General features: G+C 46.6%; 1 long non-coding RNA gene across 1 annotated transcript; it reads right to left on the bottom strand.

Moving 5' to 3' along the window:
• Positions 1-36,085: 36,085 nt before the first annotated feature.
• Positions 36,086-48,769, bottom strand: LOC135374537 (uncharacterized). The gene is made up of 4 exons (XR_010416947.1): positions 48,720-48,769; positions 39,800-39,835; positions 39,097-39,129; positions 36,086-36,661 (listed from the first exon to the last, which is right to left on the bottom strand). It is a non-coding gene; the product is annotated as an uncharacterized LOC135374537 (long non-coding RNA).
• Between the last annotated feature and the right edge of the window lie 23,320 nt (positions 48,770-72,089).

The following is a 72,089-nucleotide window of genomic DNA, read 5'->3' as shown; positions in this document are numbered from 1 at the left end:
CGCACCCAGGATCAGCGGGGGGAGGGAGTGGGGCGGGTTTTCGTATAGAGCCCCCCCCCCCCCCCCCACACACCTTGGAGGTCTGGCTACGCCACTGGCTGCAATTACTCCCCATTTTACTCCTTTCTTCTTAGAGTATATACATGTACTCGTCAGACACTGAACGGTTGGCCAGAGGCGTTATAGCTACCAGAACATCAATACGAATGTAGGCAAGTTTTCCTGTGGTAACAAATTATTACTAATACCGCCGGTAAATTTGCCTAAACTGGAACCCCTAATGGAAAACGGGATTTACGCCTAAACTATTAAGCCCGAACCAGAACAAAATCCGCCACGGATATATCGGTAACGGCATTGTGTTCTCGATAAAAGGTACCTTTTTTTTTTTTAATTTCCCTAGTGGTATTATAAAGGAAGCTGCTCCCGGAATTCAACATTGACGTTCCTGGACCTTCTACGGGAAGGCTTTGTTTCCTTTTCTTTTTCTTTAAGCATTACAACTCAAAGGCCCGCCGACAATCACGCATGAAGGCACTCATAGAAACTCCTGTCGTACAGCGTACACCAAACATGCACAGATAAAAAAAATCATACGAGGCGAGGTCACGTGTACAGTACGCAAAGCTAGTCGTGTCATAGCCCAACTACAGTCACTGCAGGTGTCGTGGTCCAAATTAGGCCACTTTCTCTGAGCTCCACTAACTTTAACACAGCTGACGTCCCGCACAATATGTCTACATGGCATCTGGAAGGCAATAATGACAGTAAATCCACACTCTAGTCCCAATGCAAAATAGAGCAAAAGTGCCATTGTCCAATGAAAGACACGCGTAGTGAACCAATAGGGGTAAGACTGCGGCGCAATTTGCCGTGCCGTCCACGTCCGACGTTGCGGTAGGTGTGAACTAGCTCCATGTCTTACCATCCAACGAAAACTGTGCTTGAGTACCTGAAAAACTGCTCCTCAGAAAACTCTTAGTGCATGTACTTCCCAGCAGTACACAAGAGTGTAAACAGCAGCATCACAGAACGCAGAATGCCTCAGAGGATACAAACACACACAGATTACATGGAGTGATTCAAAAGCCGGACTACACAAGCCATAATATCATTCCTACGACGTTCTCACAGCGTACAAGCAATCCAACAACAACAACAACAGATAAATTAATGATGATGAATGGGAAAATTCACCACATGAGGTGCGGCTCACTACCCCAAGGCACAATGGACAGGATGAGATCCGTCCAAGCAAGCCATGGATGCATACTAAAATGTATTACTGGCACATCAACGCGACGCAACGAATACTACCTTTATTATTGTTCCTGACATTCGTCTACATGGTGACTGTCACTGCTCAGTCGCGCTTACAGTCGCACAGTTCGGCGAAGACGTCATCGGTCCATTTTATGCAGTGATCCAAATTATAGAAGCTTCCCTTACATCGCCTAACCTTGCATTCAGAGGTAATCGACCCTCGTCGACAACATGGCTTGCGCAGTCATGTATTCTCGATTGTCTCGAAGGCGCAGCCGTATCGTATAACCAGAAGTGTATTAAGACGAACATGCGAGCGAAAAGCTCCATGCTCCTGCTGGCCTCCTCGCGGGTTGCCTGGGGAGGATGTGAAAGTTTATTAAATGCTGGGTGATGCCTGGGAGGGGGGGATATAGGTTTATTGCAAAGAAAAAACAAAGAAAGAGGCGAAAGGATAGCCTGGCTCCAGAAGCCGACTTGGTGATGCCCGGGTGATAATGCATGTTCCTTGTTTGTTCCTGCTATGCGTAGACAGATTAGAGCACTGCACGAGCCGCGTTCCTAGGGCCATTCCCGGCGCGAGCCCCGCCTTCCTTTGATTTACCCGCCCGGTCCTCGCCCGTCTGCTCCATACCTGTCCCGGGTCCGGCCCAAGCCCGAAGAATTTCTAGGTTTCTGGCCGAGGCCCGGCACGAGCTCGAGAAAGTTATAGGCTACCCGGCCCGGCCAAGAGTTGCGGACTCTTAAATTGATACTGGCTAAACGGTGGTGTAACAGAGGCTCGATCCCGACCTAAAGCCCAGGCAATGTACCTGCACGGGCCCATAATGGTCAAACCCGTGCCCAGCCGAGGCCAACAAAAAAGTGGCTTTACCCGGCTCGGCAACCGGACCCGTGCAGTGCTCTAAGACATGTATGGTTAGTTCTATGGGACAGCTCTGGAGTGTACCGTGCCATTCTCCAATTGCACCTTTCCTCAGCTCCCAAAAGGCTATTTGCCTGCAGCGATGCTCTAATGGGCTTTTGTTTCTTTTAGAAGGCAAACGTCATGCTGGAGAGTTCTGGACTTCCTTTTCTGACTTTAAAAAAATGCACGTGCGCATGACAACATATGCACGCTACAGAAGCCACATGCAAGAATATCACGAATAAGCGTCCAATATCTGCAACAATCGCGTAAAAATCCCTAAAATAGTTCACACATGGGCAAAGTACAGTGAGCAACAAAGGAAACGCCGTTTACGCTCCTTAATAAAGAAGTAGAGCCAACAACAGAATTCAGAATGTAGAAATATTATATGAAAACACATACATGTTACAGAGTCAACCTTGAAGAATAGCGTGAAGAATATGTGCAGGATGATCTCTCACACGGACCCTGCGGAATGACGAACACAAACTGGGACATTCGAGTTACAAAACGTACAACGCAAAACGTACATACGCCACTTGCGCATGTGGATGCACATGTAGGAAAATACCGAGTGCAACAAGTGGAGCATGCGGTAGCAGTTCAAAAAAACAGTAAGAAAAAAAAAGGGGGGGAGGGCTGGCAACTGAACTCGCGCGTGTATCGCGCTTCTTGGTACGTAGCACCACGGGGCTCCACCACCTGGAAACGAGGCTGCGGAACACACACACGCAGTGATATTTGTGTTTTGTTCCTTTGATCCAACCCGGATCTCCACGTGCCCTGTGACCATACCTGTGTAAATTACTTCAAAAATGTAATTAAATTGCATTACTCATTACTCTAGTTAGAATTTAATTAAATTACATTACCCATTACTGCAATTGAAATGTAATGAAATTACATTACAGTTACTACGAAAAAGTAATGACATTACAAAGTCATTACTGCGGGTCTAATCGTAACGATATTGAGGATGTGGAAATTCACTGACAGACAACACTACGTTGCAAAAGCAAGACATATTTTACTCTGTGCCGATTGAAAGCGTCACCGTTCATATGAGCGTTTTCACTGGTCAGTCGGAAACTCTCTTTCAGCCAAGTGCCAACACAGAACACACACTCGATTCTTTTTTAAAAAGTAATCAGTAATGTCACAAAATTACTGCCCAAATGTAATTAAATCATATTACAAATTACATAATGTCAAAAGTAATGCATTACGTTACAAATTACCAGAAAAGGTAATTCATTACGTAATTTCATTGCAGTATATAATGACATTACTACCCAGGTATGCCTGTGACTGTTCTTTGTGGTTACCATGATGACGGTGTGACCACAAGGTGTCCAGCGCATCAGTGTTGGCTACTGACGCTAATCTGGAATGGCAGCGGTAAGGTAGAGTTTCCGTCGCCAGAGGAGAAGTTTTTATGTCATTACATCCAACATGCCGTTACATTCATCGTGCTAGTACATCCAAAAGCGAGATAGTACATCCATCATTCCTTTACATCGAACGAGCAGTTACATCTAACGTGTGCTTTCATCCATTTTTGGCTGATACGTCCACAGGCCACTACGTCCAACGGCGTTCTTACATGCCCTGGCTGTGCTGTCTGAGGTTTTTCCTGGGCTTTCCAACTATATGAATGAGATTAGATGTTTCACCGCAACAATTGCGCTACAATACCCCAGTGCATGTGGGTTAACATATGAGCGGGATGACGATGGAGAAGATGAGGCAAACACAGTCGCGCACACACATGACACACGCAAATGAGATATCACACACGCGGGGGCGTCGTAACTGATAAGGATAGGAGTTCATCCTGCTGGCCACCGGAGATGTAGTGCTGCGAAGATCGCATCTCTCCATTCGTGGCAAAACCTCTGAGGTCAGAGGAGTTCATGCAAGCTGGTAGACGTCAGAAACAGATAGAATGAGCGCAGGCATTGACAGTACTGCACAACGTTAGAACAAGGACCCAAGGTTGCTGCAAGGCTGAGAAGCTTGTTGTTTATACGGGTCAGTTGGAACTGGAGTATTGCCGAACTGTATAGAGGGCAGTCGATGAGGACCTGTTGGATGCTCTTCAACGTATACTGGATACCGAGCTCAGTGTCGTTTGAAACAAGGCGTAACGCCATCACGATACCTGTCTACACCGGGAAAAGAACATCCACCTAAACGGCGCAAAAGTGTGAGTACTTTTGGTGTGAGTCCGTGCGGCCCAAATGCTTATCACAGATTTCACGATTCTGTAAGCGGGTTAATTTTCATCTGCGCGACTTGGAACCTTACGGCACGCAAGAGAGAGAGAGAGAGAGAAAGAGAGATACAGAGAAAAAAAAGGACAAAATGGAAATTACCGAATCACTAAACCTAGGCGGTGCACTGCTGATAAAAATAGACTTTGCTTAGCAGTGTCTTAGAGACCGTATTTTACAGAACAGTTACGTAATATGTTGAACATATGTATCTGCTTTCATGTTTTCAGGTAACTTCCTCAACGGAGCCTGAAACCACTGAGGTGAGACAGGCTCTGTATATTGTTCACAAGTTTGTCTGTTTTTTGTCTGTTTGTTGGTTTTCAGTTTATTTTATCGCAAATGATATTCAGGAGGATATTTTCATGACAAATGAATAAGCTAGGTTGCTTTTAAGGGGTGCAGACTTTTGCTCCTTATCTTGTAATCCTTATCTCAGGTGGACTAAGTAGTACGAGGGGGTGTCGAGGGAGACCGGTGTCCAGTTAGCTCCATGGGTGTCTGGTTCGAACCCCACAGCGTCCGGGACACCGTCGTTGTCCGCGCGCTTATCGGCGAGGGGAGGGCTGCGTGCGCGTTTGCCCTCTCACATTTTTCAGCCTGGGCCAACTTCTTTCATCATTTTTCAATCTGCGCCGAATTTTTTTTGCGACTTTTTCCAGTGCGCGACAGGCGGCGCCCGGGTGGAGGGCTGCTGCGGTGGGCGGAGCGTGGCCGGAGGGTTGCGTGAGCGCTTACTCGCTCACATTTTTCAGCCTGGGCCGACTTCTTTCATCATTTTTCAATCTGTGTCGACTTCAATCGCAATTTTTTTCCCGCTACAGCAGGTGTGCAGTAGGCGATTTACATGCAAAGGATAGCCATACACAAAAGTACAAGTGAAAATATATTTATTAAAGTCATTAGTGTCAGGAATTATGTTATGGAATTAGTTTTCAATTAAGCAGAAGGAGTAGCACATTTTTAATCAATACGATTACTATCAAATTAAAAGTATTATTATAAAAAGTCTAACATGACCACCATAGCGGAGTTTTAATTACATAGTTCTAATATGTAACTTCATGCGCAGCAGCTAATATTCCATTATGATACATTTAATCAAATAATATATTTTTAATCAATATAATTACAATCAAAATTAAAAGCTTTATTATACGTGACCACCATAGTGGAGCTTTAATTACAAGTACCGATAGATGTATTTAATTGCGGACAGCAGAGAACCTGGAAGACCATGGGACACGAACACAAGAGGAAATAAAATCTATAACACTATAAAGAAGATATTCTTAATCAAAACAACAGAGGAGGAGAATAATCTATCATTTTAACTATCATAAAATCATCCTCGTGACTTATCTAGTCGAACCACATACAATTTTCATTCTAAGAGACACTACAAACCTTACTTTGTTTGATGAATTCAACACAGAAAATATATTAAAAAATGAACTTCAACACATAGCACGCTCCTAGCCAACAATCAGCTCTAATAATATCTGCCCTGATTTGTTGAAGACGGGAGGCGTATACCTGACAGTTATGAACATTTTCGAGCGCAATAGGGAAGATTATTCCAACATTACACAATTAATCAATTTCTTATTAAGTAAACAGCATAGACATACGGAAATAATAAGAAAAACGATCAACAGGTATTAGAGAACCAAAACACATCACATAAACAACAGACACATGCAGGAAAACAAATGAAAAATAATCTATCAGAACGATCAACATGCACGGATGATTGACAGAGAAACACTTTGAACAGCACATGATGAATAATTTAATACAGCACAGAGCTCACGCTGAATAGCAGAGAAACAATCTAAACGGCGCATCTGCCAACATGTAAACAACAGACAGGAAAATATTACTGAAACAAGATCAACAGCTAATAGGGAGCCAAAATCCAACACGTAAACAAGAGGTACACAAAGGATAAATAGTTGAAGAACAATCTAACAAAACAAGAAACATGCACGGATGAATAGTAGAGAAACACTCTAAACGGTGCATCTAAACAACAGACACATGCAGGAAAATAATTGAAAAAGAATCAATCAAAACGATAAACATGCACGGATGAATAGCAGAGAAACGCTTTGAACGATGCATCTGCCAACATGTAAACAACACACCGGAAAATAATAGCGAAACAAACTACCAAACATTACAATTTGAAATAATATATCTTTTGAACTATCATAAAATCAACCTTGCGAGCTAACAATATAGAATTTTCATCCTACTCAGGCACTATAAACATTACCTTGACAGAGCTATCCAAACACGCACCACAGCTATGCTTTACACAGTACAACCAGGCTCGAGACCCGGCGGGGTCACTCTCTCCCTCTATGCAGCTCGGTGGGGTCACTTTCTCCATCTATACAGCCCAAAGCATGGAACCTGTTGTCAATCTGTGGGGGTGGGGAAATCCTCTCTTTTTTTCACATTCTTTTCTCCAAAAGGAAATATTCTTAGGATCGGTGTACAGAGACGAATTTTTTATTGATCGCAAATAGACATTGGAATTCTTCGACTCTCAAGAACACAATAAGAATTCTATCAAAAAACAATAGAACGCAAAAAATCTAAGAATAGACTTTCTAAGCAAACGAGAAAATATTATCGGTGCAAACAATACTCAACGAGAAACGTTGCATTTAAGATTTCAGATCAGACACAACTATTAGGCAATCATTATTCTCAACTCACAAAATATCAATCGAGTGAAAGTCAAGTTTATTCAGTGATAGAAACAATACTGTTACAAGCTCGCAGGGAGGGTTCGAAGTCCGTTCTGGCCAGACCCGTCAGACACAATTCTCCTTGCACCAGCGCACGTGTCCATGCCCGGCCCAATAGCCTCCTCTTTATCCACCGCAACACTATTTCCCCTCCTCCACCGGTTGCGGTTGACGGTGGCATCCCGCGTCGCGCACAGCTGGCGCGGCGGAAGCTCCTCGGTATGGTGCCAAACGGTCTGCGTGGACAACTAGAGGTCTGGATCGTCCCCGCAGCTTGATGCGGTACACCACGTCGTTGAGCCGCTTCATTATAACGTAGGGTCCGTGCCAGGGACGCTGCAATTTCGGCGAGAGCCCACGTTTCCGTGTAGGGTTATATAAGCAAACGGACTGCCCTTCCGAGAATCCACCGCCAGACGCTTTCAAGTCATAGTGTGTCTTCATACGGGTGAAGGCTTGTTGCATGTGGTGCCTGGCAAACCTGTGGACAATCTCCAGTCGTGAGCGCAGTGTATGAAGGTAGGCCGAGGCGCTGGTTGCGGTATGCTCAGTATCTGGAGTCGACGCAAGGGCTAAGTCGCTTGGAAGACGCAATTCGCGGCCAGTAAGCATCATTGCCGGCGTTTCCCGGGTGGCTTCGTGGGGTGCTGTCCGGTAGGACAACAGGAAGAGAGGAATGAGATCGTCCCAGTTCTTCTGGTTCTCGGCCACGAATAGGCTAATGTGCTGCAGTATCGTACGGTTGAACCTCTCAACCATACCGTCAGACTGTGGATGCAACGGCGTAGTGCGAGTTTTCGCAATGCCAAGGTACCCGCACATGTCGTGGAAGACCTGTGACTCGAAGTTACGACCCTGGTCCCAGTGTAGTTGCATGGGAGCCCCGAAACGGGCTACCCATTCGGTCACTAACGCTTCCGTCACTGTAACCGCCTCTTGGTTCGGGAGTGCGTACGCCTCGGGCCACTTAGTGAAGTAGTCCATGACAACGAGGACGTACCTGTTGCCACGTGTTGTCGTTGGTAAGGGTCCTAAAATGTCCAGGGCCACTCTCTCAAATGGCACCCCGGAAACACATTCTTGGAGCTTTGATCTTGTTCGGGTGCGCGGTCCTTTCCGAGATGCGCAGAGGTCGCAAGACCGGCACCATTCTTCTACGTCCCTCCGGTATTCCAGCCAATAGTACCGTGCACGAATCTTTGCAAGGGTCTTGTTAACACCGAAGTGGCCTCCTGCAGCACTGCTGTGCATCATGCGTAGAACATTCGGCCTGAACACCGCAGGCAGTATGAGCTGCCTCCGTGCGGTTCGCCCGTCTGCGGATTCCCATACGCGATGCAGGAGATCGTCATGTAACTCAAGTGATCCCCAAATAGCCCAGTAACTCTTGAGTTGTTCCGATTCCCGTGAGACTTCCGCCCACGAAGGACGTGATCCATTCTCCTTCCAGGCAAGGATAGGACCAATGCCTGGATCCGCTTCCTGCGCTCCACGCATCTTGTCGCGGCTGACTTCGCTGTCGATACGAACAGCGCAGGTGGCATGCGCCTGTGAGATTGAAACAGGTGTTTGGGGGGCATGCTGAGCGCAGTGGTGGCCGCCGGTGCTGGCACAAGGCAACCTCGACAATGCGTCCGCGTTGCTATGGTCCCGCCCGCAACGGTGTTGAGGCGTAAAGTCGTACTCTTGTAGCGTCTGAATCCAGCGCGCGACTTGTCCTTCAGGGTTGCGGAAGGTGAGCAGCCACTGGAGTGCAGTGTGATCAGTCCTGAGTGTAAAGTGGCGCCCATAAAGGTAATGATGGAAATGCTGTACCGATTTGACTACGGCCAACAATTCTTTCCGTGTCACACAGTAGTTCCTCTCCGGTTTTCGAAGTGCTCTGCTGAAGCATGCCACCATCTTCTCCTCGCCTTCCTGCACCTGCGACAGGACGGCCCCTATGCCGGTCTGGCTAGCGTCAGTGTCCAAGATAAATGGAGCGTCCGGCAGGGGGAACGCTAGTGCTGGTGGCTCCGTTAGACAGGATTTCAGAGCAATGAACGCTTGGTTGCAAGCGGGTGGCCAATCAAAGGTGCGTGTCTTGTTGAGCAACTGGTAGAGGGGATCAGCTAATTCCGCGAAGTGCGGAACAAAACGACGATAATAGGAGCAGAAACCCAGAAACGTTCTGAGGGCAGGCTTGTCTGTTGGCACAGGCCAGGACTGGATGCACTCAACTTTTGCTGCGTCAGCTTGCACTCCAGCTGGTGAAACATGGTGTCCCAGGTAGAGGACGAAGGCTTGAGAAACTTGCACTTTTTAGGATTGAGCTTCAGATGAGCCGTACGTAGTCTGTGAAAGACCCGCCGCAAGCGATCTATGTGCTCAGTCAATGTCCTGCTGTGTACGATAATGTCGTCAATATATACCAAGCAGACCTCAGGAGGTAGCCCAGACAAGACAGTTTCCATAAGTCGTTGGAACGTCGCAGGTGCATTGCATAAGCCGAATGGCATAACTTTAAATTGCCACAGTCCTCGGCCTGTGGTGAATGCCGTCTTCTCCTTGTCCTCCGGGGCTACTTCAACCTGCCAATAAGCGCTGCGTAAGTCCAGGGTGGAGAAGCACGTCGCACCTACCAACGTATGTAAAGTGTCGTCAATGCGGGGCAATGGATAAGAGTCCTTCTTCGTAACTTCATTTAGGCGCCGGTAGTCCACACAAAATCGTGTGGAACCGTCCTTCTTTTTGACGAGCACTATGGGCGATGCCCAGGGACTACAAGAGGGCTCGATCACGTCTTGACTCCTCATGTCTTGGATGAGCTGGTCGACTTCCCCGAGGCTACTCAGTGGTAGTCGTCGGGGCACCTGCTTGATGGGACGTGCGGTACCAGTGTCGATACGGTGCGAAGCGGCGGTGGTCTTGCCAAGGTCAGCGGCAGAAAACGAGAAAACATCGTGAAACTCTAGAAAGAGGGAGCGTATCTTCTGTTTGTGGCTCTGTGAAAGCACCGGCTCCGTACTGTTGACAAGCTCGTCGATATAGCTAGCTAGGCATGAATCACCACAGGCGGAGGGATCTGCGGCACTGTCTTCTCCGGTAGTGGGGTGTATCTCCACGACCTGACTACACCTCGCTAGGCGTTGTCCTCGCTGAAGCACAATGGGTGAGGGAGTCACGTTGAGGATACGGATTGGTACCAATGGATGCGCGTGACGAACCAGGCTGCGAGCAACGATGATGCCAGCGGTTAGAGGCCCTTCCAAGCACTGCTCGACAACAGAGACCTTGCATTGTTGCTTGGACGGCGCCGTTCCAGGAACAATCACTTCGGCATACGGTGGTACCATGACAGTCCGACGACACAGGACATAGGGGTTGGGGTCAGGTGCAGTAGTGGTGCACGAAGAAAGGACTACCTGCCGGGTCCCCAAGTGTAGAGTACCTTCTCGGAGGTCAAGAATACATTGGTGGTCTTTCATAAAGTCAAATCCTAGTATGCACTGATCCACGATATCGGCGACGTAGAGGGCATGTCAAAACTCTTGTCCCGCTATAGTCAAAGAGACTGCGGCGACGCCTTCCACCGGTATAACGTCGCGGGCTACAGTTCGCAGTTCTTGCACACTGGCTGTGTAGAGCATGAGGTCGGCGTTCGGCAACGTCTCAACAAACGACGAGCTAATGAGGCTTATTGAAGCTCCCGTGTCCAGCAACATTCGGCATGACTTGCCGTTGACCCCCCCGTCGATGTAAAATCCAGAAGTTGAGGGCGCTTGACGAGAGACCCCTACAGCTGGACGACGCCCCCTGCGCCCAGCTAATACGCGTTTCCCGACCGCGGGCCACGTCTCCTGCGAAATCCAGAGTTTCCCGTAGTGTTAGGTGACCGGAAAGGTGGACTTGGGCAAGATCGTCGTTGGTGGCCCCGACCGCCGCAGTTCCAGCACGTGAGTGGCTGCACAGCATTTACCTCGCATGTCGGCGAGTCATCGTCCGAAACTGGAGCGAGAGCTCTTGCTTCACCTAGGACAGGACGGGAGAGGCCCTGCGTTGTTCTGGCCGCACGCTTGGCCGTATCCACTTCTAGTGCTCGTGTTAGGGCGGCCCGCAGACCAGTGGGCCCCGATAACCGAACGGCTTGCTGCACATCCACATCGGCTATGGCGTCGATGAAGTAGCCTACGGCCACCGTGTCTACGACATCCTGGGCACAGTCGGCGAAAACGACTCGAACTTTCCTGTCAATGTCGAAAGCGAGCTCACTCAATGACTCCTTTGGGAGCTGGACCCGGCTTCTCAGTTGCGCATGGAAGAGGCCTCGCTGGTGACGATCTCCGAAACGTTGCTCGAGGGCCGCCGTCAAGTGCGTGAAGCTCCGCCTCTCGGGGTCGGGCAGAGCCTGGAGCACCGAGAGTGCAGATCCTCGCAGAGATGAGACAAGGTGACATGCCTTCTGGTCGTCTGACCACTCATTAGCACCTGCCACTACCTCGAACTGCGCCAAATAGCTGCTCCACGGGATATCACCATTGAATTTATCCGGCTTTGTGGTGACAGCAGACCTCGTTGGAAGACGACCCAGGCCCAGGGTTCCAGGAGTTTCTCCAACGCGTGTACTCGCACTGCCCAACGGAAACGACGGCGGTAGATGAATCTCATCACGGGCAGGCTCTTCAGGCTGACGTGCCGTGTCAGAAAACTCCGTCCGCATTCGCTCTATCAGGCTGCACGTGTTCTCCTGAAGTAGAGTCCGTAATTGATCCAGCGTGACGAATCCCGAGTCACCGGACGAACACTCCGCTGGAGCAACGTCAGGAGGAGGCTGCCTACGTCGACGTGGAGGCATTGCGGAATTAAATCGCTGGGCGCTTCTGACTTCTAATCCCACTTCTGACACCAATTGTTACAAGCTCGCAGGGAGGGTTCGAAGTCCGTTCTGGCCAGACCCGTCAGACACAATTCTCCTTGCACCAGCGCACGTGTCCATGCCCGGCCCAATAGCCTCCTCTTTATCACCGCAACAATACTAATTCGAGAGAAACACTAACACACAACAATACTAACGAGAAACAAATCTAATTACATAATTTTTAATGATAACTTTGCAACAGTAATTTCTACACGCAGAAGCCACAAACAACTCATATGAAATGCAAAATTATTGTGTTTGCTATAGCGGAAATCAACGCACACAACATTCCAATCTAGTAGAATATTTTTATTAATATCAATCGAGTGATCATCTGAAACATAGTCAAAGCAGTAATTAATTTAGGCAAACATTTTCCTAACCAAGTGTGCAAATACATCACAGAAACACGTATTTTTCATTGGGGACCCAATAGTGGAAACAAAATATCAATCGAGTGAAAGTCAAGTTTATTCAGTGATAGAAACAATACTAATTCGAAAACGAGAAACAAATTTAATTACATATTTTTTATGATAACTTTGCAACAGTAATTTCTACACGCAGAAGCCACAATCAACTCATCTGAAAGGTAAATTATAGTGTTTGCTACAGCGGAAATCAATGCACACAACATTCCCAACTAATAGAATATTTTTATTAATATCAATCGAGTGATTATCTGAAACAAAGTCAAAAGCAGTAATTAATTTAGGCAAACATTTTTCGTAACCACGCAGCGCAAATATACATCACAGAAACACGTCTTTTTCATTCAAGACCCACTAGTGGAAACGAAGTGAGAGAGGGAAGCTGAGTTCCCGTACACTTTCGTTAAGGTTACGCCCGCAGGGAGTAGGGGAATCCAACAATAGTCTTGGTATACAAAGCCATAAACCGACTCCAGCAAGTCAAGTTAGGGAAGGAGAGGCTCTAGCGCTGTCTTGTACATAGAATCATTGAAAGCAAACGTTTTTTCCTTACACATCACATCTTTTTGTAAATTGAATTTCATAATTCTCACGGCAGGTGGAACATTCTAAACGCGATAATAAATTTTTAATAAATAAAATTACCACCATTATGATTTAATTAAATGTCGAGGCGCACTACAAAACAGAACAGACAATTGCTATACATTGAAGAGATGGACGGATTTTGTACTCGTTACCATACGTCATGGGAGGACCTCATAAAAAGCTGCTTCGAAAAGAAGGAGTCTCGAAACGATTCAATTATCGCTGCATTTCAATACGTCCTAGACATGGTCGTATTCGGAGATATGGCACAAATTATGGAATTCAAGATGCGAGAACTTGTATGCCGAATCTACAATAGTTATAAAAATATTTGCACGTCATCATCGGAAGGACCACTTGGATTGATGGTGGAGTTTTTGAGGTTTGCTAACGAAGAATTGAAATACACTAGACCAAACGTAATTGTAATCATTGCAATGGGCATTGCATTAATCAAGAAAGCAATCAGATCAAATTATCATATACAAGCAGTCTATATCGCACGATTCATTACGGATTTGTTGAAATTACACCTAACGGTTGAAATGGAAAGTACATAAAAAATCTTATCACGTGATATATTCCACTAGAGCTTCTACACATTTATTTTATTCTACCAGTCAAGGATGTCGAATGAACAGAAGTTCAATATTGTCGTGCAAGGTCTGATGTATCATCACTTATTGAAACTCAACATACATATCAATTGTGGTGGGCCACCAGATGATTTTCATCTAATACTCTCTTGTACGCCATTCAAGAATCTTTATACAAAGAAAGGAAGCATCAATAAGAGACTGTGCAAGTTCGTCGCAACAAAGTGCAAGTTGTTGAAGCAATACAAACACGGCGACAACATATCACCTGCGTTAATCAACGCTGGATTCAAGCGCCCAATAATCAGAATAAATTACTTGATGTCTTCGGAATTCATCAATCAAGAGAACAAACGAAAACTTCGGAGATAAAATAGAACTGTAATTTATCGAAATAAACAAGTGTATAATTGAAATAATAATTGTATTCTTTGTCATCATTGTAATGTATCCTACACAGCGCAACGAAAACAGCTTATGACTAGATTGGAGATTGCTAAGGAGACACTACATACAAGGATCTTCGCATGGAATCAGCGCTGGCAATCAAAGAGATTTTTACACGACCACACTCTATACAACACCGACACCCGAAGGAAAGAATTGTAGAAGAATCGATAATAGAAATTTAGAGGCATGTTACATCAATCTTTGTTTACAAAGAGGATCACTAATATTTTGCGAAAGCTTATTTTAAGAATTAAATTGCATAGTGTATATATTTTCTCAGACTATTGGACAGTTGACAATACTGTATTGAAAGGAATCTATCGTACAATTTTTTAATATATAGATTAAAAAGCTGTCTATATAGTCACACATTGTATACAATATATTTGTTTGTACATTAATTGCTAAAATTTATCAGATCACATTCCGGAGCAGTGGTGACTATCGGTAAGTGTTTAATTAAACTTTGAACTGCTGCCGCAATTTACGAACTCAGTTGTAGAAAGTGTAATTTTGCAGCTTTAGCTGGCTCACTTTGATACGCGAAGGTGTTAAGAACTCTTTCACGATGTCAAAGAATTTAATCGAGTGTATTGCTAATTTCTATATACTCTATAACGTAATGTGAATTCTCCATGACGCGGATAGTAAAAGTTACGAATATTTTTCGAACGAAATTTACTTAAAACTCGAAGAAATGGTCATCACTGATTATCACTAATAAAATACCCTTCAATGCTATTGCATCAGACTTTTTGGCTGAGTTTTTCTCCTTCACACGGAGTCATAACATAATTCCTGACACTAATGACTTTAATAAATATATTTTCACTTGTACTTTTGTGTATGGCTATCCTTTGCATGTAAATCGCCTACTGCACACCTGCTGTAACGGGAAAAAATTGCGATTGAAGTCGACACAGATTGAAAAATGATGAAACAAGTCGGCCCAGGCTGAAAAATGTGAGCGAGTAAGCGCTCACGCAACCGTCCGGCCACGCTCCGCCCACCGCAGCAGCCCTCCACCCGAGCGCCGCCTGTCGCGCACTGGAAAAAGTCGCAAAAAAATTCGGCGCAGATTGAAAAATGATGAAAGAAGTTGGCCCAGGCTGAAAAATGTGAGAGGGCAAACGCGCACGCAGCCCTCCCCTCGCCGATAAGCGCGCGGACAACCCTCCGCACAGGCGCCGCGCAGGGAAAATACGCGACGGTGTACCAGACGCTGTGGGGTTCGAACCAGACACCCATGGAGCTAACTGGACACCGGTCTCCCTCGACTCCCCCTCCTACTATTGGACTACATCCATTTGCATTCACCGGAACTGGAGTTGTATACTGGGTTATTTATTTTCACCTCTCAAACCAGGGCTGCCCATGTGTATGTGGCAGCTGAAGTCTTTCACCGGGGTAACATACCAGAACAACTCCAATGAACTCACCTCTAAAGTAAAGAAGCCTGATGCACCATGTCGTCAGGAGATCTTCTTTCTGCTACAACTCTTTGTGCTTTGTTTTACATTACCAAAAATAACCTTAGCAACCATTCCCATATCAGTGGTGTACTGCTGCGTTCAACCTGTTCAACTTGCTCTGGGCATCCTGTAAAGCCTGTGCAGCGATTTCATATTTCATATAGCTGGTGGACTTGAGCCCTTATTTGCTGATAACATTGGTGCCAATACAGTTGTTAGATGAGCCGTGTGACAGTGTAGAATAGAATACATCCTGTGCTTGCATATGCATAAAATTTACGCATGCGTAGAATATATTGTGTATATGTAGACGGGGGGGGGTACAGCTAGGGGTAGTGCTGAATAAATCCTATTTAGCATGTGTCTCCTATCGCTAAATATATCTATTTTCGTGAAACACTTCACAATTAGCACTGGCATAGTGCGGGTTATCACTGACGGTTGTATTTGTTTTTTAGCTCCCTTTGATCCTGGTTCCAGACGCATAAGGTTGTATGGCAGGTTTTTAGTGTTTTCAATCACAGCACTCAGTAGTTTCAGTTTCAGTTCTTTTCTATTTTAGTTAATATACTATTTGAGCCAAATCCTGACATTTCAGCTGTGTCAGCATGGTGCTCTTGCCCTTGACACGTATGCAATTGAACCGACATCCTCGGTGCAGCCTGCACAGCTGAGGACGCCCTGTCCAGATGGCGAATTGATGGACAGTTCTTTTACGAAGGCAGATTTCCACCAGTAGACCAAAAAGCATTTCAATTGAAACAGTACCAATAATTGCTCTTTCTTTTTCTCGTGTTGCAAAATATAGGGCATGTTACGTGACTACTGGGCGAAAGTAGTAGTAGATTATGGATGTATTACATAGTATATTGTAAACCTAAACAGTAAACAGTAATCAAAATAAATAAGAAATAGATACGATGCGCAGAATACTCTTGCAGAATACGCTACATGTCGAGTAGGCACGGTTGTTGTACCTGCTCACGTTCATGGCGTGCTCGACACTAAATACCTCATAAAACACAAATTCTTGCGTGAAACAAACATATTGTTAGGCAAACAATAAGTGCTTTGACAAAAGGAAATACGGCGAAAAGATGCGAAAAAGTAAAAAATGCGAAAAGAGTAAATCAGAATCGCTTGAAAGCGCGAAGCTCCTTCGAAGAACACAAGTTGCAACAAGGCAGAACAAAACATTAGTCCTCCTAATCTTTTATATTGATTAATGTACAAATTGTACACATTAATGTACTGACAAATCGAACAACACATAGGGACAGCTTTCAAAGATTACAGCCGCACTTCACAACGCGCTTGCTTTGTTGTCCGATTGACAACTCCTACATGTAACTTGCAACGCGAGGCAACTAGCACACACCATTGCTGACGGCGATATACAACTTTGCGGTGAATAGCTAGAGGCTCGAGTGTCTCGGCATCAAAAAAAAAAAAAAAGAAAAAAAAAACTGATTGCCACGGAGGTGGGTGGATGCTAGCGTTGCTTGTTGTGACTAGAGTCACTACATAGGGGAGCAGAGTAGCGACACTGAGCCACGCCGGCGAGCGAGGCCGCCATCTTGGGTCCGACGCAACTCCCTCGCCAGCAATGCGTCAGAGCCGTATATCGAGAGAGTTTGGCCATCTATTGATCTTTCGCCGCTTCACGGGCGGAGTCTGTTTTGACGTCATAGTCGTCATAGCACCCCCAAAAAGCCTGAATCCAAGCGAAATCCGCTTATCAGCTGGCAGATAGGCACCATCTTGATGCAGTTCACCGGCTGGTCGGCATGTACTACTGTCGCGCTCAATATAATCTTTCAGGATCACGGGCTTATGACCAACAGGCGCCTGTGAAATGGACGCTTTTTTACCAAACTGAAAGGATTCAAGGACGAAGGGGTCTCGAAGGACGCGGTAAGCACGTGTCTTCCCCCTTGCATCGTGACCAACGGTTTTGCATCAACATGGCGTCGGCGACGTGTTCCCTAGCACCTTCCCGCTTGCACCGTACACGTGACTGGGGCGGCTTAGCCTTGCCGGTGGTGCTCGACAAGTGCCTTGCACTTCAGTCGCCCGTTTACCGCGCGTACGGCGCGGCCACCATACAGTTCCCGGAAGCGTTGCCTGTTCCGCGCGTTAAGCGCAAACAATTTGCTTTATTAATTACCGAGATCAACTTTCAAATTTGGATCCGTCGTTGCCAGCTGGCTTTCGGTGGCCCAGACTTCGGAGACGCAGCTATATTTCAGGATGTCAGGGAAGGGCTTCGTAGCCACATTGTCCGTGAGCAAGCACTGTATGGTCTTGTGGAGTGCTCTCGCCGCTGGCTGACGTCTACTCGTCTTTTCCGCCACGTTCAGGATGAGTGGCAAATCGTGTTCTAGCCAGCTCGCTAGGACCGTACTGCACTCTGCAGCGGCTCTCCCGTGCTCGGACTGTTCGCTTGGTATGGTCAGTACGAAAAGCAAACTCTCCTAGAGAGTGTTGTTATCGAGCTTGTAAGACTGAAACGTAAAGCTAGTGTCTGTGCAAAGGGGACTACTTCCATAGGTAGCTCTCCTGCTTGATGACAATACACACCCGGGGGTTTCTTTCCTTCTCTTTGACGTGCTTCCCCATTTTGAGGGTCTGTTTGACATGTAAGTGATGTGAATGGTCTTGGTGCTGAGTCCAGTGACCCCAACCAAACCATGGTCAGCAGGCCGCAAGATTTTCCGGTGACACTGCCCTCTAATGTGTCTCGTGTCAACTTCCTGATCCCCTTAGTGAAGAAGAAAGAAGAAGAAAGTCGGCAAGATCGTGAAAAGTATGCGTCATTTGGGAGGCGGCGCATGCTCCCTCGTAGCGAAATCAAAGCAGGCGGCTCAAACAATAAAGGCAGGAGATGGCAGGAAAAAAGGGCAGGAGATGACAGGAAAAGGGCAGGTTTCCATGGAATCTAACTTAGTCACAGCGATGGTAGTATCCGTACCGAGTCCGGTCCCAGATCAGGTTGTGGAGGCGGCGCTTACGGGTCTGTGACTAGGGTCACAAGGGAAACCTTCCCGGAGAAAGAGCAGTTGGAGGGCATTGAAACGGACAACCGTCGAGTTTTGATGGAAATGAAAAGACCCGTTCCCAACTTCATCTACCTCCGCGGGAGGCGGGTTGCGTGCAGTTACGATGGCCTCAAGCACGTGTGCATACGCTGTTAAGAAAAACTGTCTTGCACAAGTGTGCACTCGTTTTTTCCGTGATTGGTCATGAGTCGTGTGATGCTCTGTGCAAGCGCTGCGGCAGTGACCACGCCATAGCTTCTTGCAAAGTCAAGGCATGGTCTTCACGGGTTGTCGGTGACTGTGTCGCTAGACGCTCCCGTGGTGCCTGTTCCGGCGGTTGTGGGTAAACCTGAGCGTAAAACGACGATAAAACCGGAGACACGGAACAAAAAAGACAACACGACACGTTCTCAGTTCACTGAGAACGTGTCGTGTGTCTTTTTTGTTCCGTGTCTCCGGTTTTATCGTCGTTTTACAATGTACCATATCGCCTGCACCTTTGCACTTCTACCATTGACAAATCTGAGCGCTCCGTAGAGTTGGAGTGTAGCTCTACCGCACCCGCCGTAGCTAATGGAGCAGACGCAGTAACCGTAGGTGTGGCAGTTCAAGAGGGAACCAGCGGTTATTCCGCTGCAGTCGCTCTTGCATCTGTTCGGGTATGTAGGTAGGTAGGTTCGGGTAGGCATGGAGGGCGGCAACTGTGATATCGCCCCCGTGTGTGATTCCTTCGCTCCTGTTGTTGAGGAGATTAGCACTGTGGATGATGACAGCGTAAGTGCCGCGTCTTCCGAGTCCGATAGGTTGGTAGACCTGGAGGCGGGTGCTGTGATGCCTGGCAAGCCTCGCTGTAAACGGGAGCATGGCTTCTCGGACGAGTCTCCTGAAGTAGTGGGAGACGCCGCCATCGTTGCTCAAGAAATGTCGGCTCCTTATTCCAAGCGCAAGCCCGGCGATCCCGATGTCCCTTGAGATATTATCTGTCAATTCTATGTTTGTGTTCTTATTATCCCTCTTTTTTATGTCCCAGCTTGACGATCGTGTCGCCACCTTAAATGTGCCTGGGTTTTGCAAATAGGCCATACAGTTGGAAGTAGTCAGCTGAGCGAAATTGTCTCACGTCGATATTCCACTGCTGCAAGAAACTAGGTCATTATCCGGAAGGGCTATTCAAATTGTAGAAACCTCACACGGGGTCAAGGCATTCTTCAGCTGTGGCTCGCCTCAGCGAGTTGGCACGAGTATTTTAATTTTTTCCGTCTTTTCAGGGCTCCGTCCGGTGGTTTGACATCGATACGGATGGGAGGGTGGTCCAACTCCAGATTGACGGCAGATCATTTCGAATTGCAAATGTTTATGCGCCTGTACGTCGTAGTGAGCGATCGCACTTCTTCCGTCGATTAGGCACTTTTATTTTTGGCAGCCAAAACTTGATACTTGCTGGTGATTTTAATTGCACGACCGACCGCCAACACGGTAGGCAGGCGTGTGGAGAACTGGAGCGCCTTGTAAGCGCCGTTGGCTTCACTAATGCCTGGTCTCACGTGGATGGCGACAGATTGAACGCGTCTTTGCTAGAAGACCAGGAAATTAAAGAAGATATGCAACATTGGTTGTCGAAAAAATGTTCCGTACCCGATCATGGGCCCGGTCACTGGGAGGCTTTGAAGCTGGGAGCCGCTGATCGCTTTCGATGTTGAAGTAGACGGGGGACGCGTGAACAGCGGGAGTGTAGAGACGCACTCAGGCTATTCTACGCCACCCCGGCTCTCGCAGCCATGACTCTGCATCTGATATCGCGGATGTACAGAGGCGCCTGATGGCCATGAGAATGCGCTCCTGGCGCAATTTCGCAGCGCAGCGAAACGTCGAACGCTAGTGTCGGGAAGCATGCTGCTCCCGCTTACTCCTCCGGCGCTATGTGGCAGGAAACCCGGCCTCGCATATCGCTGTTGTCCGGTCAGCTGACGGCTCACTTCTCACACAACCTGATGACATTCGAGCTGCAATGCGTGAGCACTGCGCGGCCTTTTATCAAGAGTCATCATCCATCGAGCCAGTGGTTAGCCCAGAGTGCCCACTTCCAGTAAAACAAATCGAGTTTGCAGAGTCAGAGTCGTTCACGCAAAATGAACTTTTTGGCGCCGTTTCGTCAATACCGAACGGGACTGCCCCGGCATCGATGGCCTCCCAGTCGAGTTCTACAAACGTTTCTCGAGGGTAATTGGCGGTGCAGGACCCGGATAAAGTAAGAAGAAAGCATGACCCGGATGCGTATCCCCCATAACGGTTTTGACTTCCGACTACAAAATTCTAGCCTATGCGCTTCCCCTACGCGTTTCGCCGCAGTTGGAGAAGGTCTAGCTTGCACCCATGTCACGCCTGTTCGGTCCCTGGCAGGTCATCGGTCCTCCACAATATGACCATCCGTGATCATCGGTGGGCATTTTCCTGCGGCCTCATTCATCCTCACCTCACGAAGCAGAGACTTTATTGACCTCACTCACCCTCACAAAATTTTCCTCACCAGTAACAAAGCCTAAGTCGCCTTCACATTCCATTTAAAATTTTGCCCTCGCAAACCTCACCTCAGGATATCGGGATCCTGAGAGGCCTCACTATCCTCATCCTGACATGCCTTCACCTCATGAGGCTATTCGCAACCCTTATGGCCTCACGTATCTTCACCTAATGAGGGCCCTCATCCTCACGTATCCTCACCTCATGAGGGGCCTGATGTCCTCACGGCGCCTCATGTACTTTCGCCTAATGAGGACCCACATGGCCTTACGAGTTCTCATCCTCACGGGCCCTCACCTCATGAGGCCCTCATGGCTTCACGCACCTTCTCCTCCATCCTCCATGGCAACCCTGTGCACGAAATTCTCTGTTTCAAGGGCTGAATTGCCTGAGTGACACACCCATAGCGTTCATCAAGCCTGGTACAACTGGTTTCGCACTTTTAGAAGCTGTTGGACGGTACATCTATCCTTACGGTATACGTGGTTACCTCAATACAGCGGAGGCACATGGCAACAGCACGTGTTCCGTATGATATGGCAGAGGGCTGAGGCACAGAGCCTAAGCCAGACACGTTCCACCACAGAACACCAACTCGTTTTTTTTTCCTCAAAGCAACTGTGCTGTATGTGACTCGTACTATGAAGATAATATCTAATAAACATAGTTCAGAAGCAGCCCATCAGCAAATTTCCTTCACTGTTAGGCGACGGCTGAGAACAGGATCAGTACGTGTTCTAGTTGTGTCTGTTCCACCCATGCTGTCCCTCTCCTCAAAGACATGTTCGTTCTTCACCTCTTGTTTCCTCTACTTGCCAAGCAACTATATACAGCTACTTTGAAGCAAAAGCGGTTCACTCAAGAACGGAAGCCCTGGGCAGAAACTTCGAGTAGAAGATGTCACTGACGTCGCCTCATTTATGCTCTGCGTTGTTTCGTAAAAGTAATATCATCCATAAGGAATATGAAAGGGGGAGGAGGGATCAAAATATTCGTTCGATCGTAAAGTCAATGTACAGAAGGTGTGCTGGGGAACCACAAGACGTGTCTGGTCTCTGGGGCACTACGCATACGTCGTGGTACGTATATGTAGTGCCCCAGAGTCTCCAGTAGTCTCTCCCGTAGTGCCCCGTAGTGCTCCAGACCAGGGTCCAGCTCCGGTATGTCAGAGGCTAACTTGTCAGTCCCCGTATAGCCCTGCACTCTTAGAAATGAAGTTCACTGCACTGCGTGCTCCTTGACAACCACGATCTCTGATGATATCACCTGCCCTGATTTGTTGAAAACGGGAGGCGTACGCTTTGTTTTGTGATAAACCCCGTAAGTGTCACAAGAGAAAAGCATACGCCTCCCGTTTTCAACAAATCACGGCAGATAACGATATCATTCGATATGATGGTTGGCTTGGAGCGTGCTATGCGGTGAAGTTCATTTGTAAGGGTGCACGGCGCGAGGGCTCGTCGTCAGGGCTGAGAGCCAAGGTGCTCCCAGAGTCTTAAATGGAACAAAAGTCTTCGAGCACGAAATAAGCCTGTTAAAATAAACGAGCAGAAGCTGTTGATTAAATTTATGACTATTGCATCTTACTTCAGCAATACTAACCACAGACACCTCTTCGACAGACGGGGGGTATTTTTTTTTTCAAGGTCCGAATAGCCCGCAAAAATAGCGAAGACGCGTCACAAAAGTAACCTCGCTCAGTCACGCTCGGCAGCCTCTCGGCAGTTCGCGCGCGCGTCGGTCGCGTCGGTCACGTGATCTTCCCAGTTTTCGTCCAGCAACGAGGCAGGAAACATGTCCGTGGCTGTCGTCACGCCCCCAATGCGAGATCCGCACTGTGATTAGTTTCCATCACACTGAAGGGCGTCGTGCAGCAAGGTGTATGGCCGGGATTTCACGAGTGTGAGTAAAGTGCGGAAATGGTGTGAACAATTCAGAGAAGGGCGGTGCTGTCATCAGGAGTTGTGCTTCTCCACGATAACGCCCGTCCTCACACTGCGACCTCTACTCAGAAACTCCTCCAGCAGTTCAGCTGGGAGGTGTTCAACCACGCACCGTACAGCTCTTGACCTGGTGCCGAGTGATTTCCCCCTCTTGAGTCGAACGAAGCAGTGGCTGGGAGATCAGCGGTTCAGCACCAACGAGGAGCTGCAGACCGCCGTGACAAGATGGTTCAGTGGGCTGGCGGCGGCTTTCTGTGACCAGGGAATAGGAAATTTGGTTCCACGCTACGACAAATGTCTCAACCGGAATGGCGATTATGTTGAAAAGTACCATAAAGGCATTGAAATCTTTTGCGAATTGCCGCATTTTAAAATTTGCTCTAGCTTCCGTGTTGTGGCTGTGTGCACCTTGAAAAATAAAATACCTCTCGTGACTACGAAGTATTAGAGCATAACCGCTAAAAGCACCGCTTGGAAAGACGACTAGGTTATGATTTGTGAGTCTAACAGCTTTTGGAGGGGCACCACGGTAATATTATACGGTCGTTTAGGCTTTAAAAATATGCGGCCATCAGCGAGAAAAAAAATATGTAGCAATACAAGGGGACTAACGTCTAGTCAAGTGCTTCCACCAAAGATGCAACCGGTAGGCACGAAGTCAACAAATGGAATTCAAACTGCATAATATGCGTACCTTGAAGATGCCCACTTCGAGATAATACTCACTTCAAAATTAAACAGCAATTCCTCATCTACTCATGAAAACAGAAATAAAAAATGAATACCTGTGGAGCACTGACCAGAACTTGGGCGCAAAATATTACAGAAAAAAAATGCCCCAATAATTTAAAAGCCACGACAGACCGACATGCACTTGGAGATGAGATCTCAAAATCAATAGTAGTGTATAAAAAAATACGTAAAGGACGTTCTTCTCTATGTAAACCAAATTTCTTGACAACACTACTTACGATGCCCATAGCCCTCTTCCCTTATTTGTTTCATTGCGACATTGTGACAGCCATTCCCAGGACCTTTTTTTTTTTCTGGACTCCTCAGCAACGTTTCGCACCAAAATGTCCGTGCACCGAAGTGTCCGGATCCCGTATCGGAGGTTGTGAACTACCGTAATTTTACTCGTATAAGCCGCACCGCAGATAAGCTGCAGCACGCGTTTTTAGGGACATTTTAAAATGTTCTGGCAGATAAGACGCGGGGAATAAGTGATGACTGATTTGCGCGACAAAGGAGACCATAGAGAAGGCCATAAACCCTGTGGTTCATACTCCGGGGTCAGCACAGTGTGGTCAGGCGTGAGGTCAGGTCTATAGAGTTCTACCAAGATCGATTGTGCCCTTGTCGGGCGTCTTTCATGGATTGATGGGTCAGTGGTCTTCCAGAAGACGTGAATCACTGTCACCACTTTCCTTAAAGCTGCTTGGGGGGAATGCACCAGGAAGATCAATCTACTCGAATCTGGACCCGTCCCTGGTACGCACTGTTCGTGCATCGGCAGGGCAGTGCTGTTCCAGGGACACTGTCGGCCCTTTCGTTAAAGCCGGCGTATGGGGAAAAATTGCAGGAAAAAATAGTCATCAGATAAGCCGCAGAGCACCCGTGAGAAAAAAAAACATCGCGCATAAGCCGCGTCTAATACGCACGAAATTACTAACCGGCCGTTCCATTTTGTCCCGCAAGGGGCGCCAGTGACTGCCAGTGATTTTCAGCGCCTCCTGGACGAGAGCTATACATGCATCTATAAAGATATATAATTCGAGTTACAGGAAGAGGTTGTCGAATTAATTTTTAATCCGATTCATCTATAGCTAAGCTCGACCTACCTGTCAAAAATCAAAGCAACCGAACAACAACCATTTGTGTTTACTACTACTTGCTCGATTGGAACGCACCGCATTCCTCCTCCACTCCCCCCCTCCCCGTATCAACAACACCTTGTTCGACAGAAACTGAGGGCTTATCGTTATCTATGTAGACATGGCTCCACCCCATAGAGGCGCTATCACCTTGATGATGAAGTACGACGATGACGAACGTCGGAACAATCAACTACGGAATGACCATAGACGATGAGAAGGATGATACAAATTGCTCCCAATGCAGGCTGTTGTCTGTCCCTGTTGCCCATTGGTCTTCGTCGTTGTCTTGTTACTTCGTTGATGCTTCTGTTTGCTGTTGGCCGCCAGGTAAGTGCATGCTCCTTGCAGCTCTGTCGCAAGTTTGACCTCAATAACGTGTTACTGCATCTTACAACATCTTTGCAGTAACTAAATACAGGATGACTATAACTAGCTATCTGTGTCTTCTTGTCGTTAACGTACTAATATGTCGTCGTCTGCGTTTTCCTCCCAATTACCGATTTCTCTCGAAACGGAATGAAAATGGAATTTGGTTTTTGACAAAAGCGTATTTTTGTTTTTTTCCAGGCATGAAGGCCCTCAACGTCGCTTTGACCATCTTCCAATGTTTCTGCCTGGCGGCCACCACGTTTTTGTTTTATCTTGTTATCTTCGAGGACAACGATGTCCTCAGGGCCGTCTACATGCTCTGCGGCCTGGTCTCACTCTGCCTATTCGCAATAACAGACGAGGACATGAGAGCCACATTGTGGAAGAGTGAGATCGAAGAAGAAGACATGATACCACAGTTAACAGTAGACCACTCAGCATCGGCTCACATGCCCACGTGTTGGTCCCAAGAAAGCTCTACGACTGTAACTGTGGAGTGAGGTGGTGACGGGCTTGTAAATGGCGTTCGCTTTTCTTGTTTTTCTGTTTTTTTTGTCTTTTCGTTTTTTTTTCGTTTTCGCTTGTTTTTTTCGTTTGTTTTGTTCGTTTTTGTTTCTTCGTTTTTGTTTGTATTTTTAGTTTTTTTCGCTTTTTTCGTTTTAGTTTTTTTGTGTTTTTTTTCTCGTTTTTTACGTTTTTGTTTGTTCTTCCTTTTCCCTTATTTTTGTTTGTTTTTCTCGTTTTTTGTTGTTCTTTTACGTTGTTTTTGTTTCGTTTATTTTCGTTTTTGTTTTTGTTTTCGGTTTTATTTTCTTTTTCGTTTTTTTGTTTACGTTTTGTTTTCGTTCTGTTTTCTTTGGTTTTTGTTGATATCGAAAAAAGAACAAAAACTGCTAAATAGCTTTTTATTTATTTATTTATTTTTTGTAAATAGCGTTGATTGGGGGGGGGGGTTGGAGGGCGTGACTCAGTTGCATGACCTCATCCAACTGAGTCACAAGCGAACCGGCCTCCACGTGGCGCCCTCTGGAAACGGCAAGCTAGCCGGCTAACGGTTCGCACAGGACAATTTGTCCTGGACTCGATTACGTACACTCTAAATCGTTTCACACCTTTAAAGGTGTAAAATAGGTGTATTAACAAAGATCACACCCCTTTCACACCCTACAACTTTGTTTTGGAAGTTCCTGAGGGTGTAACGTCAGTGTACTCCATCCTCAGGTGAAATATGGTGATAGTGTGTCGTGATGTGTGTAGAAAGGGAGTATGTTTGTTTTCGTTCACATGAACAAAAGTAAATATATAAAACAACAGGGAACAGGAAGTTACATTACAACAGTGCATGGCCTGGATTTACAACAAGTCTACCATCTGGTAATGCATGCGGATTTAGAAGGTCTGTTGAGATAGTGCTTAAATTTCTTAAAACACTTTGCTCCTCACTGCAAGACAGAACAAATACATGATAGTGCTCATCATACTCAACAGTAGTTAATGTTTGTATGAGAAAAATGGTATCAGAGTTAATAACATGTATGCCTGCAATCTCAATAAACACGGGTAAGTCCTACTCTGAAGATTCTTTGGCAATAACAGCCAACAGCAAATATGTTATCATTATCAACTGCACTTTTCACATAGACTATAGATTCTGCTTGAATCTCCTTGGAACCATCAGTAGATGTGGCATTTCTGATGAAGGGCTGCGACCACACATACATTTGATAAAATTGATTGATGAAAGGGTTATGTTCTTAAAATGTCGAGTTTTTCTAGCAACATCTTTAAAATGCTGGTGTTTCCCTTCAAAACGCGTACAACTATACAGATAGGAAAGGACCAAACATCATGATGAGTCGCGGATAATGAACAACGTAATGCATTTTACAGTGGTTAGATATTTGTGGGTACAACACTGCAATGCCTTGAAGAAACGAATAAATGCAGCGTTCTAAGTAATGGACATGCATATGGGGGAGGTGCCTGCTCATGAGAAGGTCTACAGTTTCACGAAAAGCTATATACAGCTGCCTTGCTTCATTGCCATGCACAGCTGCCACGCCATACATGATCGTCTGTATGTCGGCTGTGCATGTTTACACACATATTTAATCACCTTGATGTGCATACATATATGGACCTCAATGTGATTATAGGCAATATGCTGGTAATTGTGAATACACAGTTACCAGCTTATTTCCACAAACCCAGCAGTTTTATTCGGCGTTACACCCTTTACACGCCAATTGCCATGAAGGTGTTAAAATACACCTTAAAAGGTGTGCGCCATGAACATTTTGATTTACACCCTTTAAGGTGTAAAACGATTTAGAGTGTACGTCAGCTGGCTCTCACTTCGAAGTCTCGGCTAGCTCCTCTCAAAACCGTGACGCTCGCGCGTCTGGAGCTTCTAGGAGCGCTTATCTCCTCCAGACTCGCGAAGTTCCTTCAGGAGAACTTCAGGCTTACGACGAATAAACCACTTCTGGTCCGACTTTACCATCGTGCTCCAATGGATTCGTGGCAGCGCCACTAAGCCAGGCCAATTTGTCGAAAACAGAGTCCGAGAGATACGGCAGAATGTGGGCCAGAGCAATTGGTCGTATGTACCATCTTCGTGGAACCCGGCAGACCTGCTGACTAGAGTTCTTTGTGATTGCCATGATGATGTCGTGGCACAAGGTTTCCAGCGCATCAGTGTCGGGTACTGACGCTAATCTGCAACGACGGCGGTAAGGTAGAGTTTCCGTCGCCAGAGGTATAGAGTTTCCATGCCATTACATTCATCGTGCTGGTACATCCAAAAGCGAGATAGTAGATCCATCATGCTTTTACATCCAACGAGAAGTTACAGCCAACGTGTGCTTTCATCAGTTTTTGGCTGATACGGTCACAGGCCACTACGTCCAACGGCGTTCTTACATGCCCCGGCTGTGCTGTCTGAGGTCTTTCCTGGGCTTTCCAACTACATGAATTAGAATGAGGTGAGGTGTTTCATCGCAGCAATTGCGCTACAATACCTCAATGCATGTGAGTTAATATATGAGCGGGAAGATGACGATGAACAGTTACGGATTTAGGGGAGGGCAGACGGGGCACTTGCCCCGGGGCCTCCACCACAAAGTGGCCCCCACCAGTAAAGGTCTGTCCAAGGGAAATCTGTTTTGCATGCCTGAAACGCATCCCTGAAACGGAAACTTGGTAAAAATCTGTCTTCCATGTCCTCCATCTGTCCTCCATCTGTCCAATCTGTCCTCCATGTTCCATGCATGTCGACCCCAATTAACACATTCGATAGACATAGAATACACAAGGGAGCCCCCACAGCACAGTGCCCCGGGGCCCCCACCACTGTAAATCCGGCACTGCGTTGAAGAGCTTAAGCGTGCCTTTCGTAATCGCAATCATGGAAATGTTCGCTACAAACACGGGCAGTCGATGGCACCGCGCCGTCTTTCCATTCCGGCGACCCCATCGCTTCCTGGCATCACAAGCTGTGCGTCTCCTCCCTGAGAAGCATATGACATTGGATGCTCCGCGGATAATGACGTGAATTAGGGCAACCAACCATCCAACATCGTCTCGGTATGTCGGCGAAAACCACAGGATGCGACTGTGATAGAGTGCGACTACCGCGCGGAAACTGGCGTCATGGAAACTTCCACTCCCGATGGACGCGTACGCAGGATCCTACTGATCCATACTTGAGTGAAATTGCAGCAAGAGACGCGGACAGGTGGGTTAAACAGAGTTTGACAGGAGACCTGCAGACTCGCAACTAGCAGAAGTTTAATGGGAGGAGACAAATATATCTCGCTACAACCCGCTTGTTCCCAACTGATCCTACGGCGCATGGTCCTGGTGGGACCACGACACGTCACGATGACGTGGCGCAGACCCGATTGTGGTTCATGTGAAGTTACTCACGGTGTCTTCGCGCGGCAGCTCGACACGGCGTGGTGCCAGCTGTACTCCCTTCGCGACTCCGCTTAAATTCGCTCCAGAGAAAACTCCTCGCATGACGAAAGTAAAATTTTGGTTCCACACTCAGGAAAGTGTTTTCTTTCTGATGAAAACGAGAAAAAATCACTTCGTATAGTCAAGAGGAGCGCAGGAAAGCAGAACAAAGAGAGCGTGAAGGATTACATTCTAACATATGCTTACTAAATTAGTTAATACTATACGAATATTCAGGCTCTAGAAGACGAAAACTGTTGAAAAAGACCAAAGAAGCATATAGACATACAACGTATCCCGACACCTCCCCCCTACGAAGAAAGAGTGTCCCCACTCTTCAACATAACCATAGTACCTAGCACAAAGAACATAAGGAACAGTGAACAGAATAACAAGGATTCATTCTGACTTCCGAGTAGCGTCAAAGCGTTTAAAACATTGGACTATTGATAATGGCGGATCAGTAATATACAAAGTCAGCATGTTCGTTAGGTCACGCGTTACGACAAGGCCGTCTATCTGCATCGGTATCGTTCGTACGTGCATCGTCCTCGACATCCGATGAGTCGTCCGCACTAAAAAAATTCGTTCTCGGTGTCACTGGATTTGCCAAGGTCACAGGCTCCATGGTCCTCCGGCGCATGATCTGAACCATCTGGATCGCTGTCTGAGCTGTCTAATTCCCATTCCGGGTGATACGGCTTCAGTCGAGCAACGTTCACCACATCTGTCTTGGAGCCAGTTCTATTTTCTACTCCCCAATCGGGTTTTCCGCAGTCTGTCTTACAAGTCGGAATGGGCCGTGGTAGCAGTGTAGAAGCTTCCTTGTCCTGTTCTTCGACCTTGCCGGTGACTATACGTAGGCGAAGTCGCCAGTTTGGAAGCTGTGTTCCCGTCTGCGTTGATCGTTGCGCTGCTTGTTCTTGCGCTGGGTATTTCTCTCCCTTTCGGCAACAATTTCTCGGGCACGCTCGAGGCGGTGTTGCACTATCTGTGGGCTCATATCCGTGCAGGAAAAAGAAGGTGGTGTATCCAGTCGTCTCCTGCTGGGAAGAATTATATGCAAACAAAACATACGGAAGAAATTCGTCCCAGTCCTACTGGTTCGCTGACACGTATACAGGGTGTCCCAGAAAACGTGTCATTGAATTATAATAAAAAAACTACACCACCTAGAGTCACGCGGTCAATGGCATTTGTTCTTACTGGGTTTTTGCCACCTCCTCATGTGACTGTCGTGTAACGTAAGTTTAATTAAGTAACTTTTTGCGAGCTTAAGTCGGAAAGTTGCCTAGTAAAGGTCACTTTTTTACCCCACCAATGTGAAGAGCGTGTCTAATTTAGTCAAATTAATGATAATTGACAGGGATATTCAGGAGCTATCCCATCGGAAAAAATAGCCGAACATCATGCTCTACGGAGGTCGCACAGAATAGCGCACGATGAATTTTTCAGCGCAATCTTTGTCAGCCCGACGAAAGGAGGTTGGAAACCCAGCCCTTCCCGACATCGCAGAAAGAGATAAAACAGGAACGGCTTATCACGTCCGACTTTCGCTGAGATAATGCTTTCCCTCTCCCAATTTTAGGAACTGTTACTTTTTCTACTATCACTCTGTGGGCTGGCTTCGGAACCTCCTTTCGTCGCACTGAGAGCGATTGCGCTCAAAAAGTCATCGCGCGCTATGGTTCGGTGCTCCGAAAAGCATGATATTCGGCTATTTTTTCCGATGGGATAGCTCGTGAATATCACTGCGAATTATCATGAATTTGAGTGAACTCTGCACGGTCTTCATATTGGTGGGGCAAAAAAGTGACCTTTACTTGGCAAATTTCCGAGTTCAGTTCGCAAATATTTACATAATTAAACTTGGAGTACATGACATTCACATTAGGAGGTGGCAAAAACCTAATAAGAACAAATGCTGTTGACCGCGTGATTCTAGGTGGCGTTGTTTTTTTTATTATAATTCAATGACACGTTTTCTGGGACACCCTGTATGCTTATCATGTCCACCAAGGTCTGATTAAACCTCTCACGGAGCCCGTTCGTTTGCGGATGATAAGCTGTTGTCTTTGCATGATTGGTCTTCAGCAGGACGAGTATTACCTCCAGTAGCGTTGCCACAAAGTGCTGTCTGCGACCTGTGATCACTGATTTTGATGGATTTTTAGGCGCTAACAGGTAGCGCTGTCCGTCGGATAAATCATTCTAGGCCAACCAACCTTCAGAACCGTATTATTTTATCTTCCGATTTGAAAGAATGTTGATACATAAAACGGGGCGCGCCCCCTTTCTCAGCTTATCGGGAAACAGAGCGATATCATCCGCGATGATGATTGGCATACTGCGTGCTATGCGGTCAAGAGCGCCCCCTGTTAGTGCCTACAAATCCGGGCCCTACACTGTTACAACAGAACTTCACCACATAGCACGCTCCTAGCCAACCATCATACCGAATGATATCATTCTGTGTCATGATTTGCTCAAAACAGGGGGGAAGTGCCTATCTGGGACAAGATAATCTGTCCCAGATAGGCGCCTCCTCCCATTTTCAACAAATCAATGCACCGAATGGTATAATTAGGAATGATGGTTGGCTAGGAGCGTGATATGTGGTGAAGTTCTGTTTTAACAGGGTAGTGATCAGCTTCTCCGGAGCACCATGTTTGAGCACGATGTTCTCAACGCATCCTTTGGCCGCACACGATGCGTGGCTGCTGGAGTTGCAACGGCTTCCGCAAACATGGAGTGGTAGTCTGTCATTTTATTAGGACGTAACGTTTACCGGTCTTCGACTTCGTAAGTGGACCCACAAAATCCATTCCAACCTGCTGAAAGGGGCAAACAGGTGGACTGGGTTACAGGAACCCCATTGGCTCGAGAGGAGTTGTCTGGCAATCTTTGCAGCCCATCACGTACTTCGTAGCGTCGGAAAACATCTTCGGCCAAAAGTATCTGCCTCGTATACACTGTTAAAACAGAACTTCACCACATAGCACGCTCCTAGCCAACCATCATTCCTAATTATATGGTTCTGCACATTGATTTGTTAAAAAGAGGAAGGAGGCGCCTATTGGGACAGGTTATCTTGTCCCAGATAGGCGCCTCCCTCCTGTTTTGAGTAAATCATGACACATCATGATACCATTCTGTATGATGGTTGGCTAAGAGCGTGCTATGTGGTGAAGCTCTGTTTTAACAGTGTATGGCTGTTCTTTTTACTTTACGCTCAACCTGGCCATCCGAGTTTTCCAAATGTTGAATAATTCTTGCCAAGAATGGATCTTTAATCTCCCACATGTCAACTGGAGTACTTTGTTAATTGGGGATCACGACAAAATAGAGGGTGAATCTTTAATCGACCTAAGTATTGCTCTTGATTTAGTGCAGATTGTTAGAGAGCCCACTAGAACTGCTCCCGAACGTCAGGGAACAATTTTGGATTTAGTGTTTGTGAGTAATAATCTATTTACGAGAGGGTGCCCGTACGAGATAATACATGGGCTCTCTGACCATAATGCTGTGCTCGTTAGCATTAACATCAATGTTCCTCAAGCGCCAACCGTCCGCATACCCATCCTTGACTTCGATAATGCCGACTCAACTGCAATTATAGATGAACTAAGCTTTTTCTTCGGCTCCTTTTGTGGTATTGCACATACTTGTGACGCTGACTCTTTGTATACTACATTCCAAAACATAATTAAAAGTGCATATCTTTATTTGTCCCGTTGAAATTCAAAAGAAGGACACCATCACAGCCGTGGTACACACGGGAAATCTTGCAGCTTAAGAGGCGAATTGCGAGGATGAGTGCCTGATTGTTAGTACCAATCACATCCTAAGATGTGAATTCCATAATTTAAAATCTCAGCTTAAGCGTAAATTGAGAGAAGCTAAATTAGCGTATGAGGTTTCTTTGTCGCAGCTCATACAAAACGAACCCTAAGAAATTCTGGCGGTCCATTCTGCCCCAAAATGATCGGACTAGGTCATTTCTGATCAATGACCACCTGGAATATGATCCTCTTGTTATTGCTACTGACTTTAACAACCAGTTTGTTACTACGTTCTCGCACGACGATGGAATTTCTCCAGAATTTCATGTCACTTCTGAATTGCCTGTGCTTGAGGATACCGAGATTGATTCATCAGGAATATTCAATCTACTGTTGAAACTGGATACGAGGAAGAGCAGTGGTCCAGATTGTGTGACCAATATATTTTTATATCGGTTCGCTGAATGGGCATCTAAATACTTGCAAATCATCTTTGAGAAATCTTTAAATACAGGAGTCGTTCCCACAGCATGGAAAGTAGCAAAAGTAATTCCTATACACAAGACTGGTAGCAAACAACTGGTGGCTAACTACAGACCTATCTCATTAACCTCAACATCGTGCAAAGTCTTTGAACATATTCTATGTAAGCACATTACTGATTATTTAGAAACACATTCAATTTTATCTCCTCGTCAGCACGGTTTTCGCAGGGGATTTTCAACCCTGACACAACTGTTGGAATTCACTCACTTTCTTGCATCTGCGATTAATGATAAAACCCAAGTTGACGCTATCTTCATTGATCTGAGTAAAGCCTTTGATAAGGTATGCCATGCTAAGCTGATTCTAAAACTAAAAGCATTAATTAGGAATGATAGGATTGTGTACTGGATCGAAAACTATCTTTCATTGCGAACCCAGTTTGTTTCGTTTGATGGACATGACTCGACCAAATCTAGCGTCTTGTCGGGTGTCCCCCAGGGATCTGTGCTAGGGCCACTGCTCTTTCTGTTATTCATAAATGATGTTGTCAGTGAGGTCTCCTCAGAGATAAGATTGTATGCAGACGACTGCGTCTTGTATTCTAGAGTGAAATCAGCGGATGATCAAGTCAATCTTAACCAGTCACTTTTGATGTTTCACAACTGGTGTAAAAGGTGGCAACTAGATATTAACTTTTCTAAATGCGCTGTGCTGTCTTTTACCAACAGGAAGATCCCTCTTTCATTTTCTTACATACTTGACGGTCATGCAATACGTAAGGCTGATACGTATAAATATCTGGGTCTGCATTTTTCTTCTAACCTAAACTGGAAAACCCATGTCAAAATTGTTTCGTCTAACGCTCTGCAGAAGCTTGGCTACCTGAAACGAACGTTAAAATTGGCCTCCACGGATACCAAGCTCCTTGCATACAAAACCTTAGTACGTCCAATTCTGGAGTACGCTTCTGTCGTTTGGGACCCTCATTTCAATAGTGACATTAATGTTCTAGAGTCAATTCAAAGTAAGGCAGTTAGATTTCTTATGAAACGTTACGACAGTCAGTTTTCTCCATCTTCCGCACTGAGTTCCACTGCGGCAGAGGCGTGCCCTTGAAAGGTTAAAATTTTTGCATTTAATAGCTCATAAACAGATTAACATACGCCATGAACTTTACTTTACGTTTGCACTGCCGTCCAGTCTTCGGAACTCACACCCATTGAACATTGTTCCTATGCGTTCACGTATAGATGTTTTTAAATATAGTTTTTTTCCTCATACAGTTGATGAATGGAATAGGTTACCTGGTGCTATAAGGGAATTACCTGTGAAAGACTTCTGTAACCAAGCATGCCTGCTCCTGCTATAGCCTCATAGAGGCTGCAGTATTTGAAATAAATAAATAAATAAATAAATAAATAAATAAATAGATCGCCGTTTTGCTGCTCCGCGAGATTACCTTGGTCCATGATGAGAAGCGGGAGCACGGATTCTTCAATTACTGGAGCTGGATCACAGGGAAGGCGGGATAAGGCATCGGCGTTATTGTTCTTCCTCCCTACTCGATGGCGTACACTCTTAAAAATGAACTTCACCGCATAGCACGCTCCTAGCCAACCATCATCTCAAATGATATCGTTATCTGCCTTGATTTGTTGAAAACGAGAGGCGTACGCCTTTTTGTGACACTTATGCTGTTCATAATTGTCACAGAAATGGCGTACGCCTCCCGTTTTCAACAAATAAGGGCATATAACGATATCATTTGAGATGATGGTTGGCTAGGAGCGTGCTATGCGGGGAAGTTCATTTTTAAGAGTGTAGTTCTTGAAGTAGAAGGGACCACCTGATTGGTGGTGTCCGTTTGTATTCCTTACATTCATTAGCCATGCGAGACTAGATTGGTCCGTCACAACAGTAAATGTGCTTCCAAACACGTAGGGTTGGTAACTGATGGCAGGCGTGCACACCGGCAAGGCACTCTTTTTCTGTTGTGCTGTAGTTGCATTCCGCTCTGTTGAGGCGGCGATTGGCGTAAGCAACCACACGTTCTTCGTGTCCATCTCTTTGCACGAGGACAGCACCAATTCCGCAATCGCGCGCGTCCGTGTGTATCTCTGTCGGCTTGCCTGGATCGAAATGGCACAACACTGGTTCAGACACAAGGCGTCGCTTCAGGGTTGCGGCATCACACTCAGCTGTCCATACAAAGGGTACGCCCTTCCCTGTGAGGTCGGTTAATGGTCGGGCTAAGCGCGCAAAATCTTTTATGAAACGGCGATAGCTAGTTTCAGATTCCAAGGAAACTTTGCACTTCTTTCCGGTTCTTTGCACTTCTTTCCGGCTTTTAGTTTTCCACAGCGGGAAGGGGAGCTTGTCCCTTGTCCACGTCTCCCACAGCCGAGGGAAGAACAAAGTCCTCACACAAGGCGGGAAGAGGGACGAGGGAACGGAGTAACTAACAACCAAGACAGTTTCCTGAAGACGAACTGCCTACAGTGGACCAGGCTGCCGCTTATATAGGCCCAGAGGATGGACCCGAGCGCTGGTATCACTGTGACTCAACTTTATTTTAACACAAACACATACAAAACAACGAGGGGCGAGGGTGTCGCCCCCGCAGATGTGCAACAGTTACACGAAGCCATTAATGAAGGGAAGAAGGAGGAGCACAGAAAAGCACAACAAAGGGAGCGTGAAGGATTACATTCTAATATATGCTTACTGTTGATAAATTAGTTAATACTATACGAATATTCAGGCTGTAGAAGACGAAAACGGTTGAAAAAGAGCAAACAAGCATATAAACATACAAAATATCGCGAGAGCACTCACGTCGTATTTATTTTAACTGGACGATTGAGGCGGATTGCCTCGGTGATTACAGCGCTTCGACGGTAAACGAAGTATAATTCTCCATGGTGTTGAAGGCGTCGTCGAACGTCCATTCTTGAATACACACTTTCATTTCGTTGTTCATTGTGCGATGACCTTCCTTCCTTAACGTCCAAAGGCCTTCTCCAGATCCTTGGTAACATCGTCTAAGGTACCTTCATGGATGTAAGTTAGCATGTAAAAAAAAACAATGCTCCAGAATACAGAGGCAATGTACTGCTTGCAATGTACTTGTCTGAAATCTCCACCCAGTGGGCCCATCCAGCTGTCCCCTATCGGCGGTGTCGCGCGCGGAGGAGCCGTACCATTATGGTCTCCGAGGGGTGGCCGTGTAGGGTGCCTGTTTAGGGTGCTCGTTTAGGCGCCTGTAGGGTGCCTCAATACTAACTCCCTCTGCATAGGATGAAGACAACCGCGTCGTCTGCTACGAATTTCCGCCATATTGACTCCCACGCACAGCTTGCGGTACGCTCACAAAGGTGTAGCGATACGCTTAGTGACGCAGTGCATTTTAGAGCTGAGTAAATTTGTAGCAAAGGAGGTTTGAAAAAATCAGTGCATAGCATGCATGCATGGTAAGCGTTGTAGTCAATACGCGGCTTGGCGCCATTCGCTTCTACAAAGGGTGACTCCAGCCTACACCGTGGGAGGGAGCTAGTATTCAGGCACCCTAGGCGTCGGTTTCACCCAACGCCACCAATCGAGAGAGATCATCTATGATACTTTGGCGTCGTCTGCTAGCATTCTTTCCTCCATCCACAGAGGTGACATAAATCCGCCATTTTTGTAAACTACCCTCAAGCGTGCTTGAGCAGCTTGTTGTAAAACCGCCATATTGTCCTGGTCACACGTCAGAGAAAACGTCATTTTGAGGTCATGCGACTTTGTTTACATGTCGTTTTACCGCTTGCCGACATATTCCCGTCGATATAAAGCCAAGAGATGAACGTATTTTGCCAGCGTAAACTAGCTGAAGCTTAACTGCCAGCTGAACTGGCATCCCGAAACCCAGGATCGAACCCGGGATCCGTGGTTCGATCCCGTGTTTCGGCACCAAAATCTAGGAAACGATGACTCCAATTGAGAGAACAAGTGTTTAATGCCACACGAACGAGCAGCTATCCACGAGCTCGATATCTGCTTATTCACGAAGATGAGCGCAGGTGGGGTCAGGTGATCCTCATCCTCTTCGCAATTTCTTATAATAATAACAAAGTGCGTAGGGAGTCGAGAACTACCTGGACGACGCAGACATACTGGGACATCAATTTTGAGAGTGCTCATTCAGCAGCACATTAAGCTAGACAGTGATTCCTCCGCTACCCTCGAGCGACCTGACCCTAACCAGCGTCATCATCAAGCTCTGACACGTCGAAATTGCGTGTGTGTGTTTTTTTCCTATGCTAAGACACTTTCAACGCGCCGTGATATTGAAAAAGAACTTAGACATGCTCCTGGGTTTCTGTTTTGTTTTTCCCCTGAGTCGCATACCCCACTCCCTCAAATGGTGGTAGTGCTGAATGAGCTCGCCGTCGTCGGTCTCACAGAGGTCACTCTCAGAAAAGAATGGAGGGAGGGGGAGTAATGGCAGGATCGGCTCGCCGTTGTTGGCCACACAGAAGTGGGCGTAGTCACGACTATACCAAAACAAAAAAGAAAAGAAGAAAAGAAAGACGAATGGAGGATAGAGGATGAAGGGTGGAGATGCGTAGAGGGTGCATGAGTTAGTCGTGGAGAGCAAAGTGTTAGATGGGTCGTTGAGCAAGACCCGCCTCCTGCAGAAAGAGACCAAGAGACCAACCACTGTCATGAATGATAGAGTTACCGCTTCTGATTCCAAGAGCGAGGGGGGTACTCCTATTATTGACAAGTTGGATATATGATAATTGCTACAACTGTGCGTACGCCCCTCTCTCTCTTCAAATCAGAAGCGATAACCCTATCACTCGTGGCAGTGGTTGGCGCACAACGTGCTGTGCGGTGAAGTTCTGTTCTGAGTGTGCAAAAGCGATGCTAACCACACATGCACGTAGAGTACGCCATTAAAAACGAACTTCACCGCATAGCAGGCTCTTAGCCAACCATCATCTCGAATGGTATCGTTATCTGACTCGATTTGTTAAAAACGTGAGGCGTCCGCTTCTTTTGTGACAATTATGGACAGCATAAGTGTCACAAAAGACGTACGCCTCCCGTTTTCACGATATCATTAGAGATGGTGGTTGGCTAGGAGCGTGCTATGCGTTGAAGTTCATTTATAAGAGTGTAAATATGTACGGCTCTCGTCAAAGCTAACTGTAACAATGCCTTCATAACGAGGGCCGCCCCTCTAACTGTAAATACAAACAAACACTCTCCGCCATTTTTTCTACTAAGCTCCACCAGGGTCCGGAAAGGTTAACTCCCATGCGAGCTGTACATGTTGGCTACACATTTTCATTGGCGGTATTCAAGGAATACCAACTGAAATTGCCTTACGAAACTTCAACCGCCTTCTTGGTTTAGGGTTTTTAGGCCTATCCCTTTATTGCGTAAGGAGGTTTCAAAGCACAAAAATTACAAAATGAAAAGCAAGAAAAGCAGTAGTTACCGTCTCTCATTTTCTGTAGTCGTCTAAGTTCATCTGAAACGAGGAATACTTCGGTTTTACTGTCGCCACTTGAAAGTGCATGTAAGAAACTCGTTTTGGATATAACTTACTCTTGACGATACTATATGTTTCTACAATCCTACACCGTGCACTGTTAAAACAGAATTTCCCCGCATAGCAAGCTCTTAGCCAACCATCATCTCGAATGATATCGTTATTTGACTCGATTTGTTAAAAACAGGAGGCGCCCGCCTCTTTTGTGACAATTATGGAGAGCATAAAAGTCACAAAAAGACGCACGCCTCCCGTTTGCACGATATCATTAGAGATGGTGGTTGGCTAGGAGCGTGCTATGCGTTGAAGTTCATTTCTAAGAGTGTAGATATGTACGTCTCTCGTCAGAGCTAACTGTAACAAGCCTTCATAACGAGGGCCGCCCCTCTAACTGTAAATACAAACAAACACTCTCCGTCATTATTTCTACTAAGCGCCACCAGGGTCCGGAATGGTTAACCCTCATGCGAGCTGTACATGTAGGCTACACATTTTTCATTGGCGGTATTCAAGGAATACCAACTGAAATTGCCTTACCAAACTTCAACCGCCATCTTGGTTCAGGGTTTTTAGGCCTATCCCTTTATTGCGTAAGGAGGTCTCAAAGCACTAAAGTTACAAAATTAAAAGCAAGAAAAGCAGTAGTTACCTTTTGCGCTTTCGTCTAATGCACCGTCAAATCCCCCTGAAACCAGGAATACTTCTGTTTTACTGTCCACCCAAGACAGTGCATGTAAGAAACTCGTTGTGGATATAACTGTTACTCTTGACGATACTATATGTTTCTACAATCCTACACCGTACACTGTTAAAACAGAACTTCACCGCATAGCACGTTTCTAGCCAACCACCAGTCCGAAAGATACCATTCTGCCTTCGGATTTGATGAAAATGGGAGGAGGCGCATATCTGGGAAACATTATGCATGCTCCAGATAGGCCCTTCCTCCTGTTTTCGACATATCGGGAGATAGAATATCATTCAGAATGGTGGTTAGCTTCAAGCTATGGAGTGAATGCTTGTTTGAACAGTGTACTTTACCACATACCTTTCTGCTGTTCAGCTATCGCGAGACACCACTATACACTGTTACACACCACTATAACAGAACTTCACCACATAGCACGCTCCTAGCCAATCATCATTCCTAATTATATCGTTCTGTGCATTGATTTGTTGAAAATTGGAGGAGGTGCCTATCTGGGACAGATTATCTTGTCCCAGATAGGCGACTCCCCCCTGTTTTGAGCAAATCATGACACAGAATGATGTCATTCGGTATGATGGTTGGCTAGGAGCGTGCTATGTGGTGTAGTTCTGTTTTAACAGTGTACGCACTATCACGGCACGAGAAACATATGTCTTAGCAAACAGTTAGTACAAGCAGAACGACTTGCTCCGACAGAATAACCAGGAGCACGCACCACAGATACTGAGTTCCTAGCTTCATACACTGAGTAGAAGAAAAAAAGCAAGATGGTCAATCTTCTGCATCTCCTGTCCAGAGGTACGTGCACATAAAGTCATCTGCTAGCCTCGGCCGCCTTCCCATATTTTCCCTCTCCTCTAACTGGCACACTAGAAATACTAAGCACACACACGAGTGATTCTACTGCACTAGCACGATGGCTATCAAATGGGTTTTCTCGCTCGCACATGGGAATGTTGCACCCTAAATGCAGGCTATACCCCTTTGCAGACTAAGCACGGGCTGACTTTGCACCGTGTTTTTTGTTCTTTTTTCACGACGCACCCAAGTGGTGACGTGACTCTGTTTTGTTCTTGCTGGTCCCGGCCTAAGCTAAAGGTAAACACAAGCTGTGCCAACGTTGCGTAGAGCTTTCGATGCCGTGACGTCACTATACAAATAACGTCCAGTTCCTCTATACAACACCTCTATGATAGCCGAAGGCATGCGCCCTACGTCACCCACAGGGAGGCCTCAGTGAGCTTTTCACTTGTAGAATATGCACCCGTTGAGACAGACCAAGGTTAGGTGAGGAGCCCCTTTTACGTATTTTACACGTTGGGGAGTGGGTCAGGTCGTGTAGAATATACACCCGTCGAGACTGACCAAGGTTAGGTGAGGAGCCCCTTTTACGTATTTTACACGTTGGGGAGTGGGTCAGGTGATGTAGAATATGCACCCGTCGAGACTGGTCAAGGTTAGGTGAGGAGCCCCTTTTACGTATTTTACACGTTGGGGAGTGGGTCAGGTCGTGTAGAATATACACCCGTCGAGACTGACCAAGGTTAGGTGAGGAGCCCCTTTTACGTATTTTACACGTTGGGGAGTGGGTCAGGTGATGTAGAATATGCACCCGTCGAGACTGGTCAAGGTTAGGTGAGGAGCCCCTTTTACGTATTTTACACGTTGGGGAGTGGGTCAGGTCGTGTAGAATATACACCCGTCGAGACTGACCAAGGTTAGGTGAGGAGCCCCTTTTACGTATTTTACACGTTGGGGAGTGGGTCAGGTCGTGTAGAATATACACCCGTCGAGACTGACCAAGGTTAGGTGAGGAGCCCCTTTTACGTATTTTACACGTTGGGGAGTGGGTCAGGTCGTGTAGAATATACACCCGTCGAGACTGACCAAGGTTAGGTGAGGAGCCCCTTTTACGTATTTTACACGTTGGGGAGTGGGTCAGGTGATGTAGAATATGCACCCGTCGAGACTGGTCAAGGTTAGGTGAGGAGCCCCTTTTACGTATTTTACACGTTGGGGAGTGGGTCAGGTCGTGTAGAATATACACCCGTCGAGACTGACCAAGGTTAGGTGAGGAGCCCCTTTTACGTATTTTACACGTTGGGGAGTGGGTCAGGTCGTGTAGAATATACACCCGTCGAGACTGACCAAGGTTAGGTGAGGAGCCCCTTTTACGTATTTTACACGTTGGGGAGTGGGTCAGGTGATGTAGAATATGCACCCGTCGAGACTGGTCAAGGTTAGGTGAGGAGCCCCTTTTACGTATTTTACACGTTGGGGAGTGGGTCAGGTCGTGTAGAATATACACCCGTCGAGACTGACCAAGGTTAGGTGAGGAGCCCCTTTTACGTATTTTACACGTTGGGGAGTGGGTCAGGTGATGTAGAATATGCACCCGTCGAGACTGGTCAAGGTTAGGTGAGGAGCCCCTTTTACGTATTTTACACGTTGGGGAGTGGGTCAGGTCGTGTAGAATATACACCCGTCGAGACTGACCAAGGTTAGGTGAGGAGCCCCTTTTACGTATTTTACACGTTGGGGAGTGGGTCAGGTGATGTAGAATATGCACGCGTCGAGACTGGTCAAGGTTAGGTGAGGAGCCCCTTTTACGTATTTTACACGTTGGGGAGTGGGTCAGGTCGTGTAGAATATACACCCGTCGAGACTGACCAAGGTTAGGTGAGGAGCCCCTTTTACGTATTTTACACGTTGGGGAGTGGGTCAGGTGATGTAGAATATGCACCCGTCGAGACTGGTCAAGGTTAGGTGAGGAGCCCCTTTTACGTATTTTACACGTTGGGGAGTGGGTCAGGTCGTGTAGAATATACACCCGTCGAGACTGACCAAGGTTAGGTGAGGAGCCCCTTTTACGTATTTTACACGTTGGGGAGTGGGTCAGGTGATGTAGAATATGCACCCGTCGAGACTGGTCAAGGTTAGGTCAGGAGAGCCTTTTACGTATTTTACACGTTGGGGAGTGGGTCAGGTCATGTAGAATATGCACCCGTCGAGATTGACCAATGTTAGGTGAGGAGAAAATGTTACGTATTTCACACGTTGGGGAGCGGGTCAGGTCATGTAGAATATGCACCCGTCGAGACTGACCAAGGTTAGGTGAGGAGAGCGTGTTACGTATTTCACACATTGGGGAGTGGGTCAGTTCCTGTAGAATATGCACACGTTGAGACAGACCAAGGCTAGGACAGCAGAGCCGTTTATATATTTCACACGTTGGGGAGTGGGTCAGGTCATGGCGAATATGCACCCGTCGAGACTGACCAAGGTTAGGTGAGGAGAGCGTGTTACGTATTTCACACGTTGGGGAGTGGGTCAGTTCATGTAGAATATGCACCCGTTGAGACTGACCAAGGTTAGTTGAGGAGAGCCTTTTACGTATTGCACACGTTGGGGAGTGGGTCAGTTCATGTCCAATATCACCCGTCGAGACGGACCAAGGTTTTGCGAGGAGACCCTTTTACGTATTTCACACGTTGGGGAGCGGGTCAGGTCATGTAGAATATGCACCCGTCGAGACTGACCAAGGTTAGGTCAGGAGATCCTTTTCACTATTTCACACGTTGTTGAGCGGGTCAGGTCATGTCGAATATGCACCCGTCGAGACTGACCTAGGTTAGGTGAGGAGACCTTTGTACGTATTTCACACGTTGGGGAGTGGGTCAGTTCATGTAGAATACGCACCCGTCGAGACTGACCAAGGGAAGGTGAGTAGATCCTTTTACGTATTTCACACTTTGGGGAGTGGGTCAGGTCATGTAGAATATGCACCCGTCGAGACTGACCAAGGTTAGGTGAGGAGAGCCTGTTACGTAATTCACACGTTGGGGAGTGGGTCAGGTCAGGTCATGTAGAATATGCACCCGTCGAGACTGACCAAGGTTAGGTCAGGAGAGCCTTATCCGCATTTCACACGTTGGGGAGTGGGTCAGGTCATGTAGAATATGCACCTGTCGAGACTGACCAAGGTTAGGTGAGGACACCCTTTTACGTATTTCCCACGTTGGGGAGTGGGTCTGTTCATGTAGAATACGCGCCCGTCGAGACTGACCAAGGTTAGTTGAGGAGAGCATGTTGTGTATTTCACACGTTGGGGAGCCGGTCAGGTCATGTAGAATATGGACCTGTCGACACTGACCAAGGATAGGTCAGGAGAGCCCTTTCTGTATGTAGCACGTTTGGAGGCGGGTCAGGTCATGTAGAATATGCACCCGTCGAGACTGACCAAGGTTATATAGGAGAGCCTTTTCCGTATTTCACACTTTGGGGAGTGGGTCAGGTCATGTAGAATATGCACCCGTCGAGACTGACCAATGTTAGGTGACGAGAGCCTTCTACGTATTCCACACGTTGGGGAGTGGGTCAGTTCATGTAGTATATGCTCCCGTCGAGAGTGACCAAGGTTAGCTGAGGAGACCCTTTTACGTATTGCACACGTTGGGGAGTGGGTCAGTTCATGTCTAATATCACCCGTCGAGACGGACCAAGGTTTTGCGAGGAGACCCTTTTACGTATTTCACACGTTGGGGAGCGGGTCAGGTCATGTAGAATATGCACCCGTCGAGACTGACCAAGGTTAGGTCAGGAGATCCTTTTCACTATTTCACACGTTGTTGAGCGGGTCAGGTCATGTCGAATATGCACCCGTCGAGACTGACCAAGGTTAGGTGAGGAGAGCCTGTTACGTATTTCACACGTTGGGGAGTGGGTCAGTTCATGTAGAATACGCACCCGTCGAGACTGACCAAGGGAAGGTGAGTAGATCCTTTTACGTATTTCACACTTTGGGGAGTGGGTCAGGTCATGTAGAATATGCACCCGTCGAGACTGACCAAGGTTAGGTGAGGAGAGCCTGTTACGTATTTCACACGTTGGGGAGTGGGTCAGGTCATGTAGAATATGCACCCGTCGAGACTGACCAAGGTTAGGTCAGGAGAGCCTTATCCGCATTTCACACGTTGGGGAGTGGGTCAGGTCATGTAGAATATGCACCTGTCGAGACTGACCAAGGTTAGGTGAGGACACCCTTTTACGTATTTCCCACGTTGGGGAGTGGGTCTGTTCATGTAGAATACGCGCCCGTCGAGACTGACCAAGGTTAGTTGAGGAGAGCATGTTGTGTATTTCACACGTTGGGGAGCCGGTCAGGTCATGTAGAATATGCACCTGTCGACACTGACCAAGGATAGGTCAGGAGAGCCCTTTCTGTATGTAGCACGTTTGGAGGCGGGTCAGGTCATGTAGAATATGCACCCGTCGAGACTGACCAAGGTTATATAGGAGAGCCTTTTCCGTATTTCACACTTTGGGGAGTGGGTCAGGTCATGTAGAATATGCACCCGTCGAGACTGACCAATGTTAGGTGACGAGAGCCTTCTACGTATTCCACACGTTGGGGAGTGGGTCAGTTCATGTAGTATATGCTCCCGTCGAGAGTGACCAAGGTTAGCTGAGGAGACCCTTTTACGTATTTCACACGTTGGGGTTGGGTCAGTTCATGTAGAATATGCACCCGTCGAGACTGACCAAGGTTATGTGAGGATACCCTTTTACGTATTTCACACGTTGGGGAGCGGGTCAGTTCATGTAGTATATGCACCCGTCGAGACTGACCAAGGTTGGGTGAGGAGAGCCTATGTATTTCACACGTTGGGGAGTGGGTCAGTTCATGTAGAATACGCACCCGTCGAGACTGACCAAGGTAAGGTGAAGAGACCCTTTTACGTATCTCACACGTTGGGGAGTGGGTCAGTTCATGTACAATACGCACCCGTCGAGGCTGACCAAGGTTAGGTGAGGAGAGCCTGTTACGTATTTCACACGTTGGGGAGTGGGTCAGTTCATGTAGAATATGCACCCGTCGAGACTGACCAAGGGAAGGTGAGGACACCCTTTTACGTATTTCCCACGTTGGGGAGTGGTTCTGTTCATGTAGAATACGCACCCGTCGAGACTGACCAAGGTAAGGTGAAGAGACCCTTTTACGTATCTCACACGTTGGGGAGTGGGTCAGTTCATGTACGCACCCGTTGAGACTGACCAAGGTGAGGTGAGGAGACCCTTCTACGTATTTCAGACGTTGGGGAGTGGGTCAGTTCATGTACGCACCCGTTGAGACTGACCAAGGTAAGGTGAGGAGACCCTTCTACGTATTTCAGACGTTGGGGAGTGGGTCAGTTCATGTAGGATACGCACCCGTCGAGACTGACCAAGGTTAGGTGAGGAGAGCCTGTTACGTATTTCACACGTTGGGGAGTGGGTCAGGTCATGTAGAATATGCACCCGTTGAGACTGATCAAGGTTATGTCAGGAGACCCTTCTACGTATTTCAGACGTTGGGGAGTGGGTCAGTTCATGCAGAATATGCACCCGTCGAGACTGACTAAGGTTGGGTGAGGAGAGCCTTTTACGTATTTATGACCATGAAAATAAATGTTGAATTTCAAAAGAGGCGGGCGGTGGTGTGAGCTTTTGTCGGGAGCCGAACTTGAGGTGCCGCCATTATCCTAGTTCTGGATTCGGCAACTGTTGACAAATACGTTAACTGAACATGTTATTTAAATACACCAACATCAACATTAAATACATAGAACTGCTCCAGAGGAAGACCTACCTGATATTATTATATTACAGAATATTACAATCGTCCCTGATTAATATGGACAATTCGAATTATGGACATTATTTTCTTGGAACGAAACTTTTCCCATGTAATGGTGTCTCGATAATATGAATCTTCGCTTTTCGGACAATGGACTGCACAGACGGCGACCGACCCCGTACACTCTTAAAAATGAACTTCACCTCATAGCACGCTCCTAGCCAACCATTATCTCGAATGATATCGTTATCTGCCCTGATTTGTTGAAAACGGGGGGCGTACGCCATTTCTGTGACACTTATGCTGTTCATAATTGTCACAGAAAAGGCGTACGCCCCGTGTTTTCAACAAGTCAGGGCAGATAACGATATCATTCGAGATAATGGTTGGCTAGGAGCGTGCTATGCGGTGAAGTTCATTTTTAAGAGTGTAGAACTTTATGTATCCTTTAGCTATTATGGACACCTTCCCATGACGGCAACCTTTGGAGAGAACAGGGTGCAGGGGCGGATCAAGGATTTTCCTGAGAGCGGGGTCCAGCCTTGCCCAGCACTGTAGGTACGCAATCGAGGTCAATTAAACACTATGTGAAGACCGAAATTGAAGAGGGGGTCAGGACATCCTAATCCCCCCTCTAGATCCGCCCCTGACAGGGGGTGACACGCCCTTCTTCGACACTCTTAAAAATGAACTTCACCGCATAGCACGCTCGTTTTCAACAAATGAGGGCAGCTAACGATATCATTCGAGATTATGGTTGACTACGAGTGTGCTATGCGGCGAAGTTCGTTTTTAAGAGGGTAGAATCCTCCTTTTATCAGTTTGAGTACACCCTAAAAACTCAACTTCACTGCATAGCACGCTCTGCGCCAACCATTGCCACGAATGATAGGGTTATCGCTTCTGATTCGAGGAGAGAGAGTGGGGGGGCGCACGTCTTTTTGTGTCAGTTATCATGTATTGAAATTGACAGAAAAAGGCGTACGCCTCCCTTTCTCTTGGAATCAGAAGCGATAATCCTTCATTCGTGGCAACGGTTGGCGCAGAGCGTGCTATGCCTGGGATGTGATGCGGGGGATGATTCTGGAGGGGGCATGATGACGTAATAGCTATGACGTAATAGTGGACCCGGACGCTGAAGCCGAGCACCTGAGCATTTTCGACGAAACGGACACCGAAAAGGAGCTGACTGACGACGCAATTCCGGAGACGATGGAGCAACCGGCATCCGACGAGAGTTCCTAAAACTAGTTGGACGTTTTCTGTGACAATGCGGGCAGTGCTAAGCCTCTTGTCACAGCAGCAATGGCTCGGGAAGGGCTGCAAACAGCGCTGCAATTCTTCCAAGACAACGAGGATGAGCCTCAAGCAATTAAAGTTGCGGATATTCCAGCGACTACGACTTCCACGATGTACATGCACAAGCAGACGGTGATAACCGGATTTTTTTTCACAATTAATGCTGTCTGGTTGGATATTATGAACGACTCACTTCATGGACAATTTTTTTGCTAAGGACGAAAGTGTAGATATTAACGAGGGACGAATGTTCTGTTGGGGGACACGGTTAGCTAAAATCGCATGTCAGTACACTGTTAAAACAGAACTTCACCACATATCACGCTCATAGCCAACCATCATTCCGAATCATATCACTCTGTGTATTGATTTGTTGAAAATAGGAGGAGGGGCCTATCTGGGACACATTATGCTTGTCCCAGACAGGCGCCTCCCCCCTGTTTTGAACAAATCAGGACACAGAGTGATATCGCTCGGAAATGATGGTTGGCCAGGAGCGTGCTATGTGGTGAAGTTCTGTTTTAACAGTGTAGTTCCGCGGCCCATGTTACCCCTGCTGCGTTTAAAAGTGTTGTGCCGATATTATATTTGAAGCGTGCTGCAAGTGCTTATCACTCGAAAGAAATAGTCTCGCAACACCTGGAGATTTGAGATGAGATAAACCACGAAGTGCTGATTTTAAACAGCCGTGTCCCCTACAGCACATGCATTGCACAGCACAGCATGTGTAACAGGGGTTCAGTTTTTAAAAGCAGCATAGCTTATATCATACTTAGTGCGTGGGCGGACATCATGGCGTTTAATATCATTAGCAAATGTCGTGGGGCGCAAGCTTCGTAAATAATGTCATTCGAGACCCGAATGACGTTAACACGAAAAGGCTGTAGCGGTATCTGTTTTGCAACAGGGTGAAGTTATGAGGATTGCAACGAACGCGCAGCGTACCTCCGATCTGTTCGAGTCCTCCTTCCTGTGCGCCAACCAGGACTTCCAGAACTAGAAAAAAAAAAAGGTTAATGGGGAGTGTGCAGAATGTTCACATGAGCGAATAGATGTGCTAGTGAGTACAAAAAATATACTGAAAGCAGGCACTTGTAGTGCGTTTCAGGGCAGGCTGGTACGCTACTGGCCTGGGTAAATCGTTTAGTTTTATTAGGGATGAAGTAGAGACTTAGCTACTTGTCTCAAATATGTACCTCGTAATGTATTTCCTTACAAAAAATGATGAATACGATACTTTTCTACCCCCCCCCTCCGTTCCTTTCAGCTTCAGTGTGGATGCCTTCTGAAATGGTTCCACCGTCCCTACGCTTCGCACGTGGTGTTCGGAGCCAGTTGAAAAGAGCTAGTAGGGTTCCGGATAATCACGTCACTGACCTCATAAAACCACCTTGTGGTCTTCCTCACTGTGCTAAAGCTGTTCTAAGGACATTCCATGCATTTGTGAAAGCCATGAACCCGGAGCGGACGACGCGAGGCTTTACCCGGATCGCTTGGAAAATAACCGGACATTTGGGCCACCAAATGCATCTCGAAGTAAATCCAATGTGAAACATCACTGAAAATGAAAAGAAGTTGATTTAATAATTTGGCAGCGTGAAACACACAAAGCCTTCTCGAGGCGAGCTCCCGCCTGTGAAGCATAAACGAAAAGAAGTGCTCCCCCGCCACCGGGAGCTCTGGAAATAAAAAAAAAAGGAGTGGAGAAAAAAAAATTCATGCGCACTTGTGAGCTCAAAAAACATTCTCTTGGCCCTCGCTCCATTATATAGCTTAGCTCCCGGGACCTGCAGCTCGGAGCCCAGCCCTCCCCTTAGGGAAGGCGCTCTCCCTCTCACTAGAGTCACTAAATAAGCTCCGCTTCAGAGTATCGACACTGAGGTCTAAGGGAGAGCAGGACCGCCATCTTGTTTCCGCACCACATCGGTATCATCCCCATTTGAGGATCGTAAAAGGGCTAACGTAATGCTCGCTGTGGGATTAAGAAGCGTGTATGATTGTTGCGCGATAATCCATGTATTGTCAACCAGAGCGTCCAGAAGATGTCAAGGTGAGCTCAAGGCCGTCAACTTATCCATGACGAAAACCCGGGACTGGGAAAAAGACGAAAAACAGACGACACAACACAAAGTCTCAAGAGTGACGTTGAGACTTTGTGTTGTGTCGTCTGTTTTTCTTCTTTTTCCCAGTCTCGGGTTTTCGTCATGGATCTTAGCCACCAGCTCGCTTGCTTTTTAACCATTTTATCTGCGTCAACTGATGCTCGTACAGTAAAGGAACATTTCACCCGCGCACGACAGATGGCATCGTGCGTGAACGTGAGCTGTGCGCGTGCGCAGCGTGGCGCGGAAACAAGATGGCGCATGCTCGCTCTTGGAACTCAGTGTCGATACTCTGAAGCGTAGCTTATTTAGTGACTCCGGCTCTCACCTCCCTGTCGGAACGGCTGCGCAGACACACTTAGTATCGGAGAAGTAATCCGTCAAGGGTGGTGTCCGAACAGAAAAACGTCGTTGAACTGTAGGTGTGATGGTAATAGTGGGTGCCTGATATACATGTAGCCGGGATATTTCGTTTTGAACCAGTCGGAAATATTTGAAATTGAATTTAATTTGATTTTGCAACCCCGGCTGCGCGCTCCCGGCGGAATTCAGGAAACAGTGCGCGTACCGACGTCACTGGAGTCGGTTACGAAGGCTGGCTGTCCGTCACAAAATGCGGTCTGGCTTCCGACACGCAATTTAATGCCACACTGTCGCTATAGAAACATCTCCGTTCACGCTTTCGGTGGTATCCGATTGCAACCAGCCTGGCGACGCCGTCAGGTGAGTGATTGGGAATCTCGCCAACAATGTCAATTACGTCATTGGAACGGGCTAAGCAGGGAAAGGCTGTTTCAATCGGAAGCTGGCAGTTGGTTTCAAATTCCATGTTTTTGCTGTTTTATGAAAAAAAAAAAAGGAAAGAAACAGAAGAAAAACACGAACGGACTTCATCGGAAAAATTTTTTGACGTTTTCTTCTTGGAGGGCATCTCCAAGTGGATATCACATTAACTTTAGAATTCCGGATTCCTCGCGGACGCCAACTGAAACGAGGAACGAGAACTCGTTTGTTTTCGCTGTTGAGTAACGCATTTCGTACTTTTTTTCCCCTTTTCGTTAACGGTTGCGAGTTAAAGCCTCTTTAAAACGAACCCATACCGGTATTGCAACACGAAACTAACCTGACACACACACAAGAAAAAAAAAAACCTTCAAATCACATCAGATCATATTTTCCTTGGGGGGAGGGGGGTTAACTTTGGTTCTCGAGGTACAAAAATGTGCCAAGATTTCGACGCAGAAAGAACTGTCGCTGCACGTACGTTTCGAATTTAGAAATATTGCAAAATGTAGCTATCGAAAGAAAAAAAAAAGTAAAAAATTATAGATTGACGATGAAGTGGGGTGATGTACCGAAAATTCGTTCTATATGTACCTTACTTCTGTAAGAATAGCATGGCAGTGATCATTTGTGGGTTTACGTCGCGAAACAACTTGTAAGAATAAGGGCGTGTAACCAACGCTTACCAATTAGGCAAACGAACAGACAGAAGGTGTACTTGAACATCGTAGAAGGCCTCACTGCAAAGGAAGGCCAACACCTCAGTTATCCTTTTGTCCACACCACTCCTCTTTCACTCGCATGCTAACCTACACTCTAAAGAAAAAAATACTCCTTGTGGACACTAAATGCATTGCCACAAAAAACAGTCCCTTTCGGGAGTAAATGAATGCCACTGAATATTTCACGCTCTGTTCCAAGAGTCCCAGGTAAGTATTTCGTGACCATGCATGAAAATAGTTTGAATCAAACCGTCAACCGGTGATATATCGAGTGGTATAAAATCTTGCGACATACACATACATAGAGCGCAATTTGCTAACAAAGGAACGCTGTTTCCTACTCTGTGGGTGGAAAATTGCAAAGTTGGCTAAGTTATACAGCCGTATCCCATCAGATCGACGAAGAGCACATATTTACGGAGTATATTGCATTCAGAAGGCCATTTGTGACATTTAGAGACAATTTGCTGTGTAAATGTGGCTGTCGGGGGACTAAAATGGGGAGTAAATGCAATCTGGGGGACTAGAACTTGCAATTACTCCCCATTTTACTCCTTTTTTCGAGTATATACATGTACTCGTCACACACTGACGATTGGCCAGAGGCGTCATAGCTACCACAACATCAATATGAATGTAAGCATGTTTTCCTGTGGTAACAAATTATTACTAATACCGCCGGTAAATTTGCCTAAACTGGAACCCGTAATCGAAAACGGGATTTACGCCTAAACTATTAAGCCCGAACCAGAACAAAATCGGCCACGGATATCTCGGTAACGGCATTGCATTCTCGATAAAAGGTATCTTTTTCTTTCTAGAAATTTCCTCTAGTGGTCTTATAAAGGAAGCTGCTCCCGGAATTCAACATTGACGTTCCTGAACCTTCTACGAGAAGGCTTTGCTTCCTTTTCTTTTTTTTTAAGCATTACAACTCGAAGGCCCGCCGACAATCACGCATGAAGCCACTCATTGAAACTCCTGTCGTATAGCGTACACCAAATATGCACAGATAAAAAAAAAATCATACGAGGCGAGGCCACGATAGTCGTGTCATAGCCCAACTACAGTCACTGCAGATGTCGTGGTCCAAATTAGGCGACTTTCTCTGAGCTCCACTAACTTTAACACAGCTGACGTCCCGCACAATATGTCTTCATGGCATCTGGAAGGCAATAATGACAGTAAATCCACACTCTAGTCCCAATGCAAAATAGAGCAAAAGTGCCATTGGCCAATGAAAGACACGCGTAGTGAATCAAGTAAGAATGCTCGCTTCGGCGAGAAAACGGCGCAATTTGCCGTGCCGTCCATGTCCGCCGTTGCGGTAGGTGTGAACTAGCCCCATGTCTTACCATCCAACGAAAACTGTGCTTGAGTACCTGAAAAACTGCTCCTCAGAAAACTCTTAGTGCATGTACTTCCCAGCAGTACACAAGAGTGTAAACAGCAGCATCACAAAACGCAGAATGCCTCAGAGGATACAAACACACACAAATTACATGGAGTGATTCAAAAGCCGGACTACACAAGCCATAATATCATTCCTACGACGTTCTCACAGCGTACAAGCAATCCAACAACAACAACAACAGATAAATTAATGATGATGAATGGGAAAATTCACCACATGAGGTGCGGCTCACTACCCCAAGGCACAATGGACAGGATGAGATCCGTCCAAGCAAGCCATGGATGCATACTAAAATGTATTACTGGCACATCAGCGCGACGCAACCAATACTACCTTTATTATTGTTCCTGACATTCGTCTACATGGTGACTGTCACTGCTCAGTCGCGCTTACAGTCGCACAGTTCGGCGAAAACGTCATCGGTCCATTTTATGCGGTGATCCAAATTATAGAAGCTTCCCCTACATCGCCTAACCTTGCATTCAGAGGTAATCGTCCCTCGTCGACCACATGGCTTGCGCAGTCATGTATTCTCGATTGTCTTAAGTGCCATTTTTGCAAGGCGCAGCCGTATGGTATAACCAGAAGTGTATTAAGACGAACATGCGAGCGAAAAGCTCTATGCTCCTGCTGGCCTCCTTGCGGGTTGCCTGGGGAGGATGTGAAAGTTTATTAAATGATGGGTGATGCCTGGGGGGATATAGGTTTATTGCAAAGAAAAACAAAGAAAGAGGCGAAAGAGGCCTGACTCCAGAAGCCGACTTGGTGATGCCCGGGTGATAATGCATGTTCCTTGTTTGTTCCTGCTATGCGTAGACAGATTAGAGCACTGCACGAGCCGCGTTCCCAGGGCCATTCCCGGCGCGAGCCCCGCCTTCCTTTGATTTACCCGCCCGGTCCTCGCCCGTCTGCTCGATACCTGTCCCGGGTCCGGCCCAAGCCCGAAGAATTTCTAGGTTTCTGGCCCAGGCCCGGCACGAGCTCGAGAAAGTTATAGGCTACCCGGCCCGGCCAAGAGTTGCGGACTCTTAAATTGATACTGGCTAAAAGGTGGTGTAACAGAGGCTCGATCCCGACCTATAGCCCAGGCAATGTACCTGCACGGGCCCATAATGGTCAAACCCGTGCCCAGCCGAGGCCAGCAAAAAAGTGGCTTTACCCGGCTCGGCCCACGGACCCGTGCAGTGCTCTAAGACATGTATGGTTAGTTCTATGGGACAGCTCTGGAGTGTACCGTGCCATCCTCCAATTGCACCTTTCCTCAGCTCCCAAAAGGCTATTTGCCTGCAGCTATGCTCTAATTGGCTTTTGTTTCTTTTAGAAGGCAAACGTCATGCTGGAGAGTTCTGGACTTCCTTTTCTGACTTTAAAAAAATGTACGTGCCCATGACAACATATGCACGCTACAGAAGCCACATGCAAGAATATCACGAATAAGCGTCCAATATCTGCAACAATCGCGTAAGAATACTTAAAATAGTTCACACACGGGCAAAGAACAGTGAGCAAAAAAGTAAACGCCGTTTACGCTCCTTAATAAAGAAGTAGAGCTAACAACAGAATTCAGAATGTACAAATATTATATGAAAACACATACATGTTACAGAGTCAACCTTGAAGGATAGCGTGAAGAATATGTGCAGGATGATCTCTCACACGGACCCTGCGGAATGACGAACAGAAACTGGGACATTCGAGTTACAAAACGCACAACGCAAAACGTACATACGCCACTTGCGCATGTGGATGCAGATGTAGGAAAACACCGAGTACAACAAGTGGAGCATGCGGTAGCAGTTCAAAAAAACAGTCAGAAAAAAAAGGGGGGGAGGGCTGGCAGCTGAGCTCGCGCGTGTATCGCGCTTCCTGGTACGTAGCACCACGGGGCTCCACCACCTGGAAACGAGGCTGCGAAACACACACGCGCAGTGATATTTGTGTTTTGTTGATTTGATCCAACCCGGATCTCCACGTGCCCTGTGACCATACCTGGGTAAATTACTTCAAAAATGTAATTAAATTACATTACTCATTACTCTAGTTAGAATTTAATTAAATTACATTACCCGTTACTGCAATTGAAATGTAATGAAATTACATTACAGTTACTACGAAAAAGTAATGACATTACAAAGTCATTACTGCGGGTCTAATCGTAACGATATTGAGGATGTGGAAATTCACTGACAGACAACACTGCGTTGCAAAAGCAACACATATTTTACTCTGTGCCGATTGAATGCGTCACCGTTCATATGAGCGTTTTCACTGGTCAGTCGGCAACTCTCTTTCTGCCAAGTGCCAACACAGAACACACACTCGATTCTTTTTTAAAAAGTAATCAGTAATGTCACAAAATTACTGCCCAAATGTAATTAAATCATATTACAAATTACATAATGTCAAAAGTAATGCATTACGTTACAAATTACCAGAAAAGGTAATTCATTACGTAATTTCATTGCAGTATATAATGACATTACTACCCAGGTATGCCTGTGACTGTTCTTTGTGGTTACCATGATGACGGTGTGACCACAAGGTGTCCAGCGCATCAGTGTTGGCTACTGACGCTAATCTGGAATGGCAGCGGTAAGGTAGAGTTTCCGTCGCCAGAGGAGAAGTTTTTATGTCATTACATCCAACATGCCGTTACATTCATCGTGCTAGTACATCCAAAAGCGAGATAGTACATCCATCATTCCTTTACATCGAACGAGCAGTTACATCTAACGTGTGCTTTCATCCATTTTTGGCTGATACGTCCACAGGCCACTACGTCCAACGGCGTTCTTACATGCCCTGGCTGTGCTGTCTGAGGTTTTTCCTGGGCTTTCCAACTATATGAATGAGATGAGATGTTTCACCGCAACAATTGCGCTACAATACCCCAGTGCATGTGGGTTAACATATGAGCGGGATGACGATGGAGAAGATGAGGCAAACACAGTCGCGCACACACATGACACACGCAAATGAGATATCACACACGCGGGGGCGTCGTAACTGATAAGGATAGGAGTTCATCCTGCTGGCCACCGGAGATGTAGTGCTGTGAAGATCGCATCTCTCCATTCGTGGCAAAACCTCTGAGGTCAGAGGAGTTCATGCAAGCTGGTAGACGTCAGAAACAGATAGAATGAGCGCAGGCATTGACAGTACTGCACAACGTTAGAACAAGGACCCAAGGTTGCTGCAAGGCTGAGAAGCTTGTTGTTTATACGGGTCAGTTGGAACTGGAGTATTGCCGAACTGTATAGAGGGCAGTCGATGAGGACGTGTTGGATGCTCTTCAACGTATACTGGATACCGAGCTCAGTGTCGTTTGAAACAAGGCGTAACGCAATCACGATACCTGTCTACACCGGGAAAAGAACATCCACCTAAACGGCGCAAAAGTGTGAGTACTTTTGGTGTGAGTCCGTGCGGCCCAAATGCTTATCACAGATTTCACGATTCTGTAAGCGGGTTAATTCTCATCTGCGCGACTTGGAACCTTACGGCACGCAAGAGAGAGAGAGAGAAAGAGAGATACAGAGAAAAAAAAGGACAAAGTGGAAATTACCGAATCACTAAACCTAGGCGGTGCACTGCTGATAAAAATAGACTTTGCTTAGCAGTGTCTTAGAGACCGTATTTTACAGAACAGTTACGTAATATATTGAACAGATGTATCTGCTTTCATGTTTTCAGGTAACTTCCTCAACGGAGCCTGAAACCACTGAGGTGAGACAGCATCATCACTGCAACCCACTATTCAGAGAAGACGAATGCTGTGCAGCCTCCTTCCAGATTCCTCTTTGCAGTATTCTTTTACTTACCATACAGGCTCTGTATATTGTTCACAAGTTTGTCTGTTTTTTGTCTGTTTGTTGGTTTTCAGTTTATTTTATCGCAAATATGATATTCAGGAGGATATTTTCATGACAAATGAATAAGCTAGGTTGCTTTTAAGGGGTGCAGACTTTTGCTCCTTATCTTGTAATCCTTATCTCAGGTGGACTAAGTAGTACGAGGGGGTGTCGAGGGAGACCGGTGTCCAGTTAGCTCCATGGGTGTCTGGTTCGAACCCCACAGCGTCTGGGACACCGTCGCGTATTTTTCCCTGCGCGGCGCCTGTGCGGAGGGTTGTCCGCGCGCTTATCGGCGAGGGGAGGGCTGCGTGCGCGTTTGCCCTCTCACATTTTTCAGCCTGGGCCAACTTCTTTCATCATTTTTCAATCTGCGCCAAATTTTTTTGCGACTTTTTCCAGTGCGCGACAGGCGGCGCTCGGGTGGAGGGCTGCTGCGGTGGGCGGAGCGTGGCCGGATGGTTGCGTGAGCGCTTACTCGCTCACATTTTTCAGCCTGGGCCGACTTCTTTCATCATTTTTCAATCTGTGTCGACTTCAATCGCAATTTTTTTCCCGCTACAGCAGGTGTGCAGTAGGCGATTTACATGCAAAGGATAGCCATACACAAAAGTACAAGTGAAAATATATTTATTAAAGTCATTAGTGTCAGGAATTATGTTATGACTCCGTGTGAAAGAGAAAAACTCAGCCAAAAAATCTGATGCAATAGCATTGAAGGGGTATTTTATTAGTGATAATCACGCAAGTTTTCAATTAAGCAGAAGGAGTAGCACATTTTTAATAAAAGAAGATATTTTTAATCAATACGATTACTATCAAATTAAAAGTATTATTATAAAAAGTCTAACATGACCACCATAGCGGAGTTTTAATTACATAGTTCTAATATGTAACTTCATGCGCAGCAGCTAATATTCCATTATGATACATTTAATCAAATAATATATTTTTAATCAATATAATTACAATCAAAATTAAAAGCTTTATTATAAAAAGTCTAACATTATTATACGTGACCACCATAGTGGAGCTTTAATTACAAGTACCGATAGATGTATTTAATTGCGGACAGCAGAGAACCTGGAAGACCATGGGACACGAACACAAGAGGAAATAAAATCTATAACACTATAAAGAAGATATTCTTAATCAAAACAACAGAGGAGGAGAATAATCTATCATTTTAACTATCATAAAATCATCCTCGTGACTTATCTAGTCGAACCACATACAATTTTCATTCTAAGAGACACTACAAACCTTACTTTGTTTGATGAATTCAACACAGAAAAGATATTAAAAAATGAACTTCAACACATAGCACGCTCCTAGCCAACAATCAGCTCTAATAATATCTGCCCTGATTTGTTGAAGACGGGAGGCGTATACCTGACAGTTATGAACATTTTCGAGCGCAATAGGGAAGATTATTCCAACATTACACAATTAATCAATTTCTTATTAAGTAAACAGCATAGACATACGGAAATAATAAGAAAAACGATCAACAGGTAATAGAGAACCAAAACACATCACATAAACAACAGACACATGCAGGAAAACAAATGAAAAATAATCTATCAAAACGATCAACATGCACGGATGATTGACAGAGAAACACTTTGAACAGCACATGATGAATAATTTAATACAGCACAGAGCTCACGCTGAATAGCAGAGAAACAATCTAAACGGCGCATCTGCCAACATGTAAAAAACAGACAGGAAAATATTACTGAAACAAGATCAACAGCTAATAGAGAGCCAAAATCCAACACGTAAACAAGAGGTACACAAAGGATAAATAGTTGAAGAACAATCTAACAAAACAAGAAACATGCACGGATGAATAGCAGAGAAACACTCTAAACGGTATATCTAAACAACAGACACATGCAGGAAAATAATTGAAAAAGAATAATCAAAACGATAAACATGCACGGATGAATAGCAGAGAAACGCTTTGAACGATGCATCTGCCAACATGTAAACAACACACCGGAAAATAATAGCGAAACAAACTATCAAACATTACAATTTGAAATAATATATCTTTTGAACTATCATAAAATCAACCTTGCGAGCTAACAATATAGAATTTTCATCCTACTCAGGCACTATAAACATTACCTTGACAGAGCTATCCAAACACGCACCACAGCTATGCTTTACACAGTACAACCAGGCTCGAGACCCGGCGGGGTCACTCTCTCCCTCTATGCAGCTCGGTGGGGTCACTTTCTCCATCTATACAGCCCAAAGCATGGAACCTGTTGTCAATCTGTGGGGGTGGGGAAATCCTCTTTTTTTTTCACATTCTTTTCTCCAAAAGGAAATATTCTTAGGATCGGTGTACAGAGACGAATTTTTTATTGATCGCAAATAGACATTGGAATTCTTCGACTCTCAAGAACACAATAAGAATTCTATCAAAAAACAATAGAACGCAAAAAATCTAAGAATAGACTTTCTAAGCAAACGAGAAAATATTATCGGTGCAAACAATACTCAACGAGAAACGTTGCATTTAAGATTTCAGATCAGACACAACTATTAGGCAATCATTATTCTCAACTCACAAAATATCAATCGAGTGAAAGTCAAGTTTATTCAGTGATAGAAACAATACTGTTACAAGCTCGCAGGGAGGGTTCGAAGTCCGTTCTGGCCAGACCCGTCAGACACAATTCTCCTTGCACCAGCGCACGTGTCCATGCCCGGCCCAATAGCCTCCTCTTTATCCACCGCAACACTATTTCCCCTCCTCCACCGGTTGCGGTTGACGGTGGCATCCCGCGTCGCGCACAGCTGGCGCGGCGGAAGCTCCTCGGTATGGTGCCAAACGGTCTGCGTGGACAACTAGAGGTCTGGATCGTCCCCGCAGCTTGATGCGGTACACCACGTCGTTGAGCCGCTTCATTATAACGTAGGGTCCGTGCCAGGGACGCTGCAATTTCGGCGAGAGCCCACGTTTCCGTGTAGGGTTATATAAGCAAACGGACTGCCCTTCCGAGAATCCACCGCCAGACGCTTTCAAGTCATAGTGTGTCTTCATACGGGTGAAGGCTTGTTGCATGTGGTGCCTGGCAAACCTGTGGACAATCTCCAGTCGTGAGCGCAGTGTATGAAGGTAGGCCGAGGCGCTGGTTGCGGTATGCTCAGTATCTGGAGTCGACGCAAGGGCTAAGTCGCTTGGAAGACGCAATTCGCGGCCAGTAAGCATCATTGCCGGCGTTTCCCGGGTGGCTTCGTGGGGTGCTGTCCGGTAGGACAACAGGAAGAGAGGAATGAGATCGTCCCAGTTCTTCTGGTTCTCGGCCACGAATAGGCTAATGTGCTGCAGTATCGTACGGTTGAACCTCTCAACCATACCGTCAGACTGTGGATGCAACGGCGTAGTGCGAGTTTTCGCGATGCCAAGGTACCCGCACATGTCGTGGAAGACCTGTGACTCGAAGTTACGACCCTGGTCCGAGTGTAGTTGCATGGGAGCCCCGAAACGGGCTACCCATTCGATCACTAACGCTTCCGTCACTGTAACCGCCTCTTGGTTCGGGAGTGCGTACGCCTCGGGCCACTTAGTGAAGTAGTCCATGACAACAAGGACGTACCTGTTGCCACGTGTTGTCGTTGGTAAGGGTCCTAAAATGTCCAGGGCCACTCTCTCAAATGGCACCCCGGAAACACATTCTTGGAGCTTTGATCTTGTTCGGGTGCGCGGTCCTTTCCGAGATGCGCAGAGGTCGCAAGACCGGCACCATTCTTCTACGTCCCTCCGGTATTCCAGCCAATAGTACCGTGCACGAATCTTTGCAAGGGTCTTGTTAACACCGAAGTGGCCTCCTGCAGCACTGCTGTGCATCATGCGTAGAACATTCGGCCTGAACACTGCAGGCAGTATGAGCTGCCTCCGTGCGGTTCGCCCGTCTGCGGATTCCCATACGCGATGCAGGAGATCGTCATGTAACTCAAGTGATCCCCAAATAGCCCAGTAACTCTTGAGTTGTTCCGATTCCCGTGAGACTTCCGCCCACGAAGGACGTGATCCATTCTCCTTCCAGGCAAGGATAGGACCAATGTCTGGATCCGCTTCCTGCGCTCCACGCATCTTGTCGCGGCTGACTTCGCTGTCGATACGAACAGCGCAGGTGGCATGCGCCTGTGAGATTGAAACAGGTGTTTGGGGGGCATGCTGAGCGCAGTGGTGGCCGCCGGTGCTGGCACAAGGCAACCTCGACAAAGCGTCCGCGTTGCTATGGTCCCGCCCGCGACGGTGTTGGGGCGTAAAGTCGTACTCTTGTAGCGTCTGAATCCAGCGCGCGACTTGTCCTTCAGGGTTGCGGAAGGTGAGCAGCCACTGGAGTGCAGTGTGATCAGTCCTGAGTGTAAAGTGGCGCCCATAAAGGTAATGATGGAAATGCTGTACCGATTTGACTACGGCCAACAATTCTTTCCGTGTCACACAGTAGTTCCTCTCCGGTTTTCGAAGTGCTCTGCTGAAGCATGCCACCATCTTCTCCTCGCCTTCCTGCACCTGCGACAGGACGGCCCCTATGCCGGTCTGGCTAGCGTCAGTGTCCAAGATAAATGGAGCGTCCGGCAGGGGGAACGCTAGTGCTGGTGGCTCCGTTAGACAGGATTTCAGAGCAATGAACGCTTGGTTGCAAGCGGGTGGCCAATCAAAGGTGCGTGTCTTCTTGAGCAACTGGTAGAGGGGATCAGCTAATTCCGCGAAGTGCGGAACAAAACGACGATAATAGGAGCAGAAACCCAGAAACGTTCTGAGGGCAGGCTTGTCTGTTGGCACAGGCCAGGACTGGATGCACTCAACTTTTGCTGCGTCAGCTTGCACTCCAGCTGGTGAAACACGGTGTCCCAGGTAGAGGACGGAAGGCTTGAGAAACTTGCACTTTTTAGGATTGAGCTTCAGATGAGCCGTACGTAGTCTGTGAAAGACCCGCCGCAAGCGATCTATGTGCTCAGTCAATGTCCTGCTGTGTACGATGATGTCGTCAATATATACCAAGCAGACCTCAGGAGGTAGCCCAGACAAGACAGTTTCCATAAGTCGTTGGAACGTCGCAGGCGCATTGCATAAGCCGAATGGCATAACTTTAAATTGCCACAGTCCTCGGCCTGTGGTGAATGCCGTCTTCTCCTTGTCCTCCGGGGCTACTTCAACCTGCCAATAACCGCTGCGTAAGTCCAGGGTGGAGAAGCGCGTCGCACCTACCAACGTATGTAAAGTGTCGTCAATGCGGGGCAATGGATAAGAGTCCTTCTTCGTAACTTCATTTAGGCGCCGGTAGTCCACACAAAATCGTGTGGAACCGTCCTTCTTTTTGACGAGCACTATGGGCGATGCCCAGGGACTACAAGAGGGCTCGATCACGTCTTGACTCCTCATGTCTTGGATGAGCTGGTCGACTTCCCCGAGGCTACTCAGTGGTAGTCGTCGGGGCACCTGCTTGATGGGACGTGCGGTACCAGTGTCGATACGGTGCGAAGCGGCGGTGGTCTTGCCAAGGTCAGCGGCAGCAAACGAGAAAACATCGTGAAACTCTAGAAAGAGGGAGCGTATCTTCTGTTTGTGGCTCTGTGAAAGCACCGGCTCCGTACTGTTGACAAGCTCGTCGATATAGCTAGCTAGACATGAATCACCACAGGCGGAGGGATCTGCGGCACTGTCTTGTCCGGCAGCGGGGTGTATCTCCACGACCTGACTACACCTCGCTAGGCGTTGTCCTCGCTGAAGCACAATGGGTGAGGGAGTCACGTTGAGGATACGGATTGGTACCAATGGATGCGCGTGACGAACCAGGCTGCGAGCAACGATGATGCCAGCGGTTGCAGGCCCTTCCAAGCACTGCTCGACAACGGAGACCTTGCATTGTTGCTTGGACGGTGCCGTTCCAGGAACAATCACTTCGACATACGGTGGTACCATGACAGTCCGACTACACAGGACATAGGGGTTGGGGTCAGGTGCAGTAGTGGTGCACGAAGAAAGGACTAGCTGCCGGGTCCCCAAGTGTAGAGTACCTTCTCGGAGGTCAAGAATACATTGGTGGTCTTTCATAAAGTCAAATTCTAGTATGCACTGATCCACGATATCGGCGACGTAGAGGGCATGTCGAAACTCTTGTCCCGCTATAGTCAAAGAGACTGCGGCGACGCCTTCCACCGGTATAACGTCGCCGGCTACAGTTCGCAGTCCTTGCACACTGGCTGTGTAGAGCATGAGGTCGGCGTTCGGCAACGTCTCAACAAACGACGAGCTAATGAGGCTTATTGAAGCTCCCGTGTCCAGCAACATTCGGCATGACTTGCTGTTGACCCCCCCGTCGATGTAAAATCCAGAAGTTGAGGGCGCTTGACGAGAGACCCCTACAGCTGGACGACGCCCCCTGCGCCCAGCTAATACGCGTTTTCCGACCGCGGGCCACGTCTCCTGCGAAATCCCGAGTTTCCCGTAGTGTTAGGTGACCGGAAAGGTGGACTTGGGCAAGAGCGTCGTAGGTGGCCCCGACCGCCGCAGTTCCAGCACGTGAGTGGCTGCACAGCATTTACCTCGCATGTCAGCGAGTCATCGTCCGAAACTGGAGCGAGAGCTCTTGCTTCACCTAGGACAGGACGGGAGAGGCCCTGCGTTGTTCTGGCCGCACGCTTGGCCGTATCCACTTCTAGTGCTCGTGTTAGGGCGGCCCGCAGACCAGTGGGCCCCGATAACCGAACGGCTTGCTGCACATCCTCATCGGCTATGGCGTCGATGAAGTAGCCTACGGCCACCGTGTCTACGACATCCTGGGCACAGTCGGCGAAAACGACTCGAACTTTCCTGTCAATGTCGAAAGCGAGCTCACTCAATGACTCCTTTGGGAGCTGGACTCGGCTTCTCAGTTGCGCATGGAAGAGGCCTCGCTGGTGACGATCTCCGAAACGTTGCTCGAGGGCCGCCGTCAAGTGCGTGAAGCTCCGCCTCTCGGGGTCGGGCAGAGCCTGGAGCACCGAGAGTGCAGATCCTCGCAGAGATGAGACAAGGTGACATGCCTTCTGGTCGTCTGACCACTCATTAGCACCTGCCACTACCTCGAACTGCGCCAAATAGCTGCTCCACGGGATATCACCATTGAATTTATCCGGCTTTGTGGTGACAGCAGACCTCGTTGGAAGACGACCCAGGCCCAGGGTTCCAGGAGTTTCTCCAACGCGTGTACTCGCACTGCCCAACGGAAACGACGGCGGTAGATGAATCTCATCACGGGCAGGCTCTTCAGGCTGACGTGCCGTGTCAGAAAACTCCGTCCGCATTCGCTCTATCAGGCTGCACGTGTTCTCCTGAAGTAGAGTCCGTAATTGATCCAGCGTGACGAATCCCGAGTCACCGGACGAACACTCCGCTGGAGCAACGTCAGGAGGAGGCTGCCTACGTCGACGTGGAGGCATTGCGGAATTAAATCGCTGGGCGCTTCTGACTTCTAATCCCACTTCTGACACCAATTGTTACAAGCTCGCAGGGAGGGTTCGAAGTCCGTTCTGGCCAGACCCGTCAGACACAATTCTCCTTGCACCAGCGCACGTGTCCATGCCCGGCCCAATAGCCTCCTCTTTATCACCGCAACAATACTAATTCGAGAGAAACACTAACACACAACAATACTAACGAGAAACAAATCTAATTACATAATTTTTAATGATAACTTTGCAACAGTAATTTCTACACGCAGAAGCCACAAACAACTCATATGAAATGCAAAATTATTGTGTTTGCTATAGCGGAAATCAACGCACACAACATTCCAATCTAGTAGAATATTTTTATTAATATCAATCGAGTGATCACATGAAACATAGTCAAAGCAGTAATTAATTTAGGCAAACATTTTCCTAACCAAGTGTGCAAATACATCACAGAAACACGTATTTTTCATTGGGGACCCAATAGTGGAAACAAAATATCAATCGAGTGAAAGTCAAGTTTATTCAGTGATAGAAACAATACTAATTCGAAAACGAGAAACAAATTTAATTACATATTTTTTATGATAACTTTGCAACAGTAATTTCTACACGCAGAAGCCACAATCAACTCATCTGAAAGGTAAATTATAGTGTTTGCTACAGCGGAAATCAATGCACACAACATTCCCAACTAATAGAATATTTTTATTAATATCAATCGAGTGATTATCTGAAACAAAGTCAAAAGCAGTAATTAATTTAGGCAAACATTTTTCGTAACCACGCAGCGCAAATATACATCACAGAAACACGTCTTTTTCATTCAAGACCCACTAGTGGAAACGAAGTGAGAGAGGGAAGCTGAGTTCCCGTACACTTTCGTTAAGGTTACGCCCGCAGGGAGTAGGGGAATCCAACAATAGTCTTGGTATACAAAGCCATAAACCGACTCCAGCAAGTCAAGTTAGGGAAGGAGAGGCTCTAGCGCTGTCTTGTACATAGAATCATTGAAAGCAAACGTTTTTTCCTTACACATCACATCTTTTTGTAAATTGAATTTCATAATTCTCACGGCAGGTGGAACATTCTAAACGCGATAATAAATTTTTAATAAATAAAATTACCACCATTATGATTTAATTAAATGTCGAGGCGCACTACAAAACAGAACAGACAATTGCTATACATTGAAGAGATGGACGGATTTTGTACTCGTTACCATACGTCATGGGAGGACCTCATAAAAAGCTGCTTCGAAAAGAAGGAGTCTCGAAACGATTCAATTATCGCTGCATTTCAATACGTCCTAGACATGGTCGTATTCGGAGATATGGCACAAATTATGGAATTCAAGATGCGAGAACTTGTATGCCGAATCTACAATAGTTATAAAAATATTTGCACGTCATCATCGGAAGGACCACTTGGATTGATGGTGGAGTTTTTGAGGTTTGCTAACGAAGAATTGAAATACACTAGACCAAACGTAATTGTAATCATTGCAATGGGCATTGCATTAATCAAGAAAGCAATCAGATCAAATTATCATATACAAGCAGTCTATATCGCACGATTCATTACGGATTTGTTGAAATTACACCTAACGGTTGAAATGGAAAGTACATAAAAAATCTTATCACGTGATATATTCCACTAGAGCTTCTACACATTTATTTTATTCTACCAGTCAAGGATGTCGAATGAACAGAAGTTCAATATTGTCGTGCAAGGTCTGATGTATCATCACTTATTGAAACTCAACATACATATCAATTGTGGTGGGCCACCAGATGATTTTCATCTAATACTCTCTTGTACGCCATTCAAGAATCTTCATACAAAGAAAGGAAGCATCAATAAGAGACTGTGCAAGTTCGTCGCAACAAAGTGCAAGTTGTTGAAGCAATACAAACACGGCGACAACATATCACCTGCGTTAATCAACGCTGGATTCAAGCGCCCAATAATCAGAATAAATTACTTGATGTCTTCGGAATTCATCAATCAAGAGAACAAACGAAAACTTCGGAGATAAAATAGAACTGTAATTTATCGAAATAAACAAGTGTATAATTGAAATAATAATTGTATTCTTTGTCATCATTGTAATGTATCCTACACAGCGCAACGAAAACAGCTTATGACTAGATTGGAGATTGCTAAGGAGACACTACATACAAGGATCTTCGCATGGAATCAGCGCTGGCAATCAAAGAGATTTTTACACGACCACACTCTATACAACACCGACACCCGAAGGAAAGAATTGTAGAAGAATCGATAATAGAAATTTAGAGGCATGTTACATCAATCTTTGTTTACAAAGAGGATCACTAATATTTTGCGAAAGCTTATTTTAAGAATTAAATTGCATAGTGTATATATTTTCTCAGACTATTGGACAGTTGACAATACTGTATTGAAAGGAATCTATCGTACAATTTTTTAATATATAGATTAAAAAGCTGTCTATATAGTCACACATTGTATACAATATATTTGTTTGTACATTAATTGCTAAAATTTATCAGATCACATTCCGGAGCAGTGGTGACTATCGGTAAGTGTTTAATTAAACTTTGAACTGCTGCCGCAATTTACGAACTCAGTTGTAGAAAGTGTAATTTTGCAGCTTTAGCTGGCGCACTTTGATACGCGAAGGTGTTAAGAACTCTTTCACGATGTCAAAGAATTTAATCGAGTGTATTGCTAATTTCTATATACTCTATAACGTAATGTGAATTCTCCATGACGCGGATAGTAAAAGTTACGAATATTTTTCGAACGAAATTTACTTAAAACTCGAAGAAATGGTCATCACTGATTATCACTAATAAAATACCCTTCAATGCTATTGCATCAGACTTTTTGGCTGAGTTTTTCTCCTTCACACGGAGTCATAACATAATTCCTGACACTAATGACTTTAATAAATATATTTTCACTTGTACTTTTGTGTATGGCTATCCTTTGCATGTAAATCGCCTACTGCACACCTGCTGTAACGGGAAAAAAATTGCGATTGAAGTCGACACAGATTGCAAAATGATGAAACAAGTCGGCCCAGGCTGAAAAATGTGAGCGAGTAAGCGCTCACGCAACCGTCCGGCCACGCTCCGCCCACCGCAGCAGCCCTCCACCCGAGCGCCGCCTGTCGCGCACTGGAAAAAGTCGCAAAAAAATTCGGCGCAGATTGAAAAATGATGAAAGAAGTTGGCCCAGGCTGAAAAATGTGAGAGGGCAAACGCGCACGCAGCCCTCCCCTCGCCGATAAGCGCGCGGACAACCCTTCGCACAGGCGCCGCGCAGGGAAAATACGCGACGGTGTACCAGACGCTGTGGGGTTCGAACCAGACACCAATGGAGCTAACTGGACACCGGTCTCCCTCGACTCCCCCTCCTACTATTGGACTACATCCATTTGCATTCACCGGAACTGGAGTTGTATACTGGGTTATTTATTTTCACCTCTCAAACCAGGGCTGCCCATGTGTATGTGGCAGCTGAAGTCTTTCACCGGGGTAACATACCAGAACAACTCCAATGAATGCTCTGCAAGCTCACCTCTAAAGTAAAGAAGCCTGATGCACCATGTCGTCAGGAGATCTTCTTTCTGCTACAACTCTTTGTGCTTTGTTTTACATTACCAAAAATAACCTTAGCAACCATTCCCATATCAGTGGTGTACTGCTGCGTTCAACCTGTTCAACTTGCTCTGGGCATCCTGTAAAGCCTGTGCAGCGATTTCATATTTCATATAGCTGGTGGACTTGAGCCCTTATTTGCTGATAACATTGGTGCCAATACAGTTGTTAGATGAGCCGTGTGACAGTGTAGAATAGAATACATCCTGTGCTTGCATATGCATAAAATTTACGCATGCGTAGAATATATTGTGTATATGTAGACGGGGGGGGTACAGCTAGGGGTAGTGCTGAAAAAATCCTATTTAGCATGTGTCTCCTATCGCTAAATATATCTATTTTCGTGAAACACTTCACAATTAGCACTGGCATAGTGCGGGTTATCACTGACGGTTGTATTTGTTTTTTAGCTCCCTTTGATCCTGGTTCCAGACGCATAAGGTTGTATGGCAGGTTTTTAGTGTTTTCAATCACAGCACTCAGTAGTTTCAGTTTCAGTTCTTTTCTATTTTAGTTAATATACTATTTGAGCCAAATGCTGACATTTCAGCTGTGTCAGCATGGTGCTCTTGCCCTTGACACGTATGTAATTGAACCGACATCCTCGGTGCAGCCTGCACAGCTGAGGACGCCCTGTCCAGATGGCGAATTGATGGACAGTTCTTTTACGAAGGCAGATTTCCACCAGTAGACCAAAAAGCATTTCAATTGAAACAGTACCAATAATTGCTGTTTCTTTTTCTCGTGTTGCAAAATATAGGGCATGTTACGTGACTACTGGGCGAAAGTAGTAGTAGATTATGGATGTATTACATAGTATATTGTAAACCTAAACAGTAAACAGTAATCAAAATAAATAAGAAATAGATACGATGCGCAGAATACTCTTGCAGAATACGCTACATGTCGAGTAGGCACGGTTGTTGTACCTGCTCACGTTCATGGCGTGCTCGACACTAAATACCTCATAAAACACAAATTCTTGCGTGAAACAAACATATTGTTAGGCAAACAATAAGTGCTTTGACAAAAGGAAATACGGCGAAAAGATGCGAAAAAGTAAAAAATGCGAAAAGAGTAAATCAGAATCGCTTGAAAGCGCGAAGCTCCTTCGAAGAACACAAGTTGCAACAAGGCAGAACAAAACATTAGTCCTCCTAATCTTTTATATTGATTAATGTACAAATTGTACACATTAATGTACTGACATATCGAACAACACATAGGGACAGCTTTCAAAGATTACAGCCGCACTTCACAACGCGCTTGCTTTGTTGTCCGATTGACAACTCCTACATGTAAATTGCAACGCGAGGCAACTAGCACACACCATTGCTGACGGCGATATACAACTTTGCGGTGAATAGCTAGAGGCTCGAGTGTCTCGGCATCAAAAAAAAAAAAAAAAAAACGGAGGTGGGTGGATGCTTGCGTTGCTTGTTGTGACTAGAGTCACTACATAGGGGAGCAGAGTAGCGACACTGAGCCACGCCGGCGAGCGAGGCCGCCATCTTGGGTCCGACGCAACTCCCTCGCCAGCAATGCGTCAGAGCCGTATATCGAGAGAGTTTGGCCATCTATTGATCTTTCGCCGCTTCACGGGCGGAGTCTGTTTTGACGTCATAGTCGTCATAGCACCCCCAAAAAGCCTGAATCCAAGCGAAATCCGCTTATCAGCTGGCAGATAGGCACCATCTTGATGCAGTTCACCGGCTGGTCGGCATGTACTACTGTCGCGCTCAATATAATCTTTCAGGATCACGGGCTTATGACCAACAGGCGCCTGTGAAATGGACGCTTTTTTACCAAACTGAAATGATTCAATGACGAAGGGGTCTCGAAGGACGCGGTAAGCACGTGTCTTCCCCCTTGCATCGTGACCAACGGTTTTGCATCAACATGGCGTCGGCGACGTGTTCCCTAGCACCTTCCCGCTTGCACCGTACACGTGACTGGGGCGGCTTAGCCTTGCCGGTGGTGCTCGACAAGTGCCTTGCACTTCGGTCGCCCGTTTACCGCGCGTACGGCGCGGCCACCATACAGTTCCCGGAACCGTTGCCTGTTCCGCGCGTTAAGCGCAAACAATTTGCTTTATTAATTACCGAGATCAACTTTCAAATTTGGATCCGTAGTTGCCAGCTGGCTTTCAGTGGCCCAGACTTCAGAGACGCAGCTATATTTCAGGATGTCAGGGAAGGGTTTCGTAGCCACATTGTCCGTGAGCAAGCACTGTATGGTCTTGTGGAGTGCTCTCGCCGCTGGCTGACGTCTACTCGTCTTTTCCGCCACGTTCAGGATGAGTGGCAAATCGTGTTCTAGCCAGCTCGCTAGGACCGTACTGCACTCTGCAACGGCTCTCCCGTGCTCGGACTGTTCGCTTGGTATGGTCAGTACGAAAAGCAAACTCTCCTAGAGAGTGTTGTTATCTAGCTTGTAAGACTGTAACGTAAAGCTAGTGTCTGTGCAAAGGGGACTACCTCCATAGGTAGCTCTCCTGCTTGATGACAATACACACCCGGGGGTTTCTTTCCTTGTCTTTGACGTGCTTCCCCATTTTGAGGGTCTGTTTGACATGTAAGTGATGTGAATGGTCTTGGTGCTGGGTCCAGTGACCCCAACCAAACCATGGCCAGCAGGCCGCAAGATTTTCCGGTGACACTGCCCTCTAATGGGTCTCGTGTCATCTTGCTGATCCCCTTAGTGAAGAAGAAAGAAGAAGAAAATCGGCAAGATCGTGAAAAGTATGCGTCATTTGGGAGGCGGCGCATGCTCCCTCGTAGCGAAATCAAAGCAGGCGGCTCAAACAATAAAGGCAGGAGATGGCAGGAAAAAAGGGCAGGAGATGGCAGGAAAAGGATGGAAAAGGGCAGGTTTCCATGGAATCTAACTTAGTCACAGCGATGGTAGTATCCGTACCGAGTCCGGTCCCAGATCAGGTTGTGGAGGCGGCGCTTACGGGTCTGTGACTAGGGTCACAAGGGAAACCTTCCCGGAGAAAGAGCAGTTGGAGGGCATTGAAACGGGCAACCGTCGAGTTTTGATGGAAATGAAAAGACCCGTTCCCAACTTCATCTACCTCCGCGGAAGGCGGGTTGCGTGCAGTTACGATGGCCTCTAGCGCGTGTGCCTACGCTGTTATGTTAAGAAAAACTGTGTTGCACAAGTGTGCACTCGTTGTTCCGTGATTGGTCATGAGTCGTGTGATGCTCTGTGTAAGCGCTGCGGCAGTGACCACGCCATAGCTTCTTGCAAAGTCAAGGCATGGTCTTCACGGGTTGTCGGTGACTGTGTCGCTAGACGCTCCCGTGGTGCCTGTTCCGGCGGTTGTGGGTAAACCTGAGCGTAAAACGAGCGTTTTTTGTTCCGTGTCTCCGGTTTTATCGTCGTTTTACAATGTACCATATCGCCTGCACCTTTGCACTTCTACCATTGACAAACCTGAGCGCTCCGTAGAGTTGGAGTGTAGCTCTACCGCACCCGCCGTAGCTAATGGAGCAGACGCAGTAACCGTAGGTGTGGCAGTTCAAGAGGGAACCAGCGGTTATTCCGCTGCAGTCGCCCTTGCATCTGTTCGGGTATGTAGGTAGGTACACTGTTAAAACAGAACTTCACCACATAGCACGCTCCTAGCCAACCATCATTCCGAATGATATCATTCTGTGCATTGATTTGTTGAAAATGAGAGGAGGCGCCTATCTGGGACAGATTATCTTGTCCCAGATAGGCGCCTCCCTCCTGTTTTGAACAAATAATGACGCAGAATGATATCATTCGGTATGATGGTTGGTTAGGAGCGTGCTATGTGGTGAAGTTCTGTTTTAACAGTGTAGGTTCGGGTAGGCATGGAGGGCGGCAACTGTGATATCGCCCCCGTGTGTGATTCCTTCGCTCCTGTTGTTGAGGAGATAAGCACTGTGGATGATGACAGCGTAAGTGCCGCGTCTTCCGAGTCCGATTGGTTGGTAGACCTGGAGGTGCGTGCTGTGATGCCTGGCAAGCCTCGCTGTAAACGGGAGCATGACTCCTCGGACGAGTCTCCTGAAGTAGTGGGAGACGCCGCCATCGTTGCTCACGAAATGTCGGCTCCTGATTCCAAGCGCAAGCCCGACGATCCCGATGTGCCTTGAGATATTATCTGTCAATTCTATGTTTGTGTTCTTATTATCCCTCTTTTTTATGTCCCAGCTTGACGATCGTGTCGCCACCTTAAATGCGCCTGGGTTTTGCAAACAGGCCATACAGTTGGAAGTTGTCAGCTGGGCGAAATTGGCTCATGTCGATATTCCACTGCTGCAAGAAACTAGGTCATTATCCGGAAGGGCTATTCAAATTCTA

The sequence above is a fragment of the Ornithodoros turicata genome, unplaced genomic scaffold (assembly GCF_037126465.1).
Source record: "Ornithodoros turicata isolate Travis unplaced genomic scaffold, ASM3712646v1 Chromosome69, whole genome shotgun sequence".
Classification (NCBI taxonomy): Eukaryota; Metazoa; Arthropoda; class Arachnida; order Ixodida; family Argasidae; genus Ornithodoros; species Ornithodoros turicata.
The sequence above is the reverse complement of the archived record's forward strand: the minus strand, read 5'-3'. Positions and strand labels throughout refer to the sequence as shown.